Here is a 70348-nt window from a genome sequence, read left to right on the forward strand (position 1 = left end):
ATAACATATCACATCGCGTGTCAACCTAAAAATTTCTAACCTAAATTCCGAGAACCGATCTAATTTTTCATGATCGATTCTCTGTAAAATAGTTTCCATGCACCGGGAATGTACTTATTGTTTTGAGGCCCATATGGGCAAATGACCTCTTATAGATCATTCCGTAGTTTCAGAAAAGAAACAAACACCACAGGGGCGGGGTCACCTTCTTGGGTTTTTTTCCCTCGCACCCAGAAGCACATCTAGAGATAGTGCTAGTCGGCTAGTTTCCCACTTGTGGTGAACTTGGGCTCCGTCTGGCGCTGCCTTTTGGTGCAAGAGAAATAACCTAAGAGGGTTAGTTGGCGGCGTCCCTAATGTGTGTTGGCTACACAGGAAATATTTTATGCAATTGTCCATTATTAGTATAGAAACACTTTAACTACTCATTACTTAAACTAATTAATTATACACTTTATATGAAAACTAAATGTACTAGAGACTATCTATAACTCCACTAAAATTTAACTTATAACTAACGACAGGGTTGGCAAAAATCCGGATTTTTCTTGAAAAAGCCACTGGTATGGTTTTTTGCTGGTTTAAACCGGATTTTATTGGTTTTATCAGGGGTAAATAACGAAAGGAGTTAGAGATGCTAGCTTCCGTAGTGTAGAATGCAGTGGGACTTTCAAACGTAGACACAGAAAAGAGAAAACGCCTCGGTTGCGCCGCCTATAATTCAAAATAAGTATGATATTTTGCAACCAATAGCGTGGCAGCAAAGATTCGAAAGGCATGCTGGGATATCGATTTTCGCCTGTCTGCTAGTATTCGTCTGCTAGTGTTCGTCTTCTTACGACTGAGTGACAATTAGGGTTAGAGTAAAGTTTATTCATTAAGGTGCACTTGAATTAGAAACATGCAACTTTAAAGTTGGTAAATTCCTTATTCGATAATGAAATGGAATTAAATGTCGTTTTGGCATCCTTCAATACAGTTTTAGTTGTTTTAATTTCTTTAGTCACAGATACAGTCGATGATCCTGATCCCACAGTTCCCACTAAGCCTTGGCTCATTGGGCCGACTCTGTAACCGCGCACTTACGGCAAAACAAGTTTGATCACATTTTGAGGATTTCCCCGGCTTCAAATTGCAAATTGTTGACTTATCTTTCTTTTTTAAATCGCTGTTTAATTATATTGGGTTGATTTATGAGACGACTTCACAACATCGACACCCGCCATTTTACTTTACCCAGAATACCTTGCGGCGCGAGATTTTAAGGCAAAACTTTTAAGGTTCTGCTCTTATTTACAATACAGTTCCAAAGATGGCACTACGTTGGTTACAAATTCTATGACGTTTCAAGGTCCTACTGTGTTCTACACTACGGAAGCTAGCGTCTCTAACTCCTTTCGTTATTTACCCCTGGTTTTATCCAGCTTTTTTAAACTACTCTCTAGTGTTTATTTTTAGCACTCCTTTTTACATTTAGTGCGATAGTTGTCTTCTACTAGGCCGTCTGATTGAGGATCATTTTTATTGTACATAAAAGTTGATAAATCTACAGACATTTCCCTTAGAGATGAGTAGGGCCCCTGATTTAATCGGGATTTTTCAATCCAACCCGACCTATATCGGGTCGAAAAATCCTAGGTCTGGTTGGGTTAGAAAATTACTTAAAACTTTTTGCTGGTCAGGACGGGTAGGGTTTTCATACCGTCTACCCTGGTAGAGATTTTTATTATCTTCAATAGGGCAAGGTCGGGCCAGGTAGGCTTTTTTTTGTGATCTTCAATGGGGCAGGGTCGGGCCCGGGTAGGCTTTTTTTTGTGATCTTCAATGGGGCAGGGTCGGGCCCGGGTAGGCTTTTTTGTGATCTTCAATGGGACAGGGTCGGGCCCGGGTAGGCTTTTTAGTGATCTAGAATAGTGTAGGGTCTGATAAAAAAATTTCTAAACGCTCGGTCCGACCAAACAATTTAGCGTTGCGAAAATTCAACTCAGTCTCACGAGCTTCAGGTGGGGCAGTGGGAGAAGGTTGCGTCAAGATAACCCACAATATATGGGAATGGACCATTTCGATGAAATAAAGAGGTAAAGACATGTGGGTCAAAGTTTTCCTTCCATCTCACTTTATGGTGCCTGCGCTGTAATCTGTTATTATATTTTTCAAAAATCCACTGGATTGTTCAACGTGGTTTAAACCGGTTTAATCCAGGTGGATAAAACCGGACTGGATACCAGCGTGCCAACCCTGACTAACGAACTTGACCCTACTTTCAAAGTATCTTTTATTCATATCAAAATTTAGCACAATGTATGATAAAAGAGAAATAACTTTTAAAAGTTTTTAATGTTTCATCTTATATGTTAGATTTGTTAGAATCCAAATATTATATTATGGTAATATAAGGAGTTGTTCAATCAAGGAAACAAGCAATTATTTCTTGAGAACATATTTTAGAGCGGTTTTTTGAACATCACAATTTATTCAAAACAGCATATTTTTTCTTTTATTTTAAAGTTTTAAAAAACGATTTTTAATAAACAGAAAAAGGGAATATGTATGATAAGCGACACGGTAGCACTTGCTGTACGTAAATGTAGTGCGATTAAATGAGCTCCAGCCCTTTAAACTTGGTTTATCAACTAATGTCGATAAAAAGGTCACTTAAGTTATAATAGAACTTACAGGGAAGCCTAAAAACAAATCTCGGCTGCCCCGCTAAGCTTAGCAAAGCCTAGCAATAGCTCCGTCCTCGTGAACGAGTTCTAATTGGCTCCTGCTTTTGGTAAGTTAAAATTTGTGTGTATGAGGTTAAGCAGCATGTGAGGGGAACTACAGAACCCGACACTTGCTTAAAGCAAGCACTCCCTCTCCTCCATAAAACTGTACTTCTAATTTTCAAAGTTTAGACTAAAAGGTTTTGTTATTTTTTATAAACTATTTGACTGTTACGAGGAAAACATAGATTTCTTCTACTTGGAATTATTAAGATGTCATTTGCTGGGCCTTTGTATTTGAAATTAGCATCCACGTGGTATTGACATAGCTAGCGACCTGTGAGTATCGAACACAATTGTTAAAAAATTTTCTTTCAATGTTCTGAGCTAGTAAACATAGGGTCGACGGTTGTCCTATAAATGAGAGTAGACGTGAGCAAGGATGAGCGCGCGGTTTAACAACGTTTTAAGGCCAGCTCTCCTTACCTTCTATCAGATATTAGTATGGTGGATTCCAAGTAAAATAAGTCTACGTATTCCGGCTGTTTTGGCAAAAATTATTCCTAGACCATACTAAGGAATTAATGCATATCCACTGTTAAAGTTAATGTGTTAGTTCTGTTTGCCTCATATTTATTCTAAAACGGTTTGTGTTATTGATCTGCAAAGTAGAAATATGTAAGACTATTATAGTTTCCCTACTTAAGCGTGAACAGCCTGAGCTAGTGTAGGTGATAAACACAGCCACTAGTAACAATTGAAGTTGAATTTCTAGAAGGATTCCATCACATTTCTCGCAACTCTTTCGACATTAAGTCATTTCTGTAAAAACCTGAATTTATCGGTAGAAGGATAAATAAAGGAAAAATAATAAACGTTTAATGAATTGGAAAACCTCATTTTACTACAAAGTTTTAAAACCAAATTTTGGTCAACCTAAAGTAATTATGTAATAGTAAAAACATTTTAACGTCGTTGCTGCAGACAGAGAGACAAAAAATTGGAAATATTTTGCGGACTGACTCGTGTACTTCAAAATAATGTAAGTTAACAATTGTCCGAATTGAGCTTAATCTGGTTTTCATGTATTTTAAATGTTACAGGTCTAATTACAATGACGCAAATGAACTGCATGTCGGTATCTGCGCAGTAGGTTAATGAAAACATGATTGTCAAATCAGTTTTTGACATTTTCAACATTTTTGTGTATTTAACGTGTAAGGCGCTAGTGCTAGTGCAAGCGCTAACGTCTCTCTGTTATCTATATTTTTGCCTACAGGAAATGCAGCACATAAATTTCGTAAAGGCCACGGTAGCTTTGTTATTTTCATATATTGCAAGAGTCCATAATGTATCGTAAGTAATACTAGTGAAAAACAGAAAAGAACAAAGTGAGGCTCCGGGGTGCCCAGTATGAGCTTTACGATGCGGGTGTGACCCAAAATCCCCCCAGACATAATCCCCCCGGACAAAATCCCCCCAAATCATAAGTAACGGACAAAATCTCCCAAAACTCCTACTAGATGGACAAAATCCCCCCAAAATTCCTACTTGATGGACAAAATCCCCCCAAAATCATATTTAATGGACAAAATCCCCCCAAAATCATATTTAATCGACAAAATCCCTCCAAATTATATTTAACGGTTAGGTTTGGTTTGGTTCCAATAATTCGTTGACACCTTTTCCAAAATATGCTCCTTTTAATTAGCTACCACCTTTTCCAAAACATTCTCCTACTAATTAGCTGCCACCTTTTCCAAAATGCTCTCCTACTAATTAGCTGCCACATTTTCCAAAATATTCTCCTTTTAATTAGCTACCATCTTTTCTAAAATATTCTCCTATTAATTAGCTGCCACCTTTTCCAAAATACTCTCCTTTTAATTAGCTAACACCTTTTCCAAAACATTCTCCTATTAATTAGCTGCCACCTTTTCCAAAATATTCTCCTATTAATTAGCTGCCACCTTTTCCAAAATATTCTCCTATTAATTAGCTGCAACCTTTTCCAAAATATTCTCCTATTAATTAGCTGCCACCTTTTCCAAAAGATTTTATTATTAATTAGCTGCCACCTTTTCCAAAATATTCTCCTATTAATTAGCTGCCACCTTTTCCAAAATATTCTCCTTTTAATTAGCTACCACCTTTTCCAAAACATTCTCCTATTAATTAGCTGCCACCTTTTCCAAAATATTCTATATTAATTAGCTGCCACCTTTTCCAAAATATTCTCCTATTAATTAGCTGCAACCTTTTCCAAAATATTCTCCTATTAATTAGCTGCCACCTTTTCCAAAAGATTTTATTAATAATTAGCTGCCACCTTTTCCAAAATATTCTCCTATTAATTAGCTGCCACCTTTTGCAAAACATTCTCCTACTAATTAGCTGCCACATTTTCCAAAATAATCTCCTTTTAAATAGCTACCACCTTTTCCAAAACATTCTCCTACTAATTAGCTGCCACCTTTTCCAAAATGCTCTCCTACTAATTAGCTGCCACATTTTCCAAAATATTCTCCTTTTAATAAGCTACCATCTTTTCTAAAATATTCTCCTATTAATTAGCTGCCACCTTTTCCAAAATATTCTCCTTTTAATTAGCTACCACCTTTTCCAAAACATTCTCCTATTAATTAGCTGCCACCTTTTCCAAAATATTCTCCTATTAATTAGCTGCCACCTTTTCCAAAATATTCTCCTATTAATTAGCTGCAACCTTTTCCAAAATATTCTCCTATTAATTAGCTGCCACCTTTTCCAAAAGATTTTATTATTAATTAGCTGCCACCTTTTCCAAAATATTCTCCTATTAATTAGCTGCCACCTTTTGCAAAACATTCTCCTACTAATTAGCTGCCACATTTTCCAAAATAATTTCCTTTTAAATAGCTACCACCTTTTCCAAAATATTCTCCTTTTAATTAGCTACCACCTTTTCCAAAACATTCTCCTATTAATTAGCTGCCACCTTTTCCAAAATATTCTCCTATTAATTAGCTGCCACCTTTTCCAAAATATTCTCCTATTAATTAGCTGCAACCTTTTCCAAAATATTCTCCTATTAATTAGCTGCCACCTTTTCCAAAAGATTTTCCTATTAATTAGCTGCCACCTTTTCCAAAATATTCTCCTATTAATTAGCTGCAACCTTTTCCAAAACATTCTCCTACTAATTAGCTGCCACATTTTCCAAGATATTCTCCTTTTAAATAGCTACCACCTTTTCCAAAATATTCTCCTTTTAATTAGCTACCAACTTTTCCAAAACATTCTCCTATTAATTAGCTGCCACCTTTTCCAAAATATTCTCCTATTAATTAGCTACACCTTTTCCGAAACATTCTCCTACTACTTAGCTGACACCTTTTCCAAAATATTCTCCTATTAATTAGCTCCAACCTTTTCCGAAACATTCTCCTTTTAATTAGCTGCCACCTTTTCCAAAATATTCTCCTATTAATTAGCTGCAACCTTTTCCAAAACATTCTCCTACTAATTAGCTGCCACCTTTTCCAAAATACTCTCCTACTAATTAGCTGCCACATTTTCCAAAATATTCTCCTTTTAATTAGCTACCATCTTTTCTAAAATATTCTCCTATTAATTATCTGCCACCTTTTCCAAAAGATTTTCCTATTAATTAAAAATATATTTAATGCAAAACCACACAGTATGTCTGGTTATATATTTCTCAGAGGATTTTCGTTGGGGGATTTTGTCTTCTGATAAAGATTTGGGGGGATTTTGTCTTCTTATAATGATTTGGGGGGATTTTGTCTTGTTATAATGATTTGGGGGGGATTTGGTCTTACATTGGGGGGATTTTGTCCTACATTGGGGGGATTTTGTCGCATTGCGTTAAATGGGGGGATTTTGGCTGGGGGGATTTTGGTATACAATCTTACGATGCAAACTCAGGTTTTCCAACTTCTCTGGTTAACCAATAAACGGTCTATTTCAGAATTAATTTAGTATCTTTTAGGCCTTTTGGCAGTTTTAAAAATCGATAATAAATCGAAAGGATATGATGAGTTTCAATGTTTCTGACGTTTTTCAGCCTTGTTCTTCTTGTTAAAATGAAAAGAAATTCATTTGACAATGATAATTCTTTTACTGTGACAGGCATTGGCGATACAAATTTTCCGAAAGCTAACTTTTTTAGTTCAGTACACATGGGGTAAAAGTAAAAAGTTTGGAGACGTGATGAGATTAGAGGCGCAAATTGTTTAGGTCACCATAAATGTATGGGATCAATGTTCAATTTAATAAACATTCCCTAACCTTTTAATTTTTTTATTTTTAGCAGAATGTTTTCCCCCTTCCTCCTTAGTCGCTGGCTCTTACAAAATGACGCCCCTTTCAGTTAGTGGATTTTTCTATTTATCGTTTTCGGCCTAATTTAAAGGGATAAACAGTATTCAGCCCATGTACCATGTGTGCTAATAAGTGGTTTTCATTGCCTACACCGGGCACATTTTAAAGCATTGTTCTTTCAAACTCCCTATACAATAAACTCAACCCCAGACGTTTTCCCATAAACCATAACCAATCGACAGCCATTTTCCAATCTCCAGAACCTTTTTTAGGTAGATATCACTAAAGACGTCAGAGAAAATTCCTTCCTCCTTCCAAGGAGAATGTATAAGAACTTAAGAAGGGAGACTTGCTCTGGAAAAGGGGGAAGTAAAAATATCCAGGCAGATACCACATACAGTCGCGCGCAACTTCGACGCCCAAGCCGGCCGGGGCCGTTGGTAAAGACGGGCGTTACGTGATCGTGATTGCAAATGAGAGATATTAAAATTTGAAAACAAGCTCATGAGGCTAGAGCAAGGAGGCTTTAACGCATGCGCGAGAACGTACGTTCTCTTACCGTGAGAGGTTGGTGGTAACCATGTTAACCGAGGAACGGCACAGTACTGTTTTAGGAACGGGGACTACGTGCATTTGTCTGTCTCCGATCTCCTCTCTTATACATTCTCCTAGCTCCTTCCCATTTGCAACTTTAGTGCAGTGAAGTCAGGCAAAGTTAGTCAATTACCGATTTAATCAGAGCTTAGCCTTTCTCTCTTTAGTCTTTTGTGAAGTAGTCTTTTTGCTCCCCAATGGTCTTCCAAAAACCTTATTAGTTTAAACTACCACGTCATAAACTATAAATTTTGACGTTTTTAGAAAAAAAACCATCTAGAGTCTGATTTACAAGAACTATTTTACTGCCTTAAGTCTACGGAAATGTCATTGGGTGATATGATTGATGAAAACGGTCATCTAAACCCGTTCGAGGTTTTTCAATATGTTTACTCTATTTTCTAAGATCTAAGTTGATTTTAACAGAAATTTTTGTAACAGCAAATCGATGTGTTCTTCTATCCAACCGATCTCGAGGAAGTTGCAAACTACGAAGGATGGTTTCCTTCGGCTTTGCACCTCGAATGTGACTCGCACATTTTAAGTGCGCCTCCAAAAACGGTAGACTTGTATTCTGTTGATTTCATCAACGCCGATAATTGGGTTTGTTTCTATAATTCGACAAAAGAACTGAGAACGTTCAAAGATAGAATTGGGCTATGGTGACGTGCTCTCAAATAGCTATTTCACGTTCCTTCATGCATCGCCGCCTTATTGAAAAGCGTATAACGATGCTTGAAAAGAGTGTTAGGACGAATCAGATGGAGAAGCATACAGCATGGACAAAAGAATACTGCAGTATTGCTTTGTCCATACATACAGTATTTAATTTCTATTATTTGAAGGTGTATTCGCTGGTTTTGTTATCGATATTTGCTGTCTCTGCTCTTACAAATGAATGCAGAAAACATCTCATGAAGAACTGGACAAGTTCCTTCTTTGAGCAAATTTGGGATATTGCGTCGACGTTTTTCTTTGAACGTAATGAGAACAACGACATTTTTGTTCCAGTTGTAATCTTACTCTTCCTATCTAGCCATTCAAAGGCAGTCACACCGCATTTATTGGCGAGTGGCTTTCGCAGCTTGGATTTTAGGCATTTCCATTCTTTCTATTTTGGTGTCTTGCAATTTCAAAACGGAAGCTTACAGCAAAGGATACGTCTACATCAACAGCCTCAATGAGTGGAAGGACAATTCCAATTTTTCAATATGGACGCTGAAAGGACAGCCAACGTACACCTTTATACATCGATGGGTATATAATTTAACTTTAGTCCTGCTTCCCGTCTACCCATTAAAGAAGGGCGCGGTTTCTCGAACATAACTCGATAACAGGTACCCGATGAGTCAACTAAAAAACGTTTTATATATGGCGAATCCATTGTTGGTCTTGATCAGCAACATTATCAAAACATTTCTGAAGGACGCCGATAATGGATACTTACTACCTTGCTTGTTGTTTTTCATTTCTGGAATCTGACGACAAAATAGCTAATCGAATCTATTTCAGTAATTCCATGATTAAATCCCTTAAATTCATTCTACCATTCAGCGACAGAGCCAGAAAAGAGGGAAAGTTTATCGAGATGGTCAATTCAGAGTAAGTTAACTAAATTGTGCGTTGAAATTAGCAGGAATATTATGAAGACTCTAGACGTAATCTCGCGTAATCTAGTGTAGAGTATCGTCGTGACCGAAGAGTGCATGAACGTTTCCTTGGAGAAAAATAAACACATTAAAGATTAATTCTAATCCAGTTTGACCCGGAGAAGCGAATGATGAGATGAAACAATGTGTCTCATCTAGTACTAGTCCAGTCATTACTTACTGTAATGCACTACTTGACCGTTGGCAAACACTCGAGATTTCTTTTAACTGAAATCTCCACTGACTCCTTCGCATGTATGAGAGTGTGAAAATAATGAACTGCCACCTGAATATTTTCGTAGTGCAATCTACAGACTTGTATCATTTTAGTTTGCCCCACTGAGGGTAGATGAAGTCGAAAACATAAACCCCTTTACACACTTTGAAATTCAAAATCTAGAATCAAATTCTCTATCATCTTCTTATAATTAATATTCAATAAATTACTGAACTTAATTTGCTAAAGTCGAGCTAAAACTTCTTACAGAATAACCATGTTCTTCGAGACCAGCCCACTGCATTATGAATTCCGGAAACTATCCTACAAGATTGACTTGATCAAGTGGACTAAACCTGTGAAAGAGATTTCACCAATAGCGTTCAAAGAAGTTGCAGTCTCCTTTCGAATGTTATTCAACGGATTAGGCCTTTCTACAGCGGCTCTCTCAATTGAAATAGGAATCTTCTTAATTCAACGCTATATGAAATGCAACTTCTAGCACAACTAAGGATTGAAATGTGTGTCTCAAAGGATAGCCACCAGGCTGTCGCATTTAATAAGAACATATCACATATAATCAAATCACCTAGAAGAAATCTCAAACTAAAATTCCGAGAACCCATCTAATTTTTCATAATCGACTTTATATGAAAACAAAATGTACTAGAGACTAGCTAGAACTGCAATGAAATTTAACTCCTAACAAATGAACTTTACCCCACTATCGAAGTATCTCTTTTCACTTTTCAAAAAATATCACGATATATAACAAGACAGAAATAAGTTTCATAATACAACTTAGCTTTTAAAACCTAAAATGTCTCATCATAAATATTTACGTACTAGAAATATTGTGTGCGAATATTGAATGTTGGAAAATTCCGGGAAGCCTTAATATGAGCAGTTCCCTTATGAGCGGATTTCATAATAGCGGTCTTCTTAACAACAGTTCTCTAAATAGCGGTTCCCGAAATGGCAGTTTACCCATTACAGCAATTACCGATACAGCGGTTCTCGTAAACGCGGCGTACCGATACAGCGGTTCTCGTAAACGTGGCGTACCGTTACAGCAGTTCTCTAAAGAGCGGAAAAACAGATATGCGAAAAACTATAGTTGTTTATTACGGTGTAAGGTGGCCCAGCTGGGTTATATGAACTCAAAAAGAACTAGGACAGATATGGATAATTTGGTTAGGTTAATGTTGATTATTTCTAAACAGTGTTAGGTCAGGTTTTTTTTTCGTTTGGTTTGACTTAGGTTAGTAATATTTTGGAATTGGTGTAACAATGTTACGCCTTTTCCAAAAGATTACTGTTTACAATTATCTACTTCTGAAATAAAATAACCTTTCTCGAATTATAATATGCCTTTTCCAAAAAATTACTGTTCACAATTATCTACTTCCGAAATAAAATAACCTTTCCCGAATTATTTTTCTATCCTGGTATGATAATTGTAAACTGATAAAGCCTGAAGAACAGTACAATATTTAATTTTACTTCAAAAACACGATCCGTTAGTAGGTCATATTCCTGATTAAATGATCACGGAAAAGGTAGTATTTGAAACCAACGAATATAACTGTATTGTTAAGACAAGCTCGAAATACAAGACAAACACTGCTATTTCCCAAAATAGCAGCCGCTATTTTAAAACAGCAGCCGCTATTTCTAAAACAGCAGTTTTGAAAAATTCCGCTGTTTTTTTTGGAAACGCGGTTGCTATTTCGAGAACTGCTCTTCAGGGAACTGCTCATATGAGGTACACCCGAAAATTCCATTAATTTAAACATATTACGGTAATTTAAGGAGTTGTAGGCAACTGAAGGGAACCGCAACAATATTGCATTATTTCTCAAGAACATATCTTGCAGAGGGATTTTGAAACATCGCGATTTTTACGGGACTTACGAGGTTACAGCCCCCTACTCGACGAGAGGAAATGTCAGCCACTAACTAAAGGCCGCCGACAGGTTATAGCAGCGCCCCCAAAAATACCTCCCGTAAATCCCGTATTCAAAGCTGGGTATTTTTTCTTCGTTTTGAATTAATGAAAACAGTATATCTAATTAGCAAATATTATGTGAGATAATCTCAGGGTTGGCACGCTGGTATCCAGTCCGGTTTTATCCACCTGGATTAAACCGGTTTAAACCACGTTGAACAATCCAGTGGATTTTTGAAAAATATAATAACAGATTACAGCGCAGGCACCATAAAGTGAGATGGAAGGAAAACTTTGACCCACATGTCTTTACCTCTTTATTTCATCGAAATGGTCCATTCCCATATATTGTGGGTTATCTTGACGCAACCTTCTCCCACTGCCCCACCTGAAGCTCGTGAGACTGAGTTGAATTTTCGCAACGCTAAATTGTTTGGTCGGACCGAGCGTTTATAAATTTTTTTATCAGACCCTACACTATTCTAGATCACTAAAAAGCCTACCCGGGCCCGACCCTGTCCCATTGAAGATCACAAAAAAGCCTACCCGGGCCCGACCCTGCCCCATTGAAGATCACAAAAAAAAGCCTACCTGGCCCGACCTTGCCCTATTGAAGATAATAAAAATCTCTACCAGGGTAGACGGTATGAAAACCCTACCCGTCCTGACCAGCAAAAAGTTTTAAGTAATTTTCTAACCCAACCAGACCTAGGATTTTTCGACCCGATATAGGTCGGGTTGGATTGAAAAATCCCGATTAAATCAGGGGCCCTACTCATCTCTAAGGGAAATGTCTGTAGTTTTATCAACTTTTATGTACAATAAAAATGATCCTCAATCAGACGGCCTAGTAGAAGACAACTATCGCACTAAATGTAAAAAGGAGTGCTAAAAATAAACACTAGAGAGTAGTTTAAAAAAGCTGGATAAAACCAGGGGTAAATAACGAAAGGAGTTAGAGACGCTAGCTTCCGTAGTGTAGAACACAGTAGGACCTTGAAACGTCATAGAATTTGTAACCAACGTAGTGCCATCTTTGGAACTGTATTGTAAATAAGAGCAGAACCTTAAAAGTTTTGCCTTAAAATCTCGCGCCGCAAGGTATTCTGGGTAAAGTAAAATGGCGGGTGTCGATGTTGTGAAGTCGTCTCATAAATCAACCCAATATAATTAAACAGCGATTTAAAAAAGAAAGATAAGTCAACAATTTGCAATTTGAAGCCGGGGAAATCCTCAAAATGTGATCAAACTTGTTTTGCCGTAAGTGCGCGGTTACAGAGTCGGCCCAATGAGCCAAGGCTTAGTGGGAACTGTGGGATCAGGATCATCGACTGTATCTGTGACTAAAGAAATTAAAACAACTAAAACTGTATTGAAGGATGCCAAAACGACATTTAATTCCATTTCATTATCGAATAAGGAATTTACCAACTTTAAAGTTGCATGTTTCTAATTCAAGTGCACCTTAATGAATAAACTTTACTCTAACCCTAATTGTCACTCAGTCGTAAGAAGACGAACACTAGCAGACGAATACTAGCAGACAGGCGAAAATCGATATCCCAGCATGCCTTTCGAATCTTTGCTGCCACGCTATTGGTTGCAAAATATCATACTTATTTTGAATTATAGGCGGCGCAACCGAGGCGTTTTCTCTTTTCTGTGTCTACGTTTGAAAGTCCCACTGCATTCTACACTACGGAAGCTAGCATCTCTAACTCCTTTCGTTATTTACCCCTGATAAAACCAATAAAATCCGGTTTAAACCAGCAAAAAACCATACCAGTGGCTTTTTCAAGAAAAATCCGGATTTTTGCCAACCCTGGATAATCTACATGGAAGTACTGTGCTGTACATAAGAAAGGTATTGATCTTGTCATTGGTACGATAGAGGGTAGAAAGACGGGGAGTAGGAGGCTTGGCTGCGAGCAATCTTGCTTTGAAAGTTTACCTCTAAGCTCCCGGTGTGAGCGCGCATCTTTCACTGCCCTATTATTGGTTAAAATACGGTGAACCAGATATTAGAAGGAAAATATATCAAATAAATATAAAATAAAAGCCAGAACTACCAAAATTGTATAATTGCTTAAACTTACTCCAAAGTTTTTAAAAATATATCAATCCAATGTAATTATTTTATAATAAAAATATTTCAACGTTATTGGTGCAGACTAACAGCCAAAATTTTTTCAAGTTACAACTCAAATATTTAAAAACAATGTAAGTTAACAATTATTTGAATTGAATTTATTCTGGATTTAACGAATTTGAAACATTAGAGGTGTGGTTTCAATAACACAAATGAACTCCATGTTGGTGTTTGCTCGGTAGGTTAATAAAAAATGATTGTCAAATCAGTTTTTGAATTTTGTGAAAATCTTTTATTTGATTACTTATGGTAACGTGTAAGGCGCTAATGCAAGCACTAACGTCTCTCTGTTAGAAAAATTTATCAGAAGTCCGTACACCCTCCTGGTTTTATCTGTTTCTTGCCTACAGGATATACTGAACATAAAGTTCGCAGAGGCCACGCTAGATTTGTTATTTTCATATATTGCAAGAGTACATAATATTTCGTAAGTATTATCAATTACAAACAGAAGTAACGTAAGATGTGGCTCTTGGGTTCTTTATACCTTCTCATATTAACCAATCAACGGTCTGCTTTAGAATTCATTTAGTATCCTTTTGGCTTAATATTGAAATTTTATTAATCGATAATATATCAAAAGGTTGTAATGTGTTTCACTAACGTTTGTTAGCCTTGTTTGTCTTGCTAAAACGAATAAATCCACTTAAATAAAGGAGAGGAGGGAGTTAATTTGAAAATTATTTAACTCTGACAGGTATTGGCGAAAGCTTCCTTTTTAGTACACATGGGGGTAAAAATATTTTTCCCTTTCTAATTTGAATCACAATAGCATTAGGTCAGGTACGTATAGGTTAGGTTTTTTATTTGATCCTCAATACGGTTAGGTCAGGTAAAGTTAGGTTAGGTTTGCTTTGTATGTGAAAAGTATTAGAATAGTAAAAATTAGGTCAGGTTAGGGTATGATGATCTATTTGCACCATAAGTTTATAAGAGTGTTCCATAAGTTTGTCACTCGTTAATGAGAGCTTGTCATGAAGTGACGTAGGTGAAACGTCATAGATTCTCGTAAAGCGACGCCTAGTGAGGCGCTGTCAAAGGCTTAGTACAGACTAAAGAGGAGTATGGACTGCAAAACCGAGTGTAGTCAATTCTCACGTCGTTCTTGAACTAGCTCTCATTAAGCCTATAACATTACGAAGTATGGGTAGTGACATACGTATGGAACATATCTTATAAACTTATGTTGCACATAATAGGTGAGGCAAACTGTAGAGTTTAGAATTGTTCTAAACTATTGCTAAACAATGCTACTTCCCAAAACCTCGGAGGCTATTTCTAATTCGCCATTTTTGAACAACGCCGCTGTTTATGTGGAATCGCGGTTGCTATTTTGTGAACTGCTTTTCTGGGAACTGCACCCAGCTATAGTGCAGTGTAGTCAGATGTAATTTTAGAAGTAGGAATGGAGAACAGAGTAATCTGGGCGCGCGTCACAATCCCGGACCCCCTTCCCCTGGACGAGGGGAGGGGGTATGAAAGAAGAGGCGGGTCATAGTGACAGAGTTAAAAAGGAGTAACGTATTTTTCTCCGTCCCCGTCAGGAACGTCATTAATGTGTAGTTTAAGTGAGCCAATAAGAAAATTTGAAATTTTCGTTACGTTTTGGAGGGAGGGGCTCTATACTGGGCTCTGAGTCGGACTGAAGTAAATACTAACCGTTCTCCATTCCTGCTTCTAGAATTACTGATCAGACCAAGTTAGTCAATTACCGATTCAATATGAGCTCAGCCTTTCTCTCTTTAGTCTTTTGTGACTCTTTTTGCTCACCAATGGTCTGGCAAAAACCCCTTTAGTGAAAACTATAAAGTCTTAATCTACCAGTGGTGGGAATCTTCAGAAGAGTCTTCCTTAGGGGGCGCCTCCGCGCCTTCTATACCCTTGTTTTCCGTAGAAGAGAGGGCGGCAATATAGAAGCAGAGGGCGCCTTCTTTGAAAAGAAGCTTGGGTAGAAGAAGGCGCAATTCCCTTCCTACTACCCTCCCCAGATCAAAAAATGCCTGGGAAGGAGCTTCAACTTCACCGAACCCCCCTTCTAAGATTCGGAAGGTACTCCCTCGAGAAGGGAGGTGAGCCTTCTTTTTTGGGAAAAAATTTTCCTCTTAAGGTGGATTCGCAAAGGCGCTGAAAGTCGAAACTGAAAGCTGAAGCTGAAAGTCGAAACTGAAAGCTGAATGAAAAAATCATCTTCAGCGGACTCTTTCGCAAAGAGGCAAAAACTGGTTTTTTAAAGCTGAAGCGCAAAGCAGACGCTGAAAGCAGGCTGATTTTAAGTTTCAGCCAAGATCAAACCGTAATCTTTCAGCTTCAGCGCCGTACCACGTGATGCCAAGAGCCAATGAAAAAAGAAGGCGCTGGGGTCACGGTTTTGAAATTATTTACGCGGGTATTTTAAAACGGTGAATATCGTGTCTCGTTATCTTGAAAATGTTTTCTGTGAAAGAATTAATTAAACAAGAAAACGATGAAAAAAAAGCGAAAAATATTTGAGAGAAGAAAATAGCAAATAGGATAGAAATGAGATAAAATAATAATATTGTGGAAAGAGGTTACAATAAACAACCTAATTAGAATAATTTGGAAAAGTAGCAATAATTTCAGGTTAAAACATATCCAATTGAGTAACATTTTGGAAAAGGGGGAAATTTACTCAGTTGATAAACCTTGATAATAACCAAAACATGCGCACATTTAGCCACTCATCTATTTTCCCCATTAACAGCCAAGGCTTAACATTTGATAATCTCCTTTAGTTTTTCGGTTTTTCCAGATGGGATGAACCCACCAACGGGGCTTTTTCCGCAAAAGGTTTTGGGTTCTTCTTTTTCGTTTCAAAAGTAATAATTTCTTTTTTAATAATAATAGCAGCAACAAGTTCCGATTCACCGACGTCATTTTATTTCTATATTTATTTGTGATGAATCCCTAGCGGCTGTTAATAAAAACTGCTGCTTTGCGAAAGGTTACAGCGCGAAGCTTAAACTGGTTTTTGAAGATGAAGCTTTTTTTTCGGAAAAAAAAGCGCTCAGTTTTTTTCAGCTTCAGCTTCAGCTTTGCGCTTTTTGAGTGGTTTCAGCGCCTTTGCGAATGCACCTTTAGAATTAAAGAAGGCAACTAGCTCGAGATGCATGTTTACCTTCTTTTTTTTGGGAAGGGACAGTGCCAAAGTAGGGACGTTTTTTGTGGGGGAGGGAAAGGGCATTGCCCAAGAAGGGAAGTTTATTTTTCTTCGGTGATGTGATCAGCTCGCAGATTTAAAGACTTCTTTCAATGGGAAATAAGTTATAATAGGTAAGGTAGTACAGCTCTATTATAAAATACAAATACGAGAAACTATCGGTAGATGGTGTCACTCCACCAAAGAAACAAGACGACCCAAGGGTTCGTAATAGTAGCCACATCGTACGAGTGGATAACCCCTCTATACCTTACCCTGATGAGTGAATAGCGCTATCTCTTACAATTCTTAAATGATTTACAGTTCATAAAATCACAGCGAATAGCCCCTCGATGCTCTACCCAAAACAGTGATAAAAATTTTACCCTAATAAATTTACTTATGCCGTAATTGTAATATTCCGGCGAATCGAAGAACATATAGTTTTAGTGATTATCCCCTCGATTAGTTAACAACTTAGACTTATGCCGATGCATACTTATCGCTTCCTATAAATGCTACTGCTGCTACTACTACTACTACGTACATCATACGATGTGGCTAAAAATTATGTTTTGGGAAGATTCGAATTTGATTGAATCGACGATGATTACCGAACATTGTTGTAATTACAATTGTGCTTTTTGTACTGATTGCACTTACTAACTTTCTGTCCTTATGAAATATTAAACCTAGGCCTATATGTGAATTAAATTAACGATTTTAATATTAAGCATAAAATGACGGATTTTAATATTAAGCATTAAATTACGGATTTTAATATTAAGCATAAAATTACGAATTTTAGTATTAAGCATAAAGTTACGGATTTTAATTTTAAGCATAAAATGGCGGATTTTAATATTAAGCATATAATGACGGATTTTACTATTAATCATAAAATTTCGGATTTTAATATTAAGCGTAAATTACGGCTTTAAATATTAAGCATCAATTTATTAATCTTATAAATAACGGAATATCCCCTTATTATATGTAAGCTTATGTGTAATTGTTTACTTTTAATTGTTACAAAGTTATAAGAACATCTCTGTGTTGGTGATGCGTGTCGGACTAGCCTTTTACTATTGCTATTCTTTAGATATCGTATCGATTCGACAATACTAAGATCATAACAAAAACAGACAGATGTTCATTACTTACACCCAATTACCCGTGGTTACTCTCGTAAACTGTTTAAGCGTCACGCCACGACCTATTACCACTTTTCGCCAGGCATACTTTGCTAGTACCGTCATTGATGATTGGAACAGTTTATCCTCGGAACTAATTTCAATAACAAATAAGTCGATCTTTCGACGTAAACTTTCAGCCTATTTCAACAACCTGCCTCCATTCCTTGGCATTCCACCGTCATCTACATATTTCATTTCTTGTTTTAACTCTTTTAGTTTTTTACATATATTATTTTTCTCATTAATATGATATCTGAATATCGCTGTTCCCATCCAAGCCACCCGCTGACTTTGTTCCGATTTTTGTAGTGTTGAACAAATAAATAGAATTGATGGACCGTAGGCACAAAAATAGTTTTCAGACTATTTGGACTGATACCATTTAGTTACACCAGGAGGAAAGGCTACGTTTTACTGTACTTTGTATGCCAAATAGCTTAGCCTCCCGTTGTAAATGGTATGAATCCTCCTAGTCTGAAAACTATACCATTGGGGAATGCCCATGCGGTATTCTATAAGATAAAGAGAAGATAAATAAATAAAGATTTTGTGATAGCAGGTGGGACCATATTTTTTTCTTCTCTTCCACTTACCCGGCTTACTTACGCCGTCTACAGGACATTGCCTAGCCCCTTTGTACCGTCGAAATGGACTTTGAAAAATAAAATCTAAATATTTCATTTCTGGCCCATGACTCGAGTGGCTAGTCTTTATCCGCGTAATCTCATCTCTCTTGTTTGTGTGTTGCGAGTAACTTCAATCATCTTTAAATGTCGCAGAGTTCAAATAGCTCGTAAGTAGAGTGACTTTTTTAATAAGTTAAAAATAAATTAATTTTGTATTCATATAAATTTGACCCATTCACCTTCGTCACGTAGGTAAATGGGTAGGTAAACTAGGCATGTAAGAACTATTAAAGGGAGGGTGAAGTAGAAAATCAAGTGATTTTTTATCGATTCTTCTACTAATTATAAGAACAGTCTGCATAGTCAAACATTCAGGAAATACTTCCGAATGATTTTAAAATTCAAATTAGGTTCAGATTTTAAGGATAATTTGAAATAAGGACTGCCGACCAATCCCATAACGCCTTGCCTTTTTATTAACAAAATTCTCGTAGCACGCTCCATGTCTCGCGCCATGATTATCACGTCGCGCGCGAATTTTATCAAATTTCGTGATAAATTTCATTCAACACGGAACGTGCCACGAGAATTTTGTTAATAAAAAGGCAGGGCGTTACGTGATTGGCCGCAGGACCTTCTTTAAAATTATCCTTAAAATCTGAACCTAATTTGAATTTTAAAATCATTCGGAAGTATTTCCTGAATGTTTCACTATGCAGACTGGTCTTATAATTAGTAGAAGAATCGATAAAAAATCACTTGATTTTCTACTTCACCCTCCCTTTAATAGCTACTGCACGAAGTTTATGTATTTTTATGCTTAAACCTTAGAGAAGGGATAAAGAAAACACCAGACAACCATTTATTATTAATCGTCTAAGAATTAGTCTTAAAGTACGCAATATGGATGCTCGCAGCGTACAATATAATGGCTGTAAAGTTATGAATATCGGTATCAAAAGAAAGCGCTTAAAGTGGAAGGGTGAAAGGAAAAATCAAGTGATTTTGTATCGATTACTTTATTCTGCAGCGTGAAACTTCGAGGAAATACTTCCGAATGATTTTAAAATTTAAATTAGTGAAATAAGTGCCTCCGACCAATCGCGTAACTCCCTGCCTTTTTGTCAACAAAATTCTCGTAGCATGCTCCATGTCTAGCGCACAAATGTTTATCAAATCTCGTCCAAAATTACATTCGACACGGAGCGTGCCACAATTATTTGTAATACGTGATTGGTCGGAGGTACTTATTTAAAATTATCCATGAAATCTCAAACTAATTGTAATTTTAAAATCATTCGGATATATTTCTTAAACGTTTTACCGTGCAGATAGTTCTTATAATTAGTAGAAGAATCGAAAATCACTTGATTTTCCATTTCACCCTCCCTTTAAATGATATTATACTATATCTAAATTTTAAACCAGTTAAATATAAACATATTTTCTAAAGCAAAAAATAAACCTTAGTGTATAGCATTTACATTGGTAATTGCAGCCAGAAGAGTGCTGGCAGCACTAACGAGGAGGGGAATGGGGGATGAATTGAGGGGGGAATGATGCGAATGAACGGAATTTTCTTTGGCGAAGACCGAGAACTACATGTTTTTTTTATAAATTTCTGAAGTGTGAAAACAAAAGTAAATTAATAATTTTTTGTGTTGTAGGACTACGGAATTTACGGATGAGAGTTTCTCATCCACGGAATCTGCTAGCACTCCTGAGAGTCTTGGCATTAGTGATAATGCTACAAGTTCATCGTGTTTAGTTGAAGCCATTGCACATCCTTATAGTTTCGATGAAGCATTCTTGAAAAAGTTTCAATCAGGTGGTTTTGGAAAACAGAATATTCAGGAACATTTTGTTTACGAACATAGTTTTCTTGAACCTTCGAAAAAAGTGGTGCTAAAGTGTAAACATTGCAAAGAAAACGAAGGATCCTTAAAATCCGATTGCTCCAACAATTTTGAGCGTCATATTTTGGTACGTAATATTAATTTAATTTCTTAAAAAGAGGGTGAAAAGGAAAATCTATTGGAATATTCAAAACCGTGCTTATATATTTCCTGGATGTTCCACGATAAATAATTAGTAGAATCTATAAAAACCGTTTGGTTTTTCCTCTTTATTCTACTTTTAAATAATTGGTTCAGTCGCTCTTCGGTCATATTTAACACGATTTGTTTAGAAAAAACACCCAAATAAATTTTTAAGGCCTAGAGCTGAGAAGAGGGGTCTATGCCTAGACGATTGGATGTCACAGGATGATACTAAGAAAAAAAATAAAAAGGTCAAACTGACAGATCCACAACAGCTTGCCTATAAAAAAGGCGTGGTTGATTTAATTTGTAGCAGTGCGCTACCTTTCTCTCTCGTCGAAAGTGATGGGTGGAAAAGATTCATGTATGCGGTTGCTCCTCAAATAACAGTACAGTGTCGCCAGACAGTGGTGAATGATTTGGAAACTTCGGTAAAACAATTAAAGCCTAAAATTAAAGTAAGATTTTTTGCCTTTTTTATATAACATGCAGTTAGAATAATAATGGGAATTATTTCCTTTTGGTAAGAATGTTTTGTCTGGAATCGACAAAAAAACGTTGCACATTTCGTTGGATTTGTGGAGCAGCCGCCAGAGGCAGTCTGTTATGGGCATCAGATGCCAGTTTATCGACAAGAGCTGGAAATTTCACAATCTTTTACTCTCCTTCACTCATTTCCCCGGCAAGCATTCTGGGGAAGCCATCGTACAAAAACTAACAGAAGAGCTCATGGAAGTCGGTGTCCATCAATCAAATGTAAAGGCACCCAAAATTTTTCATGTTTATCTTTTGTTAACGCACTATTTTCAGATTTCTTGTGTTTGCGCGGATAACGCCTCAAATATTACAAGAGCTATAAACATGGTGGATGTTTTCGCAAAAGATGGAGTCATTCAAGAAGAAGATGGTTTATTTGCATCTAAAGAATCTCATATAGATGAAACAGGTAGTATGCCTAAAAAAACCTATAATTTTATAATTAAAAACCATTCAGTCTGATGTGAAAAGTCTAACAACCCTAGATTTACAACCATCGGAATGTTTTGATATGATATTGAAAGATGACTCCGAGTACGCTACTGAATTTCAGGGCCTAGAATTTGAAAACTTAATGAATGACACCATGACGTGGCAAAGAAAGTGCTGCATTGCTCACACTTTGCAATTAGCAATTAATGATGCCATCAAGCGCGACATTGTTGCGAAACCACTGCTTACTAAATTGCAAGACTGGATTAATTTTTTTCGGAGATCACCAAAGTGGACCGAGGAATTAAAGTCGAAAACAAACGGCCGAGATCTCAAGCAAACGGGTGGTGTACGATGGAATTCCTTGTTTTTCGCCCTAGAACGATTTGTCCAAGTGAGTTGAATCAGTTAATTAACCAGACCATGATGTTAATGCAAATCAATTCGAAATTTAATTACAGGATAGCATGGTAGAAGGAATGTTGATCACTTTTTCGAAAGCGAAAAAGGAGAAAGTGAAAATCAACTTTGACTTGCCCACCGAAGATGATGTTGAAGACGCAAAACAGCTAGTATCAATTCTTAGGCCTTTAAAAAGGGCAACGGATTACTTTCAGCAATCTGGATTAATTTCGTCCAAAGTCATTGGAGGGCTATTAACCGTTTTTAAGGAAACTTTTGAAGTTGAAACGGACAAATTTGCAGACTTGCAAATTTCCGTTCTCACCCCTGTAGCACAAAATGATCCCGGCGGCTAGTGAGAATTTTAAGTGTATCGGACAGCCTTTAGGGTAGCTCAATATGTCTCCAAAAAGTCTCCGAGGATGTGGGGAATGTCCGCCCGAAAAAGTGACTAACTGTCCCGAAATTGATGTGTGCATGAAAATCCGACGCTAATACGGACAGTAACTGCAACCAGCCTAGACCCAAACCCATAACAATCGCAACTCAACACGGAATCGGATATTAAAACGGACAGTAACTGCAACCGTCCTAGACCCGAACCGAGAACAATGTCAACTCGACATAGAATCGGATATTAAAACGGACGGTAACTACAACCCTCCTAGACCCGAACCGGGAACAATCGCGACTCGTTATTGAATCGGACGCTAATACGGACAGTAACTACAACCCTCCTAGGCCTGAACATAGAACTATCCTAACTCGACCCTGAAACGGATACAAAACTGAATAGTCGACAAAAACCATACCCATTGTAGGACGGAGACGGTGGGCTAATGGATTTAATATCGGCTGGCTCACAGACACAGACTCGGCAACCTAACGGATGGAAAATTGTTGAGCAATCCGAAAACCAAAGGCTAGTGAACTGGCACACTATTGGCCAGTAATGACAACGAATCGGCAAGTTTATTAGCGCAGAATCAGACAGTGAACAGATTGAAATTTGGTTGCCAAATCGAAATCGAATTGGCCAAAGGACAGACACTGAATAAGCTGGTGAATGGATAGAAATTGAGTTACCAAATCGACACCGAATAGGCCAAAAAGTAGACACTTATTCGGCTTGTGAATGGTTGAAAATCGGCCAGCAAACTGATGCTGAATAGGTAAATGGGCTGACAAAAATCGTACAGTGAACATTTTGTTTACAAAATTGCAATCGAATTGGCTGGTAAATGGATTGGAAAACTGACACTGAGTCGGCAAATGGACTGACAGCCGTGGACAGTGATAGGATTGACAATCGGTTAGCAGAACAGCACCACTTCGGCATTTTGTTGACACAAAAAGGACAGTCAACCTATTGAAAATTTGATATAAACCAGATACAGAATTATCCGCAAGACATTGTATCTGCCAGTGAATAGACTATAAATCGGAGAGCAAACTGGCTGTGGATTTGTTATTACATTAACACTGAGTCTTATAGTGAGCTGATGGACAATGGGCTACCACAGCGATGTTAAAACGGCCAAAGAACCGACACTAAGTTTAAGAAATATTTAAACCCGTATTTATTATGATATTACATCATGTAGTAACTATGCAGTTTAGGAATTTAATGGTCTTAAGTAAACATTAATAATAATACTTCAATTCCAACTGAAACAAAAATATCCCTAACCAATCTTCTGAGAACTTGAATAAATGCAATGTAATCGATATTAAATTTGTACTTTTTTGGCCTTGAAATATTTACACGAAATTAAGCAACATTTTAAAAGGACAGTGAAGCAATATATTTAACATTTCCAACACTTGTCTAAATGTAGTAATAAAAAATTAAGTATTTCACACACCGATGTTAAAACGGCCAAAGAACCGACACTAAGTTTAAGAAGTATTTAAACCCGTATTGATTATGATATTACGTCATGTAGGAACTATGAATTTTAGGAATGTAATGGTCTTAATAATACTTCGATTCTAACTGAAACAAAAATATCCCTAACCTAATCTTAGGCGAACTTGAATAAATGCAAAATAATTGATATTAACATTGTACTTTTTTGGCCTTGAAATATTTTTTTCGAAATTAAGCAACATTAGAAAAGGACAGTGAAGCAATATATTTAAGATTTCCAACACTTGACAAAATGTAGTAATAAAAATTAAGTATTTCTTAGTATATCGAACAGCTTGGAAAATATAAAAAGGTTCAAAAATATACTATTTCTTAACTTGAAATAATATTTAAAAAAAGTGGTTTCATGGTTTTTGAAAACCTTTGGAAACAAAGTAAAGTGATAATGGAAGCTTCAAACATTAAGTTTCTTTTTAAGAGTACGGTATGAGACTAAGCAATTTACAGATTTTAAATATCTGTTGAGAAATAGATATGATAAGAGTTCTTAAAGTTGGCAATTTTAGGCGTAAAATAGATTCCTCCAAAGTCAGTTTAAAACTTGTATTCTAATATTTTTACCCCACTGTGCATGATTTAAAAATATAAGATATACATCCTAAAATTAGTTTGGAGAAATCTATTTTGAGCCCCCAAACGGCAAATTTGAGAAATGCTTTAAAAATGGCACAAGGGAGGGGTTATATTCCATAAATGGGTTTCGACCTTCATAGCATACTTTTATCATTTTAAAAATACTTTTAAGCTTTCACTTCCTTTAAGAAACAAAAGCATTGTTTTGATTAGTTTCTAAACTACATTTAGTTTCAGTTTTTTAGCATTTAAAAAAAAGTACTAATAGAGGGAATTAAACTGTCAAACTAAAATGGTAGTAAAACAGTACATTTAGCTTGTACTGATATCAGATTCTTCACTGACTATAAACTGTAGTCTTCGGTGTTTACTTGGTTTCTCTTGGTGTCTTCCTTCTTGCGATCGATACCGCTTTTTATGCGTTTTTGGCTTTGGATCTCTACTCCTCGAAACAATTGGATTCGTTTCTTGCCCCCTCATTCTAGAACCAATTTGTTCAGCTAGATCTCTGATTTCTGTTGGATACTGCTGTCCTCTTCTCGAATAGCTTGGACTGGATTGAGATCTATTTGATTCCTCTTGGCTTATGTCGTCTCTTTTCGATTTTCCAGATATTTTGGACTTAATTATGCTTCTTCGTTCATTTTGATCCAAATCCTTTTTGGCTCCAATTCTCTCTCCTGAATGCCGTAACCAAGTTTGTATAACTTGTTCAATGTCATATTCCTTGGCAAGTTTCGTTCTTGGATTTTTCCTTATTGCTTCTAAACAATAAATATGTTTTGTAGTGTATAGACATAATGTCAGGCTTTAAAAATGTTAAAAAAATAATACCGATAATGAGTTTTCGTAGTGTTAGATGTTTCATTGCCACTTTTCCATTGGCACCCGACCAATTTACACTTACAGCAAGTTCAGGGGATATTATATTGACTAGAATTCTTCTGACTGAATCATTTAATTTTTTTCCACCCCAACTTGATAAAACAATTACCTGAAATATGTTATATTAGGGAAAGTCGTCGAGTAATAATTAATCAAAAACACGATTTATATTACTGTTTTGTTCCTTTTTTCCTCTGAACTGCTAACAAACTTTTCAAATTCTTCTATATTTTCTTCGGTTTTTAATGGTAAAGTTGGCAGGTCTTGCACATTCATATCAAAAGGACTTGAAAAATTATCAGCCAAAACTTTTTGAATTAGATCCACTTTAACATTCAGATCAGAAAGCATCGACAATACTGCTTTTTGAAATTTATCTTCTGTAAATATTTTTTAAATTTACGTAATATAAGCATAACTCCATATATTTAAGCAATGTGTTAATCCCAATGACCCAATTTTCATTGCCATCAGTCGAAAATTAAATAATTTGGAAGTCTGAATGATCTAAGCTAGGTTCCTAGCCGCAAGGTTCCTTCTGTTTCAAGGGAGCTTTTAATAGACGACGCTATGATTTCGAATGAAATAGCCTTGGAACAGGGGAAAACTTGCGGCAAAAATTATGTTATAAGAACATAAATATAAAATAAACAATTTTCTTCTGTTAAATTAATGTAAAAGTAATATAGGTTTACCATTACGAGCAGCACTTATTTTAGGAATTATTGGCGTTCGAGATAATGACAACGATCCTCTAGGTGTGCATTGAACATTGCCAGTTTGATGACTTTCATTTTGATTATCTGAGGATTTATTTGGAGTTATCGTTGAAATACTTTTACTTTGTTCAAGATTTGGTCTTTGTTCTTCAATATGTTTAGGATCTTCAACAACATCAAAGATTTGATTATAATAAGAGCATATTCTAAAATAATTCGTTTATATTTACCTCTTAATTTTCTTGAGTCACCTTCTTGGGTCGCTGCTTCACTATTATCAATCACTTCGGCATTATGAAAATCTATTAAAAAAATTTCAGTTCATGTCATTGCAAGCTTGAGAAATAATAGCAGTGATAGAACCCAAGACGGCTCTAACGCAAAACGTTTTGGAGGCTTCATATAAATGTAGGCAGTTTTTTTCTAATCCCCGGCTTCACAAAATGATGTACTTAGTTATTTCTCGAATTTTACATTATCTATGCCCCCAATAACCAAATAATTAGCTAGAGAAACCTAGAAATGGAGTTCCTATCAGACTTATTTGGAACCGGACAGTTTACTGAAAACCACTTATTTTATTAAATAAAAAAGGTTGATTGATTACTTCTATTAACAGTTTTTATGGTGTCTTTCCCATTGCATTTCAAATGTTAAAATGAAACTAAAATTACCTTCATCATTTTCTGTGTTCCTCTTTTCAAAAGACTCTTCAATGTTATTAATACTTTCTGAAGTAATAAAATATGTCTCAATTTTTTCTGCAGTACTTACAATAACATCCTCATAAACCGTAAATTACCTGGTAGATTCGACCTTAATTGTATCAAAGTAGTATTGAGATCTTTGGATGATTGTTTGTAATTAGAAACTATTTAAAATCAATATGAATTTATCTTGAAAACATAATTACCACAAACTGCAGGCTCTTTATTTAAGAGACTCGATGACAGAATAAGCGCATCTGTTGGCAACTTAGGAGAAAATTGAACCGCAGAGTGACTAGGAGACTCTGACTCAGCTAAAAGAGTAAGAGAGTGACTTGGCTCAGTAGGTGCGTGAGTAGTGAAGTGACTAGGCGATTGACTTGGAGACCCACTAAGTGCCCGACTAGGCGAGTGACTAGAAGACCCAGTAGGTGCATGAGTAGCTAATTGAGTAGGAGAGTGATTTCGTGAGCCAGTAAGCGCATAACCAGGCGAATGACTTGGAGACACAGTAAGTGCATAACTAGGCGAGTGACTTGGAGACACAGTAAGTGCATGAGTGGAGGAGTGACTAGGCGAGTGACTTGAAGATTCAGTTGTTGGTGTTGCAGCTGGAGATTTGGGTGTTGAATCTTTTTCGTAAATTAAATTTCACAGGTTAGAATGGTCTCGTACAGTTATACTATTAAATGAAATATTCATACCAGGGATAAGAAACACAGGCGGTTGGGGCAACTTTATTGGGTTATGCTTGGATTTTTCCAGTTCTTCATCCATAGGAGAAAAAAAATAATCAAAAACTCATCCACGTTTTTTAAGGCTTACCACCCACAATGAGAGAGTGTGAATGCATGAATAGTAAGTGGAAATCATGTTAATATACAGAATACCCCACTTCTCTCACACATATTCTTCCCATCTGTAGGGGTAGAGCCAAATTTCATTTCACCTTAATTTTCCCTCCGTGCTTTTTTTAAAAATTTTAGAAGTAATTAAATAAAAATTATAAAATTTACCCTTTCATCTAATCTACAGACTTCTCGAAAAAGGGCGCCATGAATAGCTCTCTCATGAAAATATTGGTTTTTTACCTTTTTTTAAATTCTTGTAGCTTTAAAGGGTCACTCCCCCAATGGAAGCCCCCACATTTTGGCAATAATAATAACAAAGAAGTTCATATAAAATTAAAATTACTTTTAGAGGAAGTTTTCGGCCTTTTAGGAGGACTTTCTTCACTATCATCTTCATCATCTGATGGTATATTTTTCAAGATCTTCCGTTTTCCTCTTCCCAACTCATCAGTATCGGTAACATCCGAAGTAAATTCGGCTTTTACACATAATTCCCGGGCTCGAGCAAGAGAAACTTAAAGAGAATACTTTGGATAAATAATGTGATTGGGCCCAATACCTGATAGTAATACGACTGTACTTACGCCCTTTATGGTAGGTTTTTATGGAATATCTCTCCCAGTCCACCTTTGGTGGTTTGCAGCCTTTAAAATATTTTCCATGTGCTTTTTTTGGTGGCCACTGACAAATGTTGTCATTTTCACACCAACAATCTGGCACTACCTCTACAGAATTCTCCTCTAGGAACTTTACAACCGCAAACATGTCTAAGTATATTGATTAATTAACTATTTTATTTTCAATATGCGCGTTTTAAACATTAACAACAACAAAACTAAGCTCTACTGTAATTAAGTAAAACTTTATTAACAGAGATGTTAAACGGTTGCAGCCAGTAACATCTTTGCTAATGAAGTTCCTTTGTTCATACTTTCTTAGTATATATATCACTATGGAATAATCAATGTATTTTGGTTTATCTTAATCGCTAATCAGTTAAGCTAAAAAAACTGTTAAGCTTATGAATTTCTAATTATTTTTGAAACCTATATTTTTGACTTAAAGAGAGATTGAAGTGATAAAACGATTAATAATTTTATTCGATAGGCAAGCTAATTGAAGTCCAAAGACGTTAACTTTTAATAAATTATCGGAATGGGAATTTTCGCACTAAAAGATTTTTTGAAAGTCCTAATTCTTAAAACGTATTATTGTGGTAAATAAAACTAAAAACCAAAAAAAATCGGTTAAATTATGAATTATGCAGCAATGGTATAATGGCAAAGGTTTCTCTCTTATCTGGTAGGACTAAGCATTTCTGAGCTAGGGCTCTGTAGGGATAGATATTTGTCTCTTCTTCAAATTTTCCAAGAAATATTCCAAGTTTGGAAGATTGAAGTGGATATTCAAAGAGGTCCTGCTCAAGCTTACAAATATTACCACAAACATAGATTTCATTATCGGTGTTTTGAAATATTCCTTTCACTAGAATGACCTCCCCAGAAATAAGCTTAAAACAATTGTCACCCTTACATATTGATACCATAAATTTTGGAGTTTGCAACTTTCTGAAAGTAGCAACATTACGCGGTAAAAATGCTTCATTGTAAATGAACGGTGATTTTAAAGCTATTTCTGAAACAGCCCGCTTTTGGTAAAGCACATTCGATTCACCCATTCTTTTTATAATTTGTTGCAACGGCCGGTGGGGCGACCTTATTGCTTTCTTCATGAAATGTAAAAAATTTTCGAAAGGAAAAGCACTGTAAGAATCAAGATTACCAAATACCTTTACATCACTTGCAACATGCTTCAATGCGTGAACATTCATCACCATAAAGGTGCTTCCAAAAACTTCAGGGCAAGAGCTGACATAAAGTCCTAACAGTTCATTAGCGAAGTCGCAATGGGTTTTATGTAAAACTGGGTGAGCTAAAATGTACGCAGCGCAGTGAAACAAACGGAAATGATTTAAGACATCTTCTCTTAATACTCCCCTAAAAACAATTGGCCCAATGTATAGCATCATTAACCTCAGCTCCGTCGCTTTGTAGCGGTCCAAGTATTTTAAGCTACGTGGTTTACGCGCAAACTCTTTAGGGATGTACAGACGAGAGCTTTCTAATTTTTCATTAAGTACGGAAACCAAGTGGCTACTAAGCCTTACCGTTAAATTTCCGCTTAAAAACGCGTGTAACATTTTTTTGGTTACTCCCAAACACATAAGGTGCATGTAATCAAGGGGGAATTGTTGCACCATATCTATATTAAGTTGTGATAGGGGTGAAGGCCCACCCATCAAATGGTGACCCTCATCATATTCGTTCCTAAAACTATTATTTGTGCGAAGAGATACATCACCATCTTCTTGGAAAAACAAAGTCCGATTATGTAGCCTAATACCTTCTATTGTACACTTGTCGCAAGAATGATACCCAACGTGGCCTTTAGTGTTTTTCACGAATGAGCGTGCAGGGGTGTCAAGAATGAAAGGGCCTTTCAAGTTGCATTTAAAATTTTTGTTCTGATAATCAAATCCATTGGCTTCCAATTCCTTAAGATCTCTAATTAAAGGCCCCAAATACTCTTGCAAATTTCCAGGTTTTGAAACCCCACAGAATACTCCCACCGGAAAAGGTGTACCCACCATTCCCTCCGAAAAATTGTACACACATGCTAGTACTGGCCAAAAATCGATTGAAGAACTTTTGTAAATAGGAAGCCCATCAATATTTATCCCAAAGGAGAGCTCATGCGCATACTCTGGCTTACTTTCTAAAAAAAAATTTATACCAGCCTCAAACCCTACATGCCAATATTCTCCGTTTTTAATTGGTGTTGTAATAGCCACTCTAGGAGTTTTAAGGAGAGTGCGTGCATCTTTCGGTAAATCATGCCCATGCTTTCTTAAAATCTCTAATAAATCAGAAGTTGTAGAATTAGCAACTTTATGTTTCAAGGCCCATTCTCTAATATCAGAACTGATATTAAGAGGTATTTGACCGTCATCACTTGAACTCTCCGTGTTTGAAGGAAATGGATCATTTGGAAAACCAACTCTTACAGATTCATCTGAGTCAATATCACTACTGGTTATTTTTACAAACTCAGCAGATTGTGTCGATAAATCCCCCTCTTCCTCTGAAACAGCTACAGGTTCTATTAAAATGGCTTTCTCGGGGCTCTGCCCATGAATATTTTCTTGATCGATTTCACTACATGGAAAATCTATGTCTTTGTCTTCAATTCTTTCCAATAATCCACTAATATAAGAATTTTTCTTCCTACGTTTATGCCTAACAGAAATTGAAGGAGTGATAGGTTGATTAAACCTACTTCCATTATCCATAACAGTATGTGTATATATATTTAAAAAAATAAAAAAAAAATATAAATAAACCGTAAACTTGGGCAATATCAGAAATACTCAGAAATGCTTGTTTGTAGTTTAAGAATTAAAATCATAATTGCGGATTTGCAGGCCTAAAAAAACTAGAAAACCAAGGCTTAAATTTGAAAAATATTACCGTTGCGGTTTGGGGAAAATGCGGACTCACGAACACAATGAAACCTAGAAAACAAAGGCTTAACCTCAAAGAAAAATAATGTTTTACTAATTCCTTTCTTTCAGATTCAAACTTTTAGTTATAGAGCAAGAAATATTGCCAAGATATTAATCTAAATATAACACAAAATTACGTACCAAAACAATATAAAACCCGAAAACTTAATTAGCAAACTTCGTACTTATCGGCGCGGCGGAGGTCGAACGAACGCGACGCTGGAGCCGAACAGGCGAACACTACAGTAGCATCGCTGGCACGATGTAAGCGCGGCAAGTTTATTCACGTTATTGAGCCATTGTGAAGAAATTTCTAGAAAAGTCGTTAAATCCCGGCGGAGCGCAGCAGTGTTGCCACTATTTGAATTTCGAAATCTAGTGCCGTTTTCCAGTGGCTGCTACCTAAATGCCACCATGGAGCAATATTACATTAGACTGAGATGCGTTTAATGCAATTATAAAGGGACTTTCGTTTTTTATCCAGTAATATTACTCCATAGAGAATGCCAATGGAAAATGGCCTAGCATATGAGGGGCTATATAAAAAATAATCTTTGCCACAGCAAAGATTATTTTCGGATCTGCGAAAGGACATCCACTCGCTGTGCTTTTTTTCAGTCTTTAGCATCCTAGTTTTTGGTCTTCTTATCGGATAGTCCGCCAAATGCTCCTTTTTAAATCCTAAAGCTTCACGATTTTAGTCTTGCCATTGAACTGTAACCAGACTGAGTTACTTGAGTTACCAGTGTTCCGTTTTTATTCTTGTTATTGGACTGTCTCCGTACTATTCTACCAATTCTACTTTGGCGCGCTGTTAAACCACGCTGGTAACTCAAAGTGGCACATTATGGGGACAGTAGAATGGAAAGACTGGAATTGCGAAGCTTGACGACTTAAAAAAGAGCATTCGACGGACTATCCGATAACAAGACTAAAAACTAGGATGCTAAAGACTCAAAAAAGCGCAGTGTTTGGTTGTCCCTGTGCAGATCAAAAAAATTATCTTTGCGTGGTAGAGAAAAACGGCAAAAATTAAGAAATTTTTCAAATAATCGTAATTTCCTTACAATTTCTCATGGAAATGGTTTAGAAACGCGCTGAAGTATAGCAATCGGGAGTCAGTCCAATACCAAGACTAAAAACGGGACGCTGGTAACTCAAAATGGCACAGTCTGGGGACAGTAGAATGGCAAGACTAAATTGGGAAGCTTGAGGACTTAATAAAGAACATTCGGCGGACTATCCGTTAACAAGACCAAAGCAAGGATGCTAAAAAACTCAAAAAAGCTCAGTGAGTGGTTGTCCCCGTGCACATCGAAAAAACATCTTTGCGTGACAGAGGTGCTCGGCAAAAACTCGGAAATTTGTCAAATAATCGAAATTTCGTTACAATTTTCTATGGAAATGTTTAAGAAGCGCGCTAAATGAGAATAATCGGGAGACAGTCCAATAAAAAGACTAAAAACGGGACGCTGGTAACTCAAAGTGGCACAGTCTGGGGACAGTAGAATGACAAGACTAAACTGGGAAGCTTGAGGACTTAATAAAGAGCATTCGGCGGACTATCCGTTAACAAGACCAAAGCAAGGATGCTAAAAAACTCAAAAAAGGTCAGTGAGTGGTTGTCCCCGTGCACATCGAAAAAATATCTTTGCGTGACAGAGGTGCTAGGCAAAAACTCGGAAATTTGTCAAATAATCGAAATTTCGTTACAATTTCCTATGGAAATGTTTAAGAAGCGCGCTAAACGAGAATAATCGGGAGACAGTCCAATAAAAAGACTAAAAACGGGACGCTGGTAACTCAAAGTGGCACAGTCTGGGGACAGTAGAATGGCAAGACTAAACTGGGAAGCTTGAGGACTTAATAAAGAGCATTCGGCGGACTATCCGGTTTCAAGACCAAAAACAAGGATACCAAAGACTCAAAAAGCGCAGTGAATGGATGTCCCTGTGCAGATCGAAAAATTAACTTTGCGTGGCAGAGGTGCACGGCAAAAATTAAGAAATTTTCCAAACAATCTAAATTTTGTTAAAATTTCCTATGGAAATGCTTTAGACGCGTGCCTAAATAGAAAAGTCGGGGGAGAGTCCACTTACGAGACTAATAACTGAAGGCTAGTAACTGAAAGTGGCACAGTCGGAGGATTATCTTTCAACAAGTCTATAAACGGGACCCTGGTAACTCGAAGTAGCACAGTCGGAGAACTGTCTTTTAACAAGACGAAAAACATTACCCTGGTAACTCAAAGTAGCACAGTCGGAGAACTGTCTTTTAACAAGACGAAAAACATTACCCTGGTAAGTCAAAGTAGCACAGTCGGAGAACTGTCTTTTAACAATACAAAAAACATTACGCTGGTAACTCAAAGTAGAATTGTCGGCAGATCATCTTTTAATGAAACTGAAACCAGGGCGATAGTAACTCAAAATTGCACAATAGGAGGACTGTCTTTTGACATAACCAAAAACAGGAGGCTGGTAACTCAAATAAGTACAGTTTGAGAATTGTCTTTTAATAGAACTAAAAACGGGACACCGCAGGACTAAAATAATAGTGATCGGCGAGTTTGATTATAACTCTATTAATATTACGACACTAGGGACTCAAAACGAAACAGTCGTCGGACTGTGGAATGACACTCCAAAATAATATTATCTTAGACAGTTCTCGTACTATCCCCTGGACAGCATTTAAACCGTTATTTATCTCCAAATTTCTCGGGATACTTATAGGGCACGACGACGTTTATAGGATTACATTCCGGAGTCTTGTGTTACTGGGGCACCAATTTGGAAATACGATTCGAGAGTGTCCTTAACGATACCACTTACATATTAGCATCCCTCCTCGACCCAAACCAAAAAACCTTGCTTTTTGATAGTACGTATTCCATTTTTAGATTTTCAAGAAAATTACTTTAATATAGTTAGTTACATATTACTCATGTGTTATTATTGTCAGTGGTATGAAATCTTAAGCAAAGCGATTGACTACATTATTGGCCTCGTTTAAAGGCTTTATCATTGAAAAATATCAAAAATTTCTATAGGACTTTAAATTTTGCTTAGCTGTTTTTCGTAGTTTCCTAGTTTAATTGTTTCCCCATTTATAGGTGGCTATACTTCTCCAACCTGGAACGAAAAATATAAAAAATTCAAATGCCCCTCTCGAAATATTGCAGAAAATGTGCTTATAGCGGCTGCACTAAAGGAAAAGTTACACTTAGCAACACACAGGGCGGCTTCGGAAGATGCTCCGAAGCCTTACACTCCTTTTGGATCTCTAGCCTTGTTAACGTCTGATTCAGATAATTCGAGAAGGACAGCTATGATCGAGGTGCAATCATATCTTCTTGAGCAAAGATCTACGCAGCCTGATGTATCCTTGGACTATTGGAGGTCTAAAGAAACCGAGTTTCCTACATTAGCTTTGATGGCTAAACGATATTTAGCAGTACCAGCAACATCAGCAGATGTAGAAAGACTATTTTCTATAGCTGGCTTTATTTTGCGCGCAAGAAGAAGCTCTCTTACAATAAAGCACGTATCAGACATATTAACTTACAGAGAGTATAGGCAGATTACTCAAGATTAGTCATTATGTTTGAGGTATTAAAATAAAGTACATAAGAAAGATGTATTATACTGCCTACTTGGTTTTATTTCACCATTATGATATTGATTTTACAACAATAGAAAATTTAAATTTTTAAATGAATGGACATGAAAATATTACGGTTAAAATCTTTTCTGAAAGCCAGGCTGCCTGAGATTTCAGCAAAGTGTCTCACCCTTTCAGTTTTTGTTCAATGTTCCTGCTTCCTATCTCGAGTCGAACAATGATTAAAGGTGTTGCAAAATATGCATTTCTGAAAAAAACCCTCCCGTTCAAATCAAAATTCCTCCCAAAACTCAGAGGGGCTAATCATGCCTCTGGAACATTCCGAGAGGCGAGAACGTTTTGAACTTGGAAACTAAGCTCAATGGCTATTGGCTAACCGTAGTGTAAGCGTTTTCGACACAAAATCGTTAAAGAGTGCTGAGCATCAATTTTTACCCACATCGTATGATGTACATCTACGATGTGGGTATTAAGTTTGGCCTGCACTGCTGTTATTGTTGTCGTTGACCGTTGGCCTTGCGACGTGTCAGACTACCGCCTTTGGCAGTATCAAAGTTTTCGATCGTGAAAGGGAGAGTGAAATCAGTGAATGGGAGAGGATTCTCTGGATTGTGGTGGTGGCGTGATATTTTTCGTTCGTGTATTTCTTTAAAACAAGATGAACCAAGAGCTCGTAATAGCAGCCACATCGTTCCAAACTTAACAGGAGTACAGAAAATTTGAGTGAATAGCCCCTCGATGCGCTACTATTTTATAATTATTACTGAAATGTTTTTACTTCAGTTATAATTATAGTGTGACACGAACGGAAAACGTGAGTGAATAGCCCCTCGATGAGCTACTATTTTAAAATTATTACTGAATTTTTTTACTTCAGTTATAATTATAGTGTGACACGAACGGAAAACGTGAGTGAGTAACCCAGGATGCGCAACCTTTAACAGTGGTAAAACGAAATACCCATTAAAAGAAGTACAGATAATCACAGTGAATTGCCCCTCGACACGTAAATTATAATAATAAACACCGTCTTAATACCATTCAAAATATAACGTCGGTAAATACTTGCTTTTGTTTTTTTTAAAAATTCCCCTCGATTTCTTTGAATAATGAAAGCGTGAAACTCTAATGTCCACGGGTGACCGGAATCTGAAGGAAGTATTAAACCTTCATTTTAATTTGGGAAATACTAAAATCCTCTCTCTCTCTAGCTTTATATAAATCGAGGAAACGTAAACCACAATTCACAAAGCTAACCGTATATATACGATGTGGCTGAAAATGAAGGGGATTATAATAGGAAGTTTAAGCATTGCATTTAATTATACTACTAGGGTTAAGCATTGTGAATTGTGTTTAACGTTTACTCGATGTATTTAAGGCGAGAGAGGGGATTATGGTAATGGCATTGCATTAAATTAAATGGGAGGTTTCCTACTCCCTATAAAATTACTGTCACCCATCGTTGTCGACAATAAGAATTTCACGCTTTCAATCCCGCTCCCCTATTTCAACATTCAAAGAAATCGAGGGGAATTTTGAAAGCAAAAGCAATTATATACTGACGTTATTTTCATAATGTTCTCAAGGCGGTGTTAATAATTTATTTTGACAAAACATTTCCCAATTCTGAACTATTATGTAAATTAAGTTGTCCACTGACGCATTTCCTTATTTTTCGTGATTACCAGTATTTATGGCGATCTAATCTACTTGACATGATAATCAAACTCTCTCTGTGGCATTTATTCCCTCTTAAGGCTTTTAAGATTAAGACTGTCATTTTCACCTTATTAAATGACCCAGCGGCGGCAACGCTATAACACCCTCCCCGATAAAAAAACCCGGTGGGGCTAATAATCCAGAATTTCCACGAAATGTAAAACATTACGAAGAGAGTTCCGCGATTTCGGTCTCTTGTAAAACGATGTTTAAAACGTCACCCACTGCAGCTAGATGGTTGAAAAGCAGGTATATAATTTATTAGCCACTTTACGGAATTCCTTGACTTTCCCCTGGCCTTTTTGGTTCGTTTTGAAATTACCTGAAATTTCCATGTTTTCCCTGACCTGTGGCAACCCTGTAATCGTGAACCATTGCTGGAGAAATTTGTTAATTTTCATAAGTCTAAGGGCCAATAGAGCATAGTTAGATCCTGCTTTTTAAGTAATTCTAGTAAATTCCGGTGGCATGTTGTTAATTATATTTTTGATATTGTTTTATGCGCTGAACTCCATGCGAATTTAATTAAAGTCATACGCGCCAATTTGAAACTTTCTACCACCGTGTCTTGGAATTTTGGAAGTTGGATGCCATGATCATGCGCGCCACCTTTACGCAAACCGTGAAACTGTACGTCTCTTAGACAAATTTGCTATTTAACTTCATGCAAATTATATATTTTTAATCTTTATTATAAATTATTTCACGCTTAAAATTATGATTTATTATCTCCGATTAATTAAGATTTTATGTTTAAAAATTGACGTGGCTGATATTCTTCTTTCCTCTACCTTCTTTAACATTAGCCCTCCATATAAAAGAAGGGAGATTGGATTCCGAAAAAGGAAATCTTCTCGAAAAAGAATGCACTCTTGCCTCTCTAGTTATATTCCCTCTAACTCTAGAAGAATTCCTTCTAAAGAAGGTAAATTCTCCTTCAGAGACAAGCACCTTCTTTAACAAAGAAAAAAAAAGTATCTTCTATGGAGGGAAACCTCACAGTTGAGGAGCGAGACCCCCACTTCCAACCCCAAACCGTCCGCCTCTCTGAGTTACTCACCCCTTCTTTTATCTTACACTTCCAACTCTTGGACGGGCAGGGGAATAAAGAAAATTTTTGACACAGCTTCTTAGAAGGTGAAGCGGGATTTAGCGGTGTCGCCCTCTGCGTCAAGGAAGGGAATGTTGGCCGCGAGAAAAAATCCCCAAATTTCCACCACTGTAATCTACACAATTTTGAGGTTTTAAGAAAAATATCTAGAGTTTAACTTAAATTTACAAAAACTATTTAAATGACTGTATTTTACAGCATTAAGATTACGGAAATGTTAGCGGATGAGACGATCCATGACAACGGTCATCTAAAACCCTTGGAGGTTAGTCTTTACGTTTACTCTATTTTCCAAGATCCAAGTTGATTCTAACCGAAATTTTTATGCAGAAGTCGATGTGTTCTTCTATCCAACCGATCTCGAGGAAGTTGTAAACTATCGTGGATGGTTTCCTTCGGCTTTGCACCTCGAAGGTGACTCGTACATTTTAAGTGGACCTCCAAAAGCCGTAGACTTGTATTCTGTTGATTTCATCAAAGCCGATAATTTGGTTAGTTTTTAAAATTCGACACACCAAGATCTGAGAACGTTTAAAGATAGAATTGGGCTGTGGTGCAGTGCCCTCAACCTTTTCCCTCGCTATTCACGGCTCCTTCATTCATTACTGCCATATTGGAAAGCATATAACGATGCTCGTGGAGTGTGTTAGAACGTATGAAAAGTAGAAACCCACCGTATGCTAGGGATTCTCAGTTTCCTGTCCATAAATGGGAACTGTTACAGGACCTAGTAAGACCTCTGCTGTGCAAGTCGGTCGCGAAATGTGCTGCTTCCGGCTTCATAGTCTTAGAAGGGGCTGGAGGTCTACACCATCATAAACGACTATTGGTTTTCACTTCTCGGTTGGACTGCTCTTTTGGGAACTGCTGTAAGGAAACGCCGCGTTTACGATAACCGTGGAATAGGGAAACCTAAGATGGCTACATATACGTTCTGAGGTTTTATTTGTATTCTTATTTGTAGATAAAGTAGCGTATAGTAATTAATTTATTTTATTTGAAGGTGTATTCGTTGGTTTTGTTATCAATTTTGGCTATCTCTACCCTGACAAATGAATGGAGAAAACATCTCGTGAAGGACTGCCCAACTTCCTTTTTTGAACAAATTTGGGATATTGCGTCGACATTTTTCATTGAACGTAAAGGGAAACTGAACAATTTCCTTCCAAATATAATCTTATCCTTCCTATCTAGCCCTTCAACGGGAGTCAAACCGCTTGTATTGGCGACTGGCTTTCGGAGCTTGGATTTTAGGCATTTCCATTCTTTCTATTTTGGTGTCTTGCAATTTCAAAACGGAAGCTTACAGCAAAGGATACGTCTACATCAACAGCCTCAATGAGTGGAAGGACAATTCCAAATTGTCATTATTGTCACTGAAAGGACAACCTACGTACACCATTATACATCGATTGGTAAATAATATATCTTTAGTTTGGCTTCCCATTTAAGAACCTAACTCTGCGGCTTGAAGATGTAATGAGTGTCTTATCGCTTTCCACCTTTGAGTGGATGGACAATTGCCCACGATGTTTTTTCACAAATTTATCTCTTGCACGTAGCTCAATTTCAACAGCTCCTCACAACCTTCTACCTGCTTAATAAGTAGATTCGAAGGCATAAGAGCATTAACAAACGAAACCTCTTAGTTACCCGATGAGTCAACTGAAAAACGTTTTGTAAATGGCCAATCATTTGATGGTGTTGATCCCGAACTTTATAAAGACATATCTGAAGGACGCCGTTCCGCGATAATGGATACTTACTACCTAGCGTCGTGTTGCTCTTTTCTCAAAGTTCTGGACATGAAATTTGATGGAATATATTTCAGCAAATCCAGGATAAAATCCCTTAAATTCACCCTACCAATCAGTGATAAAGCCAGGAAAGAGGGAACATTTATCGAGATGGTCAATTCAGAGTAAGTTAATTGTATTGTGCATAGAACGCTAATGGAGTGCAGTCGCTTTCGTGACCGGAGTGTTCAGAAACATTTCCCGGGAGAAGCACTATTAGTGCAAAATTTTTAAATATAGTTACCATCATCGCTTAATCCTTTTTCGAGTTTAGGTTCAGAAGGAAAGAATTTTGTCAACATTAATTGGGTTTTACAACTATTATGACTCATGTTTGATGGCTATCCACGTAACTATTTAATTGACCGCACTATCCATCCGCACGATATTTACTCATAGCCTCGTTTCACTAACAGTAACAGCTTCATTCGCGGTCTGCCAAATTTAGGATTCAGAATATTTCTTTTTCGACGGAATGGTGACGACGATATTACGATTCTGATTTGTAGACTTGTCTAAAAAGTACCTCCAATTTCGTCTGTTACTCTGTTTTGATATTTTAACCTTTCAAAGTGCATATAGATCAGCTAAGCAGTAAGCACTTATTGTCAAGAAAATATTTCTCAGCCAGCTTTTCACACATGAAGAATTCATACCATTCACACAAGGAAGAAAAGTTGCCTGGATGACCAAAAGCAGATTTTTTTGTGCCATCCAGGTAATAGCCCACTCTCCTAGTGAAAATGGTATTTTGGTTAGAATCTTCTAAGCATCTATAGCAGAATTGCAATTATTTGTAAAAATTTAAAGTCACATCACATTTAACATTTTATCCCAGAAAATTGATGTTCAGTCTTTTACCAAAATTTTATTTAGGGCCCGCTCTTCCATTTTTTCCCCACGAAGGTCATAGGGAGGGCCAAACCAAATGCAGAGTGGGCCGGGCCCACCTGGACCCCCTCCTGGTGACGGCCCTGAGCACTAAGCTCTCTTTGACATTCGATGAAATGAAGCAAGGCGTCACAAGTTTTAAGAATTAAAACTTCTTATAGAGTAACCATGTTCTTCGAGACCAGCCCACTACATTACGAATTCCGGAAGCCGTCCTACATGCTTGACATGAACAAATGGACTGAACCCGTGAAAGAAATATCACCGATATCGTTCAAAGAAGTTGCAGTCTCATTTCAAATTTTATTCAACGGATTATGCATTTCTACTGCAGTTCTCTTAATTGAAATTGGAATCTTCTTGTTTCAACATTATTTGAAATGCAACTTTTAACACAACTTAGGATTCAAAAGTGTGTCCTTTATAAGCTTGGCAATTGGGCGACCAAATTCTGTCTTTGAACGTTCTCCGGTCTTGAGGTTGCCCATTTCCGCACAATTTTCGAGATCCATGGCCCAATTCCGCACACTTTTAATGGCACATTTGCGCACAGTTTTCACATTGCAATTTTAGTTCAACATGTTTTATTAGAACCCATTTCACAGTTTGCAAATAAAACATTTTTATTTTCTTGTTGATTAGGTTAGGTTCGGTTCGGTTCGAGTTAGGTTAGGTTTAGTTCGGTTCGGGTTAGGTTAGGTTTGGTTTGGTTAGGTTAGGGTTTGGTAAGGCTATGCTACAATAGAGGCTTGCTATTAAACTTGTCATTTCATTATTGCAATATCACTATCGATATAGAAAGTGCATTGATAGACGAAAGCACTAAACCAAGTTTTTTTTAGTTAAAATTAATAGATGCATTTTTAATTCCGTTTTTAAAAACTGCATTAAAAATAAATCTATCGTTAAATAGGATCAAAAATGTTTGATCATAAAACCTCACATTTTAGTTATATTCGGTCTAATGGGTCAGCAGCGTAAGTTTGAGCATGAATCTATATAACTATGAATATACAGCTGCGTTACGCCGTCTAACCTCTCGATAAGGTTTGGGCGGGGCTTAGCGAAAGGAGACATCAGTCACGTGTCTGCTGGTGTTAGGAGCGGGAGAAGGGAGGGGAGTCCGGGGGTGTGTAAATTCGAAACTTCACTTCCTCTTGTCTTGTGATTGGCTAGAGAAAACGAGGAAAAGCTAGGAGAGTAACACCCAAACCAAATCGACATGATAGAAGGGGCATATGACAGAGCTGTATATTCATAGTTCGTAGATAAAATTTATAATAATAATTATTAGAGAGATAAAATTTATAATAATAATTATTTGAAATATAAAATTTATAATAATAATTATTTGAAATATAAAATTTATAATAATAATTATTTGAAAGATAAAATTTATAATAATTATTATTGAATTGAATTGAATTTTATTTCGTGTACAATAACATACATGAATGTACTTTTCAAAATTATACACGATTAAATTAAGTCTAACATATTAAATTAATTTAGATCAAAGAGAAAATGATTAAATGAGTTTACAACAAATATATACAGATAAAATACAATTACTTTCCCAAAAAGGAATTGTTAAGATTTTTAATGAAACGGCTTTTGATGTTGTCAAATGGGTCAAGAATGTCGTTTAGGTCATTGCACTTTTTTTGAATTCGTAAAATAGGGTTATTTTTGTAAGCTGTCTTAATATAAAATAAATTTCCACTCCTAGTTGATTTATTATGGGTGTTAAAATTTCAATTCTCTAAAAGTACAGGACAGTCAATATTTTTATTTATAAGATTATAAAGATATGTTATTTCTAAGTATTTAGACGGTTGCTGAGTGACAACATTTGCGAGTCTTTAAGGACGCTTTCGTAATCGTATTTAAGTTTGAAATGCCTATTGAAATTTTGACAGTTCTACAAATTTCCGATGAACCCTCTCTAGCTTTGCTATGTGATAATCACTACTACCACCAAAAACTATGGAGCCATATTCCAACCTTACACGAACCAAGCATTTATATAAAGTGATGAAAACTGTTCTTGATTTTAAATTTTTTGCCAACTTTCTGAAGCATTCGGATTGGAGCGACTCTATATGATGACCGAAATTTAGTTTTGAGTCCATAAGTATGACCAGATCTGTCATTGTTGTAGTTCGTTTTATTGCATTCCCGTCGTAATAATGGAATGTAGTCTGTTTTCTTAGTAAACGTCATTACGTATGTTTTGTCTGGATTTAGTGGAAGCTTTTTTTGTTTCCCCCAGTTATTTATTCTTCTTAGCCTTGAATTTTACTTGTCACAGCTATAGACATCCTTTATTTCGCTGTATGTTTTGCTGTCATCGGCATATGCCTGTGACGTATCTTCCTCGTGCCATAGTAAGTCGTTTATGAACATTACGAATAGTAATGGACCCAATGCCGAACCTTGAGGCACTCCAACAGTGGTTTTAAAACTGACGTTAGTCTTCTCTTGATTAATTTTAGGTAATTTCGACGGTCTTTAAGGTATTTCTCCACCCATTGTAGCATTTGGCCATGCATTCCGTACCACCAGGGGTAAATAACGAAAGGAGTTAGAGACGCTAGCTTCCGTAGTGTAGAATACAGTGGGACCTTGAAACGTCATAGAATTTGTAACTAACGTAGTGCCATCTTTGGAACTGTTTTGTAAATAAGAGCAGAACCTTAAAAGTTTTGCCTTAAAATCTCGCGCCGCAAGGTATTCTGGGTAAAGTAAAATGGCGGGTGTCGATGTTGTGAAGTCGTCTCATAAATCAACCCAATATAATGAAACAGCGATTTAAAAAAGAAAGATAAGTCAACAATTTGCAATTTGAAGCCGGGGAAATCCTCAAAATGTGATCAAACTTGTTTTGCCGTAAGTGCGCGGTTACAGAGTCGGCCCAGTGAGCCAAGGCTTAGTGGGAACTGTGGGATCAGGATCATCGACTGTATCTGTGACTAAAGAAATTAAAACAACTAAAACTGTATTGAAGGATGCCAAAACGACATTTAATTCCATTTCATTATCGAATAAGGAATTTACCAACTTTAAAGTTGCATGTTTCTAATTCAAGTGCACCATAATGAATAAACTTTACTCTAACCCTAATTGTCACTCAGTCGTAAGAAGACGAACACTAGCAGACGAATACTAGCAGACAGGCGAAAATCGATATCCCAGCATGCCTTTCGAATCTTTGCTGCCACGCTATTGGTTGCAAAATATCATACTTATTTTGAATTATAGGCGGCGCAACCGAGGCGTTTTCTCTTTTCTGTGTCTACGTTTGAAAGTCCCACTGCATTCTACACTACGGAAGCTAGCATCTCTAACTCCTTTCGTTATTTACCCCTGGTACCACGACAATTTCAAAAGTAAAATCTCATGGTCCATCCGGTCGAATGCCTTACTTAAATCCATATAGATGCAGTCTACCTGCTTCTGGCTGAGGACCCTTGGTACCAGGTAGTTTGTAAAGGTAAGTAAATTTGAATTAATGGATCTCAGTTTACAAAATCCATGTTGATTTGTCGCTAGAGCTGACAGGAACCAGTTGCTCAAATATTTATGTATGATATTTTCAAATATTTTGACGAAGACAGAGATAATTGTAATTAATCTGTAGTTATTCACATCTCCTTTGTTGCCTTTTTTGAATATGGGAACTGCGATAGACGTTTTCCATTTGTCTGGAAAAACTCCTTGACTCAGGGATATGTTAAAAATATGAAGAAGTGACGTTGATAGCGACTCGGCACAGGCCTTCACAATGAATCCAGGAATGTTGTCAATTCCCTTGGCTTTGTTCGGCTTGACCTTTCTTATGGCTTCATCGACGTCCTTCCCGTTAACTTGTAGATTTATTAAAGGTTGAATCTGTTCTCCTCTCATATTGTTTAATATATTGTTTTGCTCTTATTCCGTGAGTAGTTTTCTCTCGGGACCACTTATTTCCTTGAAGTTTGTTTTCAATTTCTGAGCTCTCTGTTCATTTTCTGTGATATTTTTGTTTTTGTCTCCGTCCAGCCTCAGGTTGTCTTTGGCCTTCGGCTTGAGTCTTTCGTGGGTATAGGTCCATAGGTTTTGGGGCTTTTCTCGTAATTCGCTTACAATTGCTCGTCCAAATTTATCTTTGTCCCGTCTCAGCAGCCTTTGTGTTTCTTTTCGCAGTTCTTGATATTTTGTCATATCAGCCTGATTTTTAATGCGTTTGAATTTTCGATGAAAAAATAGTTTTCTGCTAAGTGCCTTTCCCTTGAGAACCAGTAAGGATATTTTGAGGTTTTTTTACTCTGTTTTGGTATTTACAACTTCATAGCCTCATCCATGACATCATGCAAAGTGTCAACTGCTTCGTCGATTGAATGCGTGGCCACTATTTTTTCCCAGGATTGGTTCCGCAGATGGGTATAGAGGTTTATGTAGTTCCCCTTTTTGAAGTTGAATAGCTTTTCAGAGCTATTTTTCGGTGCTGTTAGTAGATCTTGCATAATATAGAGCGTTATTAACAAAGGTGGATGGTAGTTGTCAATTTTAGTGATAGGTGTCGGATCCTTGATGATCTCGACGTGTGCGCAGTTGGTTAGAACCAGATCCAGTGTATTTCCAGAGACATTTTGGCAGACATTGTATTGATTTAGGTTTAGGCTCGATGCAAAGTGAAGAAAAGGCTTTAGCTTTTGGTTTAACGCCCGGATTGCACTCGTTGGTCAAACTAAGGTCCCAGTTAACTCCTGGAACATTAAAGTCGCCGACAATTACAATGGTGTTTTGTACAGTCTACAGTATATCGAGAACTCGGTCGAAGTCCTCAACATACACTTCTTTCTTTGTGTTTGGTGCAAAATAATGATTCCCGTTTCTTCCGCCTATTTCAATCCATACACATTCTGATCGCAATTCAAGGTCACGACGTCTTTTGACACTTAGACTTTTCTTAACTAGAATTAAGCTACCGCCCCCTCTCTTATCTTTGGTATTTGTTTGGGGTCGGTCCGCTCGGAAAACGTTCATGTCTTGTGGCACGAAGAAATGGGTGTTGTTTAAAAACGTTTCAGTTAAACAGACTATGTCTTGATCATAGTCGAGAACATTAGCTCTGACATTGTTTAGTTTAGTGCGGAGGCCCCTTACATTCTGGTATGCGATATGTAATTCTTTTTTTGATGATTTCCTATACATGACGTTGTCCAAGCGTACTTGAGCTGGCGCTGTTACTGCTCTATGTTGCTGATGAACAGTTGACCACTTCTATAATGCGTTCATCATCAGCTACATCAGCTCTTTTCTAAAAGGAAGAGCTCTTGCTTGGGGACAAGGGCTCATCACCATTGGCAGGGTTGGCACGCTGGTATCCAGTCCGGTTTTATCCACCTGGATTAAACCGGTTTAAACCACGTTGAAAAATCCAGTGGATTTTTGAAAAATATAATAACAGATTACAGCGCAGGCACCATAAAGTGAGATGGAAGGAAAACTTTGACCCACATGTTTTTACCTCTTTATTTCATCGAAATGGTCCATTCCCATATATTGTGGGTTATCTTGACGCAACCTCCTCCCACTGCCCCACCTGAAGCTCGTGAGACTGAGTTGAATTTTCGCAACGCTAAATTGTTTGGTCGGACCGCGCGTTTAGAAATTTTTTTATCAGACCCTACACTATTCAAGATCACTAAAAAGCTTACCCGTGCCCGACCCTGCCATATTGAAGATCACAAAAAAGCCTACCCGGGCCCGACCCTGCCATATTGAAGATCACAAAAAAGCCTACCCGGGCCCGACCCTGCCCCATTGAAGATCACAAAAAAGCCTACCCGGGCCCGACCCTGCCCCATTGAAGATCACAAAAAAGCCTACCCGGGCCCGACCCTGCCCCATTGAAGATCACAAAAAAAGCCTACCTGGGCCCGACCTTACCCTATTGAAGATAATAAAAATCTCTACCAGGGTAGACGGTATGAAAACCCTACCCGTCCTGACCAGCAAAAAGTTTTAAGTAATTTTCTAACCCAACCAGACCTAGGATTTTCGACCCGATATAGGTCGGGTTGGATTGAAAATTCCCGATTAAATCAGGGGCCCTACTCATCTCTAAGGTAAATGTCTGTAGTTTTATCAACTTTTATGTACAATAAAAATGATTCTCAATCAGACGGCCTAGTAGAAGACAACTATCGCACTAAATGTAAAAAGGAGTGCTAAAAATAAGCACTAGAGAGTAGTTTAAAAAAGCTGGATAAAACCAGGGGTAAATAACGAAAGGAGTTAGAGACGCTAGCTTCCGTAGTGTAGAATACAGTGGGACCTTGAAACGTCATAGAATTTGTAACTAACGTAGTGCCATCTTTGGAACTGTATTGTAAATAAGAGCAGAACCTTAAAAGTTTTGCCTTAAAATCTCGCAAGGTATTCTGGGTAAAGTAAAATGGCGGGTGTCGATGTTGTGAAGTCGTCTCATAAATCAACCCAATATAATTAAACAGCGATTTAAAGAAGAAAGATAAGTCAACAAGTTGCAATTTGAAGCCGGGGAAATCCTCAAAATGTGATCAAACTTGTTTTGCCGTAAGTGCGCGGTTACAGAGTCGGCCCAGTGAGCCAAGGCTTAGTGGGAACTGTGGGATCAGGATCATCGACTGTATCTGTGACTAAAGAAATTAAAACAACTAAAACTGTATTGAAGGATGCCAAAACGACATTTAATTCCATTTCATTATCGAATAAGGAATTTACCAACTTTAAAGTTGCATGTTTCTAATTCAAGTGCACCTTAATGAATAAACTTTACTCCAGGGTTGGCACGCTGGTATCCAGTCCGGTTTTATCCACCTGGATTAAACCGGTTTAAACCACGTTGAAAAATCCAGTGGATTTTTGAAAAATATAATAACAGATTACAGCGCAGGCACCATAAAGTGAGATGGAAGGAAAACTTTGACCCACATGTCTTTACCTCTTTATTTCATCGAAATGGTCCATTCCCATATATTGTGGGTTATCTTGACGCAACCTCCTCCCACTGCCCCACCTGAAGCTCGTGAGACTGAGTTGAATTTTCGCAACGCTAAATTGTTTGGTCGGACCGCGCGTTTAGAAATTTTTTTATCAGACCCTACACTATTCAAGATCACTAAAAAGCCTACCCGGGCCCGACCCTGCCATATTGAAGATCACAAAAAAGCCTACCCGGGCCCGACCCTGCCATATTGAAGATCACAAAAAAGCCTACCCGGGCCCGACCCTGCCCCATTGAAGATCACAAAAAAGCCTACCCGGGCCCGACCCTGCCCCATTGAAGATCACAAAAAAGCCTACCCGGGCCCGACCCTGCCCCATTGAAGATCACAAAAAAAGCCTACCTGGGCCCGACCTTGCCCTATTGAAGATAATAAAAATCTCTACCAGGGTAGACGGTATGAAAACCCTACCCGTCCTGACCAGCAAAAAGTTTTAAGTAATTTTCTAACCCAACCAGACCTAGGATTTTTCGACCCGATATAGGTCGGGTTGGATTGAAAAATCCCGATTAAATCAGGGGCCCTACTCATCTCTAAGGGAAATGGCTGTAGTTTTATCAACTTTTATGTACAATAAAAATGATCCTCAATCAGACGGCCTAGTAGAAGACAACTATCGCACTAAATGTAAAAAGGAGTGCTAAAAATAAGCACTAGAGAGTAGTTTAAAAAAGCTGGATAAAACCAGGGGTAAATAACGAAAGGAGTTAGAGACGCTAGCTTCCGTAGTGTAGAATACAGTGGGACCTTGAAACGTCATAGAATTTGTAACTAACGTAGTGCCATCTTTGGAACTGTTTTGTAAATAAGAGCAGAACCTTAAAAGTTTTGCCTTAAAATCTCGCGCCGCAAGGTATTCTGGGTAAAGTAAAATGGCGGGTGTCGATGTTGTGAAGTCGTCTCATAAATCAACCCAATATAATGAAACAGCGATTTAAAAAAGAAAGATAAGTCAACAATTTGCAATTTGAAGCCGGGGAAATCCTCAAAATGTGATCAAACTTGTTTTGCCGTAAGTGCGCGGTTACAGAGTCGGCCCAGTGAGCCAAGGCTTAGTGGGAACTGTGGGATCAGGATCATCGACTGTATCTGTGACTAAAGAAATTAAAACAACTAAAACTGTATTGAAGGATGCCAAAACGACATTTAATTCCATTTCATTATCGAATAAGGAATTTACCAACTTTAAAGTTGCATGTTTCTAATTCAAGTGCACCATAATGAATAAACTTTACTCTAACCCTAATTGTCACTCAGTCGTAAGAAGACGAACACTAGCAGACGAATACTAGCAGACAGGCGAAAATCGATATCCCAGCATGCCTTTCGAATCTTTGCTGCCACGCTATTGGTTGCAAAATATCATACTTATTTTGAATTATAGGCGGCGCAACCGAGGCGTTTTCTCTTTTCTGTGTCTACGTTTGAAAGTCCCACTGCATTCTACACTACGGAAGCTAGCATCTCTAACTCCTTTCGTTATTTACCCCTGATAAAACCAATAAAATCCGGTTTAAACCAGCAAAAAACCATACCAGTGGCTTTTTCAAGAAAAATCCGGATTTTTGCCAACCCTGGAAAAGAACACGTGTCTGTTCCGTTTCGTGCGGACTTTCGTTTAATAAAGAACTCTCATTTGTTCCATGGCTCATGGCCTTTCTTTCATTAAAGAACTGACGTTAGTTCTATGACGCACGGGTGTCTGTCCCACTTAGCACGATAATTGGTTCTACTGTTGACGAAGATTTGTTCTTTGGAAAACAGTTCGTTCTTACGTGTAAATAGGCTTATATGAAAATACCAAAAACATTATGAACCCTCAAATTTACAAAATTTATTTTTAAAAGTGACGTTACATTATTTGATTAACTATTGACCTTACTGAACCACTTATTTTTTCTGAATTTATTTTGAAAACAATTTTTTGAAGGTATTCAAGAGTTTGTTTTAGACCTGGCGGATATTGTAATTGAAAAGCGTAGTATCCAGCAAACATACTAATCACAGCTGATTCAATTGAGCTGACATCGAAGCGGACACCTTCAATTTGAACTTCTGGGCAACTACTAATATATTCTTCATCAGAAAAGATCATCCTTGGAGTATTTACGTTATTTTCCAAGCACTGTTTATTTTAAAAGTTAGCTTTGCAAGTTAATTGTAAATAGATTATGTTTATACCGTTTCGCTCATCCAAAGATCAATTTTTACTCCAAAGAGAGCAGGCAAAATTAAAAGGCAAGTCTTAAGCTCCAATTCTGTGAAAGGGGCAGTTAGTCTAGTTTCACCACGTCACAAGTGACTCAAAAAAATATTACCTTTGAGTTTGTCCTCTGGCAAAACCTCTTTCTGTACTCTAAGATATTTAATATGTTTTTGTACACCACTTTTTTTCTTTTTCTCAATGATGGAAAGTATTTTTCCAGTTAATGGTAAAAAATGATGGACAGCAACTTTTTCGGCCGAAGGACGGATATTTTGGAGATTGTTCAACTCTGATATCAACTTAAAAATATTTTGTAATTAGTGAATTGACACAAAGTGTCTGCCTTATATATTTTTTTTTGATACCTGATTAGTTTTTGCCAAAATTGGAAATTTTTCAACTACTTCTTCAACTTTGTGGTCAAAGGAATAATTCTGCCTATAACTAGCGGTTCTATTCATCTTTTTACCTCTCCGAGTGACGTATGTCACGGAGAGGTTCTGTAACGATCGTGTGTGTCTGTGTGTGTGTTTGTGTGTGTGTGTGTGTTTGTGTGTGTGTCTGTTGTTACACCCACGTGACCGCGTTCGCAATTTCCAAATCGGAGCAAACGTGTTCGCCATTTCCGAACTGCATTCACAGTCTCGGAAATGGCTCCTCTACTTGAGTTCTCACACCACCATCTTCTGGTCTTTGTCCATTCCACACGGACACCAAACTGTACATACTGGCTTCTAATCACCACCATCTTCTGGTCTTCGTCCATTCCACTTGGACACCAGTCTGTACATACTGGCTTCTAATCACCACCATCTTCTGGTCTTCGTCCATCCCACTTGACACCAGTCTGTACACCTGGCTTCGACACCACCATCTTCTGGTCTTTGTTTTTGTCCATCCCACATGGACACCAGTCTGCACACCTGGCTTCTACTCCATCGTCCTCGTTGAGTTTAAGACATTCGCGGCGATCAGCTAGGGTTACGAGAAACGTCTAGCCTCCCTAGGGTGGGTTGTCCACGATAGGTTTTCGCAATTGCGGTTGTTCTTGCTTTTAGCTGTAGTTCGACACCCTTATATACTACCTATTTGATTAAGGCGAAGCAACCGGCGTATGCTTCATTTCAAACGCCAATATTAGTCAAGCCTCTCAAGAATGTTTAATTGTTCTTTTTTAAAACGATGTAAGGTTCAATAAGGCGAATAACTAACGAAGAAAATATTAAATATTAATTATATTTATTTTAAAATTTAAGATAATCTTGTTTCTCAATTCAAAATTAATGCGGAAAGAGTTAAAAAGCAGTCTATGTTTTTGTCTGTGTGTGTCCGTCCGTTGTTACAGTAGTGCGCTGCGTTAGAAGTTCGTTTTGTTTTGATGTGTATAGAAATCCTACTGAACCATAATATTCCCTTTATCCTTAATATAAAGTGAAAATGTGGAAATATTTTTCGTAATTATGATGCATTTAGTACTTTTGTAGCTTTAAAGCTCTATTTCATTTTGATATTCCAAAGATTTTTTTTAATATTATTATTTAAAATGGATGTTTATATATTACTTAAGCTATACTACATCTGTTTATAGCATAATCCTTTCTAAAGTGAATACAAGCACAACGTTACTATGTTGGTCAAATGAACTTTTATTAGTCAATAGGCCTAGTGAACCAAAAAGTAAACGCTTGAGTTTGGTTTTCGTTTCTGTAATGCAGAGACATTAACGGTTCAGAGTGAGCCGAAAATTAAATACACTTATAAATAATTAGGCTTAGATTTTATGGTCATGGTGGAAATCTGGGCCGCGTTCAGCAGAGCTCAGCGCTGTTAGCAGTGTCCTACATAACGGGATTTTGTTTTTGAATTTTGACGTCACGGTGCATAGCGCTGAGCTAGCGCGGTCTTCAAAGAAAATAGTCGGATTTTTGGATAACGTGACGTAAAACGCGTAGTTCTCAGCTTGGCGAAAAGACCATGGAGGAGTTAATACAAATAGCTCTATGGGACTATAGCTATTTAATTGGCGTGAAACCAGTTGATCACGCGAGAATTTTAAGAGATATGTTAGTTTAATTATAAAAGTTGTTAGCTATCTCTATAAAAATGTTATCATACAATTTTTGTTAAGCCTTGGTACCTTGCACGCTTTATTGCGCTAGCGTCATTTATAAAACGCCGATGACCGGAGAAAAGCTATGACGACAGACCTCACCGGTAAACATTTCCAAAATCCGCTGTCTTTTTTGGTGAGCTCTGCTGAACGCAGCCCAGACCAGTAAAAGGTCTGATCGTAATCGGATAATAGCTTCGTGTTTTCATGCTTTTTATGGTACGCATTTACTTTCAGTGTGTGTAGCCACAAATAAGCTTTGGTGTTATGTAACGTTAACAGTCATGTTGACAAACTAAGAAAATCGTTGAGATGAAACGAGAGGATAGTGTTTACATGGCAACCCTGTTGTGAATATGGCTTTGAACATAGAGGGCATACAGTTGAGGAGTAGAAAATCGGGCCTTTACAAACACGTAAAGGTAATATCCCTCCAAAGTTTTATCTCTTCATTTCCCGTTTTTACCCCATCGGATGATTTTAATGTGTACAAGTATATCATTATTGGATGTAAAATGTCGTCTGATTTACAGTATATTTGCTATGCTTTGTATACTGCTTTAATATTTCATAAATTTTAACTTAAGAAACATTTCCATATCTGGGTAAATAAGTTTGTAAGTAGTCGTCTTGACTCGGAGAGGTAATATTTTGGTTTTCCCAACTTGTCTTCTATGAAGGTGTCATTTCGATTCACTTTAGAAACTTCTTTTTTCATTGCCTCAATATGAGCCTCGATGCTGGATTCATCTTCCCCATTTCCAAATTTTATCTGTTTGCCGGGAAAATGTTTCAAATTGCATTATATGCAACACTCAGTTTAAGATTTAAGTTCAGAAATTATTAAAATTTATACCATAGGTGAAGTTCTATTCAATTTAGTTTTGGGCTCTATCAGAATGGCTGATCTGTGGTTTTTGGAGTTGCAAGTATGCTTTTCCTTCATTTCTCGCACAATCGGTAAATTTGGCATTTTCATCCTTTCGTGCCTAAATTTTATCAATAAAGAACTGTACCAGCTGCTCTGTAAAGAAGCATTCAAGCAAAGTAGTAAATAATTCACAAGACCCTTAGATTTATTTGCGAATTTTTACATATCCATTCCCAATTGCAAGTCTGTCTCTCAAAAATTTATACTTCGTTACGAGGGCTAAACAAACTCTTTTTAATTCATCAGGCTTAGGATAGCTAAGAATGTAGAAATTGTTAAATAAGAAAAATATTTATATATCACCATATTGAATATAATGATATACATGATTAGAAATAACTTCAGAAAGGTGCGATTATTGGTTACGCTACTTTTACTAAACTTATTTCCCTGAAATTCCCATTTTCGACTAAATCTAAACCATGGCGTTCAAACCCTTTAACTTGGATGAATAATTGCCTACTTACATTTGATAAGCACTAACATCCTCAAATAGTACATTTACAATTTGGGATTTATTGGCTCGATTGAATACCATTTGATTTTTCTCATTTATTAGTGATATAACTAATGGCGGTAATTTCGGTAGAATATAGGGATCTGGTAATTTTTGGTTAAACGTCGAATCGAAAGTATCCAAGCCATTATTGCTGTAATCGTAATTGCGACCTCTTTCTAGTGACATATCAGTGGGGGAATACAATGTAGAATTCTCGTGTGGCAAGGAAACAGAGCTATAGTTACATATGAAAGAGAGGTTTGATTTCTATACCAACAAATGCAAAATTAAAGTGCTTACTCCTGCAGATCCTTTCCAGTATTTTGGATTATAATATTCAATCTCGACTCATGGGGCGGCAATGATTCTCCTTCATGGTCAAGCCAGTCATTATATTTTGTGTCAAATACTTGCACTGTGGCAACATCGACAGAAAAAGTCATTCCTAAAGCATGCATGAATTCTTTCACAGTTGACTCGCTTGAGATTTGGAACTTCTTTTTGGCATTTTGACAGGTAACATGATATTCACGTACTGAATCCATTTTGTGTGGTACGCAAGCAAATTTAAACGTTTTAAAATTAAAACGCCACGCTTCGAACAGCCATGTAACTGGAAGACATGCAGTTTGAATGTTTGTAATAAGTTATGTTATGAAATATTCTAAACTTATGATAATTTATGAGAGAAAAAGTAAATTTTTTTCATATTAGTGTATTGATCAATGGTTTTACATTCCACAAACATTTAATGTCTCTAAAATTTAAATCTACAAAGTTTGTGCTGTAAAACAATAACAAGCTTAGAATCATGCTTATGTGCAAGTAAAGCCGTACTGTCTATTTCTTCTCCTGGTTCTATCACATGCCATCTTTCTAATTCTTTAACTTTATAAACGTTACAGTGACTCTCATAGCCTTCACATTGAAGTAGTCTACCATAAACGAGCCATTTGCTATAGATTTTGATTATATAGTAAATTTTAAAAAATAAGGGGATTTCATCTTCGGTTAGTGAAACAGGAAAAATATAACCAGGCTTATATGTAACGGTCTTTTGAGTAAGAACAGAAGCAACATTTGAAACAACTGGATCTACTTCCAAATTAAGGGACTGTTTTATAAAAGTTTTTAAACTCATTGGGAGATTATGGAATCTAATGTTAAGGTATTGTTCTGTATCTGAAGTTTCAAATCCGGATTTCCCACTTTGTTCCCAACACTGTAACCTCTGGTGCCTTTTAGCAAGTGTTGAACTTATATTTATAAAGTTCCTGCAATTCTCAGCTACTATTTTGAAGTTCTGATGCTTAGCCTCGAATCTCATGCACCAGAGTCTAACTAGTGGGCCATATTCATCAATCAGTCGTGCATAATGCACCATGTAGTGAACCTTTGGTATAAAATGAGAATCTGGTATATTTTTTAAGAGTTCACAAAAATCAATAATTATATCATAAAGATATGGAAGCCAGGTTTTGTCTATTACTGGAGCGCATATAATATCACCAATTTCTACTAAGTTGAGAAGCAAAATCCAATGGTCATTATCATTAGGTACAAAAGACCCAAACATAAGAGGAAAGAAATGTAAAAGACACTTCTTTTGACTTGCTGTTCCAACAAGTTTTCCATGCCCAGTAGCTACATTTTTGGAAACAAGAACTGGCTTATTTTTTACATACAAATTCCCGTATGGAAAACTTTGAATAATGCCATTCAATGTGTCAAGTGTTATTAGATTCATTTTTACCATGTGTCTTATTAAAAGCTGGAGTACCAATGGGACAACACCTTCAAAAAAGTCATGCATTATGTCTGGCGGTAAGGACTCAGTTATTTTAAAATGTGGTAGCTCTTTAAATGGTGATGGGCCATTTACACCATAAATTCTAGCATTATCTGGATTATCACGAACAGCTTGCAAGTGATAGCTATGTACGTTCTCCGTTCGTATTGTCATGTTATTTTCATCAAAACAGAGAGACATATTTCCATGCAACATCATGCACTGTCTGAAAATTCGACCCGATGAAAAGGTTTTATTAAAACCACCAACAACATGACTTGACAAATTATCTCCTGACAATGTAGCCATTGAAGCGTGGATAGTTTGACCCTTTAAATGGAAACCGTCTGTTTGTAAAAGTTTCAATTCCTCTATAAGAGGTTGGAAAACTAGATCATAGCCATATTTCTTTATAAAAGGATACCTAACACAAAGAGTTAAACTGATGGCGCTGAGTTTGCTACGAAATTTGGGGTGAAAGTTGCCAATAATGAAATACAGCATCAAAACTTTGTGTAAACCTCTTTTTGCCCCTAAAGGGTTATTTAGCTCTACTTCATCTAAATAAAAGTGAAGCCTTAAATGTGAAGGATCTTTAAAGAATAAAGGGTGACGTTTAAAAATGTTCCCAATATCAAAATCAGCCAAGTATTGATCCCCCACAATGACCTTTTCCCTAACGTATTCCTGCCAAATATCTTCATGCGATAACAAATTCTTAAGAACGTCAGTTATAGGAACATAAGCGAAGATTTCTTTCATTATTTTTTTCCTGGTTAGTCTTGTGCCAAGAATATAATCAATAGGTTTAGTAAGATTAAGGTTTTGCTCGCAGTACTTATTTAATATGTATTCGCTTTTTAAAATGCTAGTAAGCGAGTCTGAAGCATTTGTTATTTGGCGTTGCCTTTCATTTCCACAATTTTCCCTACGGGAAATTCTAGAGCAAAATTGCATGCACTCTTCAACGAACCCAGAAACGCTGTTTGCTAACGATGAGGCAACTGAATTGGGAAGCTTGTGCCTTTCACGCACTTCTAATATCATTAACGCAGCTTTTCTTTGCAAGTCTTTCTCGTTAAGCGTTTCCTCAGCCTCGATTTCAGTATCGCTAACCGGGACTTCAAGATGGTCAAGTTCCATTGCTTGATTATTTAAATTCTCGTTACAATTATTTACGTTTATCCCTGGCTTATTTATGAAGCTACCATTTCGAAAATGGTTTCTATAAACATGTTTTCTCAAGTTCTCATAACTTTGGAAAATTTTTGTGCATCCGTTAACTAAAACACACTTGAAACTACAATTTCTTTCATGTTGATGTTTAATTCTTAGATGCTTAAGCCACATTTGAGGAGAAGGTCTCTGAACATTGCACATATTGCATGAGAAATTTGCCATTTCTTAAACCAAACCTATAAATGGGACTAAATTAATTGTACAGTCCCAGCATGCTCTACTTGGCCAATGAGTGTTTGTTAAGATTAGTCTGTTAAAATGTCAATTTAGACCAAAATAGAAACTCGTAATTTGCTGCTAATATGAAACAAACGAATACTAAATGTTTTAATAGAAATTAACTCAATAATTGCCGCTATAAAACAATTGCTGATTATAGTTAAATGAAGAATTCAAATATACTTAATTTGCAGTTTCGCGATATTAAAATCTTATTAGGTTTAAGCAAAATATAAGTTCGGTATACTTACTTACTAAAATTCAGATGAGTAGTTATACAGTGTGGAAAAGATCAGAGTGCCCACATTTTTCGGACATTTTATAACAAAAAAAAACTCGAGTTCAATGAGGAAATTAATTGTAGTACATTTTCCAGACTCATGGAAATTTAATTAAAGAATTCTCTGGCATCCACTAAACAAATCGTCCATGTAGTTTCAAATTATCACAAAAATGAGAATTTGTATGAAATCAATACAATAATGTTAATGAAAAATTAGTTTTTGTAAGATATCATAAATTTTGCAAGATTAATCCTGTAACAAACAGGAAATTAATGCCCTTTAGCGCAAATGTTCGATGTCTCTACCATCTTGATGTAGACATTCTTCAAGCCTACTGGCCATTGATTCGCGGGCGTGGCGAAGCATTCCTGGGGTGATGTTGGCAATGGCGATTCTTATTCTGGCTATAAGGTCGTCGGGTGAATCTGGTTCAGTTGCGTATACCTTTTCCTTGAGGAAGAAATCTAACGGAGTTAGGTCAGGAGACCTTGGAGGCCAGGGCGTTGGTCCACCCCTACCAATCCATCGGTTAGGAAACTCCTTATTCAGCCACTCTCTTACGGGTACGGCGAAGTGCGGTGGCGCCATCCTGTTGAAACCACATATCCCTCACTACTGCCAAGGGTAAATTATTAATGGCATCAGTAAATTCTTGACGCCAAAACTTCAATTAACGTTGCCCGGTGATGTTCTCGTCAAAAAAGAATGGCCCAATGATTCTGTCGCCAATGATGGCAACCCACACATTGGTTTTCAAACGCACCTGATAATAATGCTCCCGAAGCCAGTGAGGATTTTGCTGCGACCAATAGTGAAGGTTATGTCGGTTGACTGTTCCATCTTGATGGAATGTAGCTTCGTCAGAGAACATAACCTTGCTAAGTAAACCTGGAATTTCTTCATCGAGGAACCGCATTGGCATACAAAAGTCCTGACGCCTAAGATAGTCATCCCCTGTTATCGCTTGGTGTTGGTGATTTCGATAAGGATGAATCGGTTCCGATGCAAAATGGACAGGTATGTACGATGGCTAATGCCACACTCGTCTCGTACCGCTCTACTGCTGGTGTGAGGGTCGACTTCGAACCTTGCCACAATGTCCATCTCTCGGGCTTTGTTTCCAACTATCCGGTCAACCCTACGTTGACGTTTTTTGAACCGTAAAGCTACCTTCTGCTAGTAGGTTAGCTTCTAGCTTACCAAAAGTCCTTCGAGCAGGTGGCCTTCGGTTCGGAAAGCGTTCGGTGTACAAAATAACTGTCAGGCGAGAATTTCCTCGGCATTCACCCATAACGTAAATCATATCGAACTTTTCGCGATTAGTAAAACGCGCCATCATAACGAAGAACCAAGCTAATTTAATTCGGAGGTGGGACACACTTCCGAAGTAAACTACCGTAAGATAACCTCGTATTTACGGCCTAGAGGCCACAAACCTAAAAAATAACCCTTAATGCAGTAGGTGTTTTTTTGGTGTCGTTAGAAGGACATTAATTTCCTGTTTGTTGCAGGATTAATCTTGCAACATTTATGATAAAAAGAAAATTTTTCATTAACATTATTGTATTGATTTATTAAAATTTCGCATTTTTGTGATTATTTGAAACTACATGAACGATTTGTTTAGTGGATGCCAGAGAATTCTTTAACCGATTCCATCCTTATCGAAATCACCTACACCAAGCGTTAACAGGGGATGACTATCTTAGGCGTCAGGACTTTTGTATGCAAATGCGGTTCCTCGATGAACAATGCCAGGTTTCCTTAGCAAGGTTATGTTCTCTGACGAAGCTACATTCCATCAAGATGGAACAGTCAACCGACATAACCTTCACTATTGGTCGCAGCAAAATCCTCACTGGCTTCGGGAGCATTATTATCAGGTGCGTTTGAAAACCAATGTGTGGGTTGGCATCATTGGCGACAGATTCATTGGGCCATTCTTTTTTGACGAGAACATCACCGGGCAACGTTAATTGAAGTTTTGGCGTCAAGAATTTACTGATGCCATTAATAATTTACCCTTGGCAGTAGTGAGGGATATGTGGTTTCAACAGGATGGCGCCACCGCACTTCGCCGTACCCGTAAGAGAGTGGCTGAATAAGGAGTTTCCTAACCGATGGATTGGTAGGGGTGGACCAACGCCCTGGCCTCCAAGGTCTCCTGACCTAACTCCGTTAGATTTCTTCCTCAACGGAAAGGTATACGTAACTGAAACAGATTCACCTGACGACCTTAAAGCCAGAATAAGAATCGCCATTGCCAACATCACCCCAGGAATGCTTCGCCACGCCCGCGAATCAATGGCCAGTAGGCTTGAAGAATGTCTACATCAAGATGGTAGAGACATCGAACATTTGCGCTAAAGGGCATTAATTTCCTGTTTGTCACAGGATTAATCTTGCAAAATTTATGATATCATACAAAATCTAATTTTTCATTAACATTATTGTATTGATTGCTTACAAATTCTCATTTTTGTGATAATTTGAAACTACATGAACGATTTGTTTAGTGGATGCCAGAGAATTCTTTAATTAAATTTCCATGAGTCTGGAAAATGTACTACAATTAATTTCCTCATTGATCTCGCGTTTTTTTTTCATAAAATGTCCAAAAAATTTGGGCACTTTGATCTTTTCCACACTGTAAGTGAATGGACGAAATAAACATACCGAGGCGTAAGTATCTTAGAAAAGAACAATTTTAAGTTTCACCCTGACCTTGGTCAATGTGGTGACTGGTGACGGCTTGTATTTAATTTCAATCGCACCACTAAGACTAACAAATTCTCAAGTTACCTAAAACAGATCAATAAGTCCACCTTTATCGTAAGGAAATTGAATAAACATTGAACATTTCCTTACCTTTTTGTTGATAATAATGGATCTTTTCCATGAACCAAGATTAATAACCACCTTCGCTTCGACACCGTGGGCACGAAAAGGGCGGCCAAAGGTTAAAAACGCGATAATTTTTTACGAGCAAGACGCGAAATGAAGTCAATGGAAGAAATTTCTCTCTTACGCCCACAGCAGTTAGCAGTGTACAATTTAAGTCACTTATGTTAGCATAATGACGTCACGTACGCCCTAAAGGCAAGATAATTTCTGTCGTGTGTAAAACGCTCGTGACCTTTTCATTTACTCATATACTCGTGTTACTAAGTATTAAAATCATTATTAGTCGTTTAGTGAATTTAAAGTACGTTTATTGTCGACTATGACTAGGTCAGGTTTCTATTTCAAAAGGCGAGATCGTACATGCGAGCGCTAAAACTAAACTACTAGTACTCTTATCTCATCAACAATTCGTGCGAGAAAACCTCTGATCTGTAGGCTAGTCAATTTTTATATTTTAATCTTGCTTGGCCTATTATTTCATAATTTACATGGTCTAGTGAAAATAATATATTTTTATCGCTGACAAATGCAAGTAGATCTAAGAATATTTTACTTGTATGTAGAACGCGTTGAACTACTCTTCTAGCCATTGAATCTTTATACAACGTTTTCGACCTGCCTATTTTAGGCATGCGCGCACAAAATTTAAGCAGCGAGAAACCTTTATTATTTTACCAAAGATATTAGGTGTAAAAAATGTAGTGGTTTACTCTAAATGTTTCTGGAAATTTGTTATTTTGTGGAAGTATATATTCCCCTTTGCGGTTATAGGCCTACCTTCCTTCCTTAACGAAATAAGGTATTTGTACACACATTCATAGAATGTTCCCCCCCCCCTCCAAAATCACACTTTTAAACATAACGTCAATATGAAATTGGAACTAATTTTTTTTTTGTATATAATCTGTGACGTGACTTTTCGTGTCTTGGTCACAAATTTAACAAACCAATACCTTCGATGGAATCTTTGTTCACAAAACAAAAAACAATACCGTTCCATGTTCAACGTTTCTAATCCATGATGTCTTTTTCTGGTTTTGTTCAAAATTGAACGACATAGTTTGAACGATTCTAGTCCATGACGTCATTTATTGTTTTGGTTCTATATTGAACGAACAATTTAGAACGATTCTAATCCATGACGTCTTTTTCTGGTTTAGTTCAAAATTGAACGATATAGTTTGAACGATTCTAGTCCATGACGTCATTTATTGTTTTGGTTCTATATTGAACGAACAATTTAGAACGATTCTAATCCATGACGTCTTTTTCTGGTTTTGTTCAAAATTGAACGATATGCTTTGAACGATTCTAGTCCATGACGTCATTTATTGTTTTGGTTCTATATTGAACGAACAATTTAGAACGATTCTAATCCATGACGTCTTTTTCTGGTTTTGTTCAAAATTGAACGACATAGTTTGAACGATTCTAGTCCATGACGTCATTTATTGTTTTGGTTCTATATTGAACGAACACTTTAGAACGATTCTAATCCATGACGTCTTTTTCTGGTTTAGTTCAAAATTGAACGATATAGTTTGAACGATTCTAGTCCATGACGTCATTTATTGTTTTGGTTCTATATTGAACGAACAATTTAGAACGATTCTAATCCATGACGTCTTTTTCTGGTTTTGTTCAAAATTGAACGATATGCTTTGAACGATTCTAGTCCATGGCGTCATTTATTGTTTTGGTTCTATATTGAACGAACAATTTAGAACGATTCTAATCCATGACGTCTTTTTCTGGTTTTGTTCAAAATTGAACGATATACTTTGAACGATTCTAGTCCATGACGTCATTTATTGTTTTGGTTCTATATTGAACGAACAATTTAGAACGATTCTAATCCATGACGTCTTTTTCTGGTTTTGTTCAAAATTGAACGACATAGTTTGAACGATTCTAGTCCATGACGTTATTTATTGTTTTGGTTCTATATTGAACGAACAATTAGAGCGATTCTAGTCTATGACGTCATTTTCTGGTTTTGGTTCTAAATTGAACAAACTCATAGTCATTGAACAAACCATTGAGTACACAGAACCAATTTCGAGTTTTGTTCAATCTAGAACGCGACTATCTATTTTGAACGGGTTGTGAACGCCTATTTCTAACAGTGTGCCGAAACAGAATCCTACGTTAATTTCAACTTAATTTAGTATAATTAACGAGAAATTGAACCAAAAATATACATTTTTCTGGATAAAAACAGAAATAACTTTTAAATAAACAATTTAAATAAGATTATAACTACCCACGCCGTTGGTAAAGCCAAATGTTTTCTATTTCACGCTTAAATTAATTTAAATTTTAGTTTAATTTAAATTTTAGTTTAATTTAAATTTTAATTTAATTTAAATTTTAATTTAATTTAAATTTTAATTTAATTTAAATTTTAATTTAATTTAAATTTTAATTTAATTTAAATTTTAATTTAATTTAAATTTTAATTTAATTTAAATTTTAATTTAAATTTTAATTAAAGTACTTTATTAGGCGTGAAATCCAAAAGTTTAGGGTAAAATAGATAAAGTTCGGCAAGAATCAAAAACGACACCAAACATTTCAGCCTGTTAAGAGTTAACTACCGCCTTAAGACTGAAGTGACAGATATTGTACAAAAATGTCTTGGTTTGAACCAAGGCCGAAAAACAAACGATATGAGTGAGGTTTATCAATTGACTGAAGTTCAGATATTGCAATTTTTCTTTAATTATTATTATTATTAATTTAATCCTTAATCACAATTTATTTCTATCAACTTATTTTACTGTTAATCGATTTATTCCCTCTAAATTTATTCAAAAAATTGCATATCTACGCTTTTTCAAGAACAATTCCATTTTCCGAAAACATTTTACCATGAAAAAATTTTGAAGGGATTTCGTATCGGTGTTCACTAACATGTAAGCACCTTGACGGACATAGTTTTAAATGTTAGTGGCTTGGCAATTATTCTTCAAGTTTGCACCACTAGTAGTCTTTTCAACGGTTACAATTTGCTGAGAAGACGGATATTCGATAAAATGTGATAAAGAGAATTTATTTTGCACGGACTAATTAATAAAATAATGCCGTTTACTTAAGACATAGGAACAACGTTTGTCCCTTGTGGTTTCTTTTAGTAGGTAGCGCTTCTTTCATGGACTGGAAAAATATTATATAGGCATAACCAAGGTTATTCTATAAAAAGGAAAACGTCTCAGTACCAATGATATTTATATTCTTTTCCTTCGGAATTAATACATAAACCACTCCATTCTAAACGAGTTATGCGAAGGAGGGCACACTAAAGCCCGCCCCTTCCAAAATTTTCTTAGTATATAAAATCTTGCAATTAACAGTGCTTCCAGTGTATGGGTCATCAGAGCCCGCTCAAAACACGCGGTCAGATCCAAATCTTTCCACAATGTAAACGGTACGTGACTCTTTGGACTTTCCTGCCAACCTTAATAATCTATGACTACAAATTGTTTGCTCTTTTAGGGAGTCAGCAGAATATTTCAAATATTCATTATTGATCCCTCAATACGTATTGCCTTCAAAATAATTAATTTCATAATATAATGTTTTCGGAAAATGGAATTGTTCTTGAAAAAGCGTAGATATGCAATTTTTTGAAATAATTTAGAGAAAATAAATCGATTAACAGTAAAATCAGTTGATAGAAATAAATTGTGATTAAGGATTAAATTAATAATAATAATAATTAAAGATAAATACAAGTTGGGAAAACCAAAATATTACCTCTCCGTGTCAAGAAGTCAATGCGCTCCATAACAAGAATAAAACTTCAAAGCTATAACCCGATTACGATTTGCCCTTTCTTTGTGATCTAATTTCTACCATGATGCTTTCTTCTATTATAAAATTTAAACCTGATTATTTAAACGTGTATTTAACTTTCGGCTCACTCTGAACCGTTAATGTCCTTCATTACAGACACGAACATCAAAACCCAAAGTTTACTACACCTCAGGTCTCAATTATTTACTCTTTGGTTCACTACGCCTATATCGGATAATACTTGATTTACCCGACAGAGTCCAGACCTTAGCCTTCTTCACGAAATCATTAGATCAAGGATTATTCTATATACAGATGTGGTATAGCTCAAGTAATATATAAACAGCCATTTCAAATAATAATATTAAAAACTATCCTTGGAATATCTAAATGAAACAGAGCTTTAAAGCTACAAAACTACAAAATGCATCATAATTACGAAAAATATTTCCACATATTCACTTTATATTATGGATAAAGGGAATATTATAGTTCTGTAGGATGACTTTACACATCAAAACACAAGTTGGGAAAACCAAAATATTACCTCTCCGTGTCAAGAAGATTATATAAACTTAAGTATCCAATAAAAACGTTATTATGTTTCTGAGTTGGGGTTTCCCATTTTTGTTGTTGTTTTGAAAAATATATCGCAATGCACGGGCCTTGATAGATATAGGAGGCAATGAATGAAATATATCACAATGCACGGGCCTTGATAGATATAGGAGGCAATGAATGAAATATATCACAATGCACGGGCCTTGATAGATAGGAGGCAACGAAGGAAATATATCGCATGCACGGGCCTTGGTAGATATAGGAGGCAATGATAATCTCTCTCTTTGCACGAGAGGTTTATCTTTAATATTTAAATAAATATAATTATTTTTAATTATTTTAATCTTCAATAATTAACATTAATAATAGTTAAATCGTTTAAAATAAAGTTATACCTATTATCTTCTCAAACTTTGCTAATATTGACGTTTAAAGTGAAGGGTACCCCTCTTGCCCGCTTTTTTCAAATTTGGGGTATATATACGATTCGTTTCCATTATAATAGTAAGGAAAAAGCGCAATTGCGAAAACCTTTGGTGGCGATCCCACCTTAGGGAGGCTAGACGTTTCTCGTAACCCTAGCTGATCGCCGCGTATATCCTAAAACCAAACGATGATAATGGAGTAGAAGCCAATGATACAGATTGGTGTCTATGTGGAATAGACGGAAGACCAGTGGATGGTGGTGTTAGAAGCCAGTGTAAGTGCAGACTGGTGTCAATGTTGGGATTGACAAAGAACAGAAGATGGTGGTGATTAGAAGCCAGTAAGAACAGACTGGTGTCCTTGTGGGATGGACGAAGACCAGAAGATGGTGGTGTGAGAACTCAAGTAGAGGAGCCATTTCCGTGACTGTGAAAGCAGTTCGGAAATGGCGAACACGTTTGCTCCGATACGCAAACTGCGAACGCGGTCACGTGGGTGTAACAACAGACAGACACACAGACACACAGACAGACACACAGACACGGCCGTTACAGAACCTCTCCTGGACTACGTCACACGGAGAGGTAAAAAATTGCAATATCTGAACTTCAGTCAATTGATAAACCTCACTCATATCGTTTGTTTTTCGGCCTTGGTTCAAACCAAGACATTTTTGTAAAATTCATTTTGAGTTGAAAAAAAAAAGATTATCTTAAATACTTATATAAATATAATTAATTTTAAACATTTTCTTCGCTAGTTATTCGTCTTATTGAGCGTTACATCGTTTTAAAATAGAACAATTAATCATTCTTGAGAGACTTGACTAACATTGACGTGAACCTTTGGTGGAAGCCCCGCCATTGGGAGGCTAGACGTTTCTCGTAACCCAGCCGATCGCCGCGTATGTCTTAACCTTAACGATAATGATGGAGATAGAAGCTAGTATGTACAGTATGGACAGACACGTTTGTTCCGATTTGCAAACTGCGAACGCGGTCACGTGGGTGTAACAACAGACAGACACATAGACAGAAACCCAGACACGTCGAAATTAGAACCTCTCCGTGACATACGTCACTCGGAGAGGTAAAAAATTGGGGTAAACACAACCTTACAAGAATAAAACATTAGAATATACAGTGGATATGCGTTGTTTCCTCAACATACAGTAGACATAAGTTTACCTAAACAGACAATACTTTTTATAAACAAGAAAGCCTTTGTTATCGAAGCTTGATTACTTAAAATTGGGTTTTCTGGTTGATTCACCTACATTCGACTAGTTAATGCGAAAATCGATGCTAAATCATATATTGCATTCTAAGGACAAAACAAAAGTGTAAACTAATGGATGGCTATGTTTAGTTTACTCGAAGCCTGTATGGATTGGCGCAGTTAAAAGTAGTTTTTAAGACATATTCCCATTAAATCATATATAGATTTTTCGGGAAAAAATCCTTCATAAACAAATAAACTCGCGTAGTCAAATACTAGATAGGGACAAAGAACAGTACAGTTCAGTTCAGTTCAGTTCTATACACAACAATAGCTTAAAAGTGTTTATGCTATAATTTAAAGAGTACATACATTAATATTATGATAAGAAGATGAAAAATTTAATTAAAGAGTGCATACATTAACTCCAAGATAAGAGGATGAAACATTTAAAGTTATAAAAGTTGAGTTGTATGAATAAAATCTAGTTATTTCTCTATGTCATATCTCGTTTTAATTTTTGAAAAGAATATGAAGATACTTAGATAGTGGGGTCAAGTTCATTTGTTAGGAGTTAATTAAGTGCAGTTCTAGCGAGTCTCTAGCACATTTAGTTTTCTTTTAAAGTGTATACATATTTTCTATAATTAAATGGTTCACGTGTTAAAATGTTTTTATAATAATAGACCGTTCCATTATATGCTTAAAGAGAAACCAACACGCAGGAGGGACGCCGACTTCTTAAGTTATTTCCCTCGCGCCAAGAGAAGACGCCAGACGGAGCCCAAGCACGCGGAAAATAGCCGACTGAAGTGTTTGCGTGGTTTGCTTCCCTTGGAACACTTTTATTTTCCTGTTCATTACATTTAAAAACCCTCAAACCATGAATTTATATAACAATGCGGAGCCTACGTTAATCAAGGCCCGCGCATCTTAGCTTTCGAGGATTTATTTTTGGCATTTTAGTTCGCCGCTTGGTGCGCTCTTAAGAGAACGGTTTTAAATTTAAAATCTGCTTTTCGCGGGTGACTGGAACACGTGTCGCAATCCAAATCATGTTTCGTGCTGGGAGAAAGGGAGAGAACAAACAGCAGATGAGTAAAATGCCTGGAGCGTTACATCTGGGTGTAAAAGGGCATAATTATAATTACTGTATTTCCTACATAGTTATTATTTTATCTCTAATAACTATCTTAACTTTCTAATAAAAATAACATGATTTTTATCTTTCTATTAATAATATGATTTTTATCTTTCTATTAATAATATGATTTTTATCTTTCTATTAATAATATGATTTTTATCTTTCTATTAATATGATTTTTATCTTTCTATTAATATGATTTTTATCTTTCTATTAATAATATGATTTTTATCTTTCTATTAATACTATGATTTTTATCTTTCTATTAATAATATGATTTTTATCTTTCGATTTAATAATTACAAATTTTATCTTTCTAATTTAATAATTATAAATTTTATCTTTATAATAATTATTATAAATTTTTTCTTTATAATAATTATTATAAATTTTATCTTTCTAATAATTATTATTTTAAATTTTATATTTCTAATAATTATTATTATAAATTTTATCTTTATAATAATTATTATTATAAATTTCATCTTTCTAATAATTATTATTACAAATTTTATCTTTATAATTTGTAAAATGAAAGTCCATGCCACTTGTCTCAACCTTGCGACGGAGGATGAAATTGCTCTAATTTGGAGTGGAGGATTATCTAAACATATATGTCAGAACTGCAAGAGGAAGAGTTACTCCGAAGAAGCCCTGCTACCGGTACCAGCTGAAGAATTTACAAATAACAGCCATATTCTTACAAACAAGCCTGCTGCCCTGAGCGAAAACTTGCTTGGAAGCAAGTCTAACAGCGGTACGAAGGAAGACACGTTCAAAAAAAAGTCACAAAAGTCAACCTGACTGTGGCATCACTCAACTCCATCAAGGCGCACATAACGGCGGAGTCCAGGACACTGCACAGTGATATCTCGGAGTACATCAATGTAGCTACTGAGAAATATACTGGTCAAGTCATGACGAACAGCGAAAATCAAACTGAGCAATTGAAATCGATTATTAGTATGCAAGCAACGGAAATAAAGTCGCTAAAAGGAACTTTGGATCTGTTTGCGAAACAGTTACAAGTGTTGCAAACTGAGAACATAAGATCCGCGACATTGTTGATGGATACAACCATTAAGTTGGATAACATAACTTCTGAAATTCAAGCCTTAAAATTGGAGACTTCCAGGATATGTACACTGTTGGCGGACACTCTTCAAGAAGTTGTTGCACTGAACCACACCGATAAGGCTAAAACTTCCCCCATGACCCTCGAGTCTAGAGGAATCGAAGATAATCCGGCAAGCAGTACTGATAAGCCATCGTGGGCGAAAGTCACAAATCGAAGAAAAAATTGGAAAAAAATCAACTGAAGACCAACGCTACGAATCACGTCAGTACAGAAAAAATATCGAAGCGGCAAAGACAGGTGGTAGTCGGTAGTTATTCTGGAGCCCCATTCAAAGCTGCCGAAAAGGAAAAGACCACCATACTACGTAAAAAGGCTGTCTTCGTATCAAATTTTGAGACAGGGCTTACTAGTGTCGACCTGAAAGACTGGCTTCTCGACAGACATGGTTTAAAAACCATCAAGTGCCTGAAGTTTAAATCAAGACATAACAAGTTCTCGGCCTTTTACATATCCTCATCCCACGGTGAATATGACCGACTTTTCGATAGTGCCACATAGCCGAGTAATGTGCGTGTCAAACAGTTCCGAGGCAATCTCTACAACAATCAAATCGATAATGAGGGCGAAGAATCTAGACCAACGAACAGGGCATAAGCGGAAGAACAATTGGAAGCCAATCAGGGTTGGCAAAAATCCGGATTTATCTTGAAAAAGCCACTGGTATGGTTTTTTGCTGGTTTAAACCGGATTTTATTAGTTTTATCAGGGGTAAATAACGAAAGGAGTTAGAGATGCTAGCTTCCGTAGTGTAGAATGCAGTGGGACTTTCAAACGTAGACACAGAAAAGAGAAAACGCCTCGGTTGCGCCGCCTATAATTGAAAATAAGTATGATATTTTGCAACCAATAGCGTGGCAGCAAAGATTCGAAAGGCATGCTGGGATATCGATTTTCGCCTGTCTGCTAGTATTCGTCTGCTAGTGTTCGTCTTCTTACGACTGAGTGACAATTAGGGTTAGAGTAAAGTTTATTCATTAAGGTGCACTTGAATTAGAAACATGCAGCTTTAAAGTTGGTAAATTCCTTATTCGATAATGAAATGGAATTAAATGTCGTTTTGGCATCCTTCAATACAGTTTTAGTTGTTTTAATTTCTTTAGTCACAGATACAGTCGATGATCCTGATCCCACAGTTCCCACTAAGCCTTGGCTCACTGGGCCGACTCTGTAACCGCGCACTTAAGGCAAAACAAGTTTGATCACATTTTGAGGATTTCCCCGGCTTCAAATTGCAAATTGTTGACTTATCTTTCTTTTTTAAATCGCTGTTTAATTATATTGGGTTGATTTATGAGACGACTTCACAACATCGACACCCGCCATTTTACTTTACCCAGAATACCTTGCGGCGCGAGATTTTAAGGCAAAACTTTTAAGGTTCTGCTCTTATTTACAATACAGTTCCAAAGATGGCACTACGTTAGTTACAAATTCTATGACGTTTCAAGGTCCCACTGTATTCTACACTACGGAAGCTAGCGTCTCTAACTCCTTTCGTTATTTACCCCTGGTTTTATCCAGCTTTTTTAAACTACTCTCTAGTGCTTATTTTTAGCACTCCTTTTTAATTTTACACGTAATTTTAATTACGGTAAAATTTAAGAAACGGCACCAAAACCCCTGTCCCTGTCCCTGTCCCTGTCCCGGACGCGTCCGCGAAACGAACGCTTACGATGAGAGAGAGAGGGAAACCGGTCGCGTCCGCGAAACGTACGCTTACGATGAGAGAGAGAGATCGCTAGCGTACGCGGTGGCGATACGAAGCTCCGCGTAGAGAGAGAACTGCCTGCCTGGTATATTAGTGAGAGGGGGAAGAGGGAGAGGGGGCATCCCGCTCGGAGAGAGAGGAAAGAAAGGTAGTTTAAATCTCGCGGGCTTTTTTGAGTGAAGGGAAACAAGATGATAATTTTCGTGCACTACTGCACTTTTTTAATTTTACACGGAATTTTATTCCGTTAAAATTTAAGAAACGGCACCATGCGCGTGATACATCAGAGATTATGCTGAATGGTTAGGTTAGGTTAGGTTAGGTTTCGTAAAATAGAGGGGACGGTTTACGGTCATAGTGATTTCTGGTTTAGGGGATCCAGGATTTGGTTTTAGATACATTATTTGATTCGTATGGTTTTGAAAAATTATACTTTAGTGGGGTGCACAATTTAGTTTCATTAATATTATTTGAAATGTGACGTTATTAGAAATTAAGGGGATACACGATTGCGTTTCAGAAATGTTTTTAGTTGTACGATTTATTGGAGATCAACTATACGGGGGGTCACGTGAGCCGTGTAAAATTACTATTAAGGCCCAGCCCTTGGGCCATCTTGTTATATTTAGTGCGATAGTTGTCTTCTACTAGGCCGTCTGATTGAGGATCATTTTTATTGTACATAAAAGTTGATAAAACTACAGCCATTTCCCTTAGAGATGAGTAGGGCCCCTGATTTAATCGGGATTTTTCAATCCAACCCGACCTATATCGGGTCGAAAAATCCTAGGTCTG

The 70348-nt window shown here is 36.8% G+C and overlaps 6 protein-coding genes and 1 long non-coding RNA gene across 7 annotated transcripts; 3 read left to right on the forward strand and 4 right to left on the reverse strand.

Annotated features, from left to right (window-relative positions):
- Positions 1 to 7418: 7418 nt before the first annotated feature.
- LOC149707793 (uncharacterized) lies at positions 7419 to 10582 on the forward strand. Its single transcript, XM_089862283.1, has 4 exons — positions 7419 to 8606; positions 8662 to 8882; positions 8963 to 9227; positions 9762 to 10582. Exons 1-3 carry the CDS (start codon positions 8285 to 8287, stop codon positions 9059 to 9061), a joined length of 642 nt encoding a protein of 213 aa, XP_089718409.1. The 5' UTR covers positions 7419 to 8284; the 3' UTR covers positions 9062 to 9227; positions 9762 to 10582.
- A 9642-nt stretch (positions 10583 to 20224) lies between these two features.
- On the forward strand, positions 20225 to 22333 carry LOC149707794 (uncharacterized). Its single transcript, XM_089863800.1, has 6 exons — positions 20225 to 20550; positions 20756 to 21064; positions 21135 to 21362; positions 21417 to 21552; positions 21629 to 21969; positions 22037 to 22333. Exons 2-6 carry the CDS (start codon positions 20822 to 20824, stop codon positions 22331 to 22333), a joined length of 1245 nt encoding a protein of 414 aa, XP_089719926.1. The 5' UTR covers positions 20225 to 20550; positions 20756 to 20821.
- Positions 22334 to 23533: 1200 nt separating this feature from the next.
- Positions 23534 to 25490, reverse strand: LOC149707795 (uncharacterized). Its single transcript, XM_089864080.1, has 2 exons — positions 25315 to 25490; positions 23534 to 25244 (listed from the first exon to the last, which is right to left on the reverse strand). The coding sequence occupies exons 1-2, from the start codon at positions 25346 to 25348 to the stop codon at positions 24793 to 24795; spliced, it is 486 nt and encodes a 161-aa protein (XP_089720206.1). The 5' UTR covers positions 25349 to 25490; the 3' UTR covers positions 23534 to 24792.
- A 40-nt stretch (positions 25491 to 25530) lies between these two features.
- LOC149707796 (uncharacterized) lies at positions 25531 to 32281 on the reverse strand. Its single transcript, XM_089863801.1, has 11 exons — positions 32272 to 32281; positions 31170 to 31213; positions 28227 to 28389; positions 27986 to 28156; positions 27496 to 27558; positions 26998 to 27423; positions 26887 to 26928; positions 26759 to 26815; positions 26315 to 26386; positions 26061 to 26249; positions 25531 to 25745 (listed from the first exon to the last, which is right to left on the reverse strand). The coding sequence occupies exons 1-11, from the start codon at positions 32279 to 32281 to the stop codon at positions 25531 to 25533; spliced, it is 1452 nt and encodes a 483-aa protein (XP_089719927.1).
- LOC149707797 (uncharacterized) lies at positions 28417 to 31574 on the reverse strand. Its single transcript, XM_089864089.1, has 2 exons — positions 31346 to 31574; positions 28417 to 31213 (listed from the first exon to the last, which is right to left on the reverse strand). Exon 2 carries the CDS (start codon positions 30989 to 30991, stop codon positions 28895 to 28897), a length of 2097 nt encoding a protein of 698 aa, XP_089720215.1. The 5' UTR covers positions 30992 to 31213; positions 31346 to 31574; the 3' UTR covers positions 28417 to 28894.
- Positions 32282 to 37730: 5449 nt separating the features above from the next.
- Positions 37731 to 39820, forward strand: LOC149707798 (uncharacterized). Its single transcript, XR_016379855.1, has 4 exons — positions 37731 to 37791; positions 37860 to 37926; positions 37992 to 38600; positions 38665 to 39820. It is a non-coding gene; the product is annotated as an uncharacterized LOC149707798 (long non-coding RNA).
- A 14065-nt stretch (positions 39821 to 53885) lies between these two features.
- LOC149707799 (uncharacterized) lies at positions 53886 to 56318 on the reverse strand. Its single transcript, XM_089863802.1, has one exon. It carries the CDS (start codon positions 56316 to 56318, stop codon positions 53886 to 53888), a length of 2433 nt encoding a protein of 810 aa, XP_089719928.1.
- Between the last annotated feature and the right edge of the window lie 14030 nt (positions 56319 to 70348).

The sequence above is a fragment of the Phalangium opilio genome, unplaced genomic scaffold, assembly GCF_054372755.1.
Source record: "Phalangium opilio isolate 3A_F unplaced genomic scaffold, DU_Popi_V2 ptg000013l_1, whole genome shotgun sequence".
NCBI classification, from domain to species: domain Eukaryota; kingdom Metazoa; phylum Arthropoda; class Arachnida; order Opiliones; family Phalangiidae; genus Phalangium; species Phalangium opilio.

Coding starts and splice junctions, on each gene's coding strand:
- LOC149707793 (XM_089862283.1), top strand. CDS start 8,285: ATGGTGACGTGCTCTCAAATAGCTATTTCACGTTCCTTCATGCATCGC. Junction 8,607..8,661: donor GTCGACGTTTTTCTTTGAAC/GTAATGAGAACA, acceptor CTTCCTATCTAG/CCATTCAAAGGCAGTCACAC. Junction 8,883..8,962: donor ACACCTTTATACATCGATGG/GTATATAATTTA, acceptor ACTCGATAACAG/GTACCCGATGAGTCAACTAA.
- LOC149707794 (XM_089863800.1), top strand. CDS start 20,822: ATGTCACAGGATGATACTAAGAAAAAAAATAAAAAGGTCAAACTGACA. Junction 21,065..21,134: donor AATTAAAGCCTAAAATTAAA/GTAAGATTTTTT, acceptor CCTTTTGGTAAG/AATGTTTTGTCTGGAATCGA. Junction 21,363..21,416: donor TCGGTGTCCATCAATCAAAT/GTAAAGGCACCC, acceptor CACTATTTTCAG/ATTTCTTGTGTTTGCGCGGA.
- LOC149707795 (XM_089864080.1), bottom strand. CDS start 25,348: ATGAAACATCTAACACTACGAAAACTCATTATCG. Junction 25,245..25,314: donor ACTACGAAAACTCATTATCG/GTATTATTTTTT, acceptor TTTATTGTTTAG/AAGCAATAAGGAAAAATCCA.
- LOC149707797 (XM_089864089.1), bottom strand. CDS start 30,991: ATGGATAATGGAAGTAGGTTTAATCAACCTATCACTCCTTCAATTTCT.
- LOC149707796 (XM_089863801.1), bottom strand. Junction 27,559..27,985: donor GCCGAAAACTTCCTCTAAAA/GTAATTTTAATT, acceptor CTATGGATGAAG/AACTGGAAAAATCCAAGCAT. Junction 25,746..26,060: donor AATAAGTGCTGCTCGTAATG/GTAAACCTATAT, acceptor AAATATTTACAG/AAGATAAATTTCAAAAAGCA.
- LOC149707799 (XM_089863802.1), bottom strand. CDS start 56,318: ATGGCAAATTTCTCATGCAATATGTGCAATGTTCAGAGACCTTCTCCT.